Source organism: Punica granatum, chromosome 3, assembly GCF_007655135.1.
Source record: "Punica granatum isolate Tunisia-2019 chromosome 3, ASM765513v2, whole genome shotgun sequence".
NCBI lineage: Eukaryota > Viridiplantae > Streptophyta > Magnoliopsida > Myrtales > Lythraceae > Punica > Punica granatum.
Genome location: NC_045129.1, coordinates 15,039,626 through 15,111,359, shown reverse-complemented (window position 1 = coordinate 15,111,359; position 71,734 = coordinate 15,039,626). Strand labels below are relative to the sequence as shown.

Sequence of the window (71,734 nt, the reverse complement as noted above, 5' to 3'; positions counted from 1 at the left end):
TAAAGTAGATTGTAAATTTATTATTAAAAATTGATTATAAAAATAATTAAAAAAAATATGGGTGAGATATTAAAAAAGAAAAAGACAAAACTGTAATGATTGTAAATAATAGAGTTGAATTGAGTGGATTAAAATTTTTATTCTAAAACCAAACACGTCTTTAGTTTTTTTTTTATATGCACTGTGGTGTCTTGAAATTCGATGGATTCTAACTAATCAATTTTTGAGGATATTTAGGCATATTTGTTAAGAGAATATGGCATTTTTCTATCTATAATGATAATATTTTGTTTGGGGTAATTACACTGGTGGTCCAAAAAGTTTCACTAATGTATTAAGTTAGTGCAAAAAGTTTTTTTTGCTACTTGATGGTACAAAATGTTTCAAAAATGTAACATGATAGTACAAACCGTTATCTCACAATTGACACCGTCAAGCGAAGCTGACGTGGCCAAAACGTGGCTGACACGTGGCTCTGATATGTTTTTAGGAGTTGATGGAACATTACATGATGGTTCAAACTTTTTTGAAGTTGTCACTTAATGGTCCAAAATATTTTACAGATGTAACATAATGGTATAAAATATTTTACATATGTAACATGATGGTATAAAATATTTCTTTAATTAACTTAAAGGTCCACCCATTTCAACGGCGAGATGACGACGTCAATGGCGAGATAACGGTTTGTACTATCATGTTACAACTTTGAAACATTTTGTACCATCAAGTAGTAAAAAAACCTTTTTGGACCAACTTGATACATTAGTAAAATTTTTTGGACTACCAGTGTAATTTACCGTATTTTGTTTTGATAGATGAAGGTGATATTTACATTGATATTGATTGATATTAATGAGGGAAACAAATCCTAATAATCGAAGCAGAAAGAAAAAAAATAAAAAATATATATATATAAAATAAAACAAACCGAATAAAGACCGTTTGACTTCCTCTCTGGAATCGTCTCTCAGACTCTAACGCCACCCTAACCCTACATATACTTGCAGACTCCACACAGCTTTTGTACTGCCCGGCAAGACAGCAGAGCTCTGCCCCTAGTCAATGGCAGCGAAACGTTCCTTCCGCGATTATCCGCCCTCTGCTTCTTCTTCCTCGTCAGAAACGAAAGTAGAAGAAGAGGCCCAGCAAGAGGAAGAAGAACAAGAAGAAGAAGAAAAGGAGAGACCCGCAGAGCAGAAGAAGCGCGGTGCGGAAGAGATGGTGTCGAATGGGGAGGCGGCATCGAAGCGGGTCAAGACCGGATCGAAGGTGAGGGGTTCTGCCGAAAATCCGTTGCAAGAGAAGACTGGTGTGTCTCGTAGGCTTGAGGGGCAGGAAGAGAGTTCGGTCTCTGCTCTGTCTCGTTGGTTTATGAAGGGGATTGAGGATTTGGGTGGTGGTGTCGGGACCATTACTGAGGAGTTCATAAGGAAAGGGACGGGATTGATCGATGAGAGGAAGAGGGCGGAATTGTGTCAGAGATGGAGGAGCCTCCAAGAACAGGAAATGCAGCTTGCTGCAGATCGGGCGCGCGTGATTGGCGAGCTGGTCTCTTACTTATCGGACTTATGACTCATTAGAAAGTTAAAATGTCCATGTTTTCATCCACATTTTGTTGCTCTAATGGTTGTGCAGAATCAGCGTTCTGCTAGTGGGAGCGCGATCTCCGATGTATTATCATTGCAACGCGAACTAGTTTCTGTTGTTGTTCTTCTGCATTGAGTTCTTCTAATGCAAATGGATCTTCTGAGTTTTGGAAATTTTCCTTTTTGCGTTGTGTTTGCCTTTTCTGCTTGTCTGATTAGTTCGATACAATAGCGACTTGGAGGTTTTTGTGAAGTGATAATTTGGTTCTTTGGTTTCTCAGAATCATCGATCTCGTTCATAGTAGTTCGGTGACCAATGAATCTGCTGTTCGTTAGTTTCTTTCCTTCTGGTAATCTGATGATTCCTTATCAGCGTTCCGGACACAAGCACCTTCCTTTGCGGCTTCTCATGGTTTCTAGTGTAATTAGATAGGCGTGTTTTCATTGTCAGCTTATTTTAGAAGTCGAAAACAAGCAGCTTTAGTAGGAAAGACGAGATCTCTCAGGTTATATCGCAAGTTGACTTTCGTTTGTTGTTTCGTTTCCCTAACTCTACCCTGTTTGTTAGAATGAGTGGAAACGTTTGTGTCAGAATTGCAATGTCGAGATAGACCAGTACCCATGTGGGTTCTTATAGTAAAGCTGGATCAAGACCTTTATTTTGGTCACTGCTTTCATTGTACATGGGACCATTTTCTCATTGTTAGGCTAAGGTTCATCAGAGGAAGTAACTACCCTGCTATTCTACATCTCAAGAAGACTTGCCTTTGAACTGAGCAATTTCCTAGATACTTATTATATGATTGTCAACCATTTATGCCTTTACTCAGAGACTGTATACGTTGAGAAGGTTGAAGTTCATGCCTATTTCTTTGTTGTCAAAGTGAGCAGATGCTCTTTAATGTCTCCAGTTTTTCATACTCCAATCAATCATCATACTTGTATATGTTCGGTCTTTTAACTAGATATGGAGCAATTTCCAGCATAGGGGAGAGTTATGGAATGTAGAGGGTTATGGTTAAAATTCTATAGTAACCCTCAAATCCAAACAAGCCGGAATGGAGTGTTTGGTTTTAGAGTTGAGTTGAGTTTTGATTTTAATTGAATTGTAATGATTGTTTTGTTGAATTATGAGAAAAAGTGTGAAAAAGTAATGAATAGTTGAGACAATTTAGTATTAAAAATTGAATTGAGTATAATGGAAATGTATGTGGATTTTGAAGAGTTGATTTTTGTTGCGTAGTGAGTAGAGTTAAAATTATAGTTAAAATTTTATGGTGCGTTTGGTTTCAGAGTTAAAGTAACTTTGATTTTAATTGTGGAAAAAGACAAATGATTGTGTAGTGTGCTGAGTTAAAATTAAAGTTAAAATTTTTGACTTAAGAAATAAGGGCCCGTTTGGTTTCAAAGTTAAAATAACTTTGATTTTGATTTTGATTTTGATCGTGAAAAAGGACAAATGAGATGGTATTATAAATTTGACTTGGGAAACGTATATTTTTGTTGTGTAGTTGATAGAGTTAAAATTAAAATCATGATTCTAAAATCAGATTATGAAAACAAACGCAGAAAAAATTTTACTTTAACTTTAACTCAACACACTATTCAACATTTGTCCTTTTCCATAATCAAAATCAAAATTACTTTAACTCTGAAACCAAACGTACCGAAGTTGTATTTTTATTGTGTAATGTGTTGAGTTAAAGTAAAAGTTAAAATTTTTGTAATTTTAACTGCAAAACCAAACATAACATTAAAATCCGATTGCGAAACCAAACGAAATACTAAGGTTGCGTTTGGTTTCATAATAGAATTTTAAAATCAGATTTTGATTTTGAAAAATAGTGGTGTAAATGGGGTCCACTCTTTGACTTTGTATGAGTTATGTTGTTTTGTTATGAAAAAAAAGTAGTATAAATGGGGCCCACTATTTGAGTTTGTATGAGTTATTTTGTTTTGTAGTTGATAGAGTTAAGTTAGAATTGTGATTCTAAAATAACACCTTAAAACCAAACAAGCCTTAATGTTTTCAAACTGATACATTTACAGAGGTTTCAACTTATCTAAACGGTTGTTGAGAAGAGCAACTTGTTGATTTCCTGGGACTCAGAGTCAGAATCATCATTCTCTTCCCCTGCACTCAGAAACAGAGGAATACTCAAATCAAGATAAATGTGTTGAATTACAAGGAGAGAAGATGAGTCTTTGGTATCAAATCAACCCTGAACTTTAACCATGTCTGAGAGTTCCTTGGAAAAATTTATATTGAAGCAAGATATCCCACAGTATGCAACAAAGCAACGATATGTTTCATGATGCATATTCTATCCTGGAGAGCAATTCAATGACGAGGGAAGTATACCATGAAATCAAAAGTTCTCCATGTCGCCTATTATTTCCTTTAACCTGAGTCGAATTTATTTGTTCCTACAAAGTTAAAAACATTAAAATCATCTTACCTGCTCGAGATCGAACTTGGGCTGTCCACTCATCAATGATCTGCAACAATCAAGCAAACAAATAACTAGGCTGCCTTTGAATCAGAGTGATTCTATGCTTGTGCATGTTTGTGTCGGTTGACCGAAAACTTATGTAGCAAGGCTCGTATTGAAGCAAAAAATTGGCTACGTACGAACCCCTCGCCAATGTAAATGTTGGTCGCTTGCTGGCAAAGGGAGCAAAAACTTCACACTCCACTTGGAAAATAGACAACCTTCCAATCATTACCGAAAAATTTTGATTTTGAGCAGATGGGAGAACTTAGAAAGGAGAATACATGAAGTTCACTGAAAAAGAAAATGAGAAAAGGTCAACTAAAACGTAAGGACCAATAACAGCTTACGCTAGGGAAATTTAGAACTCAACGTCTTAGTACCAGCTATTGCAGATTAGATTGCCCAGTATCTATATATATATATATATACATATATAAAGTTGTATCCCACCCAAGGGTAGAATTCTCAATATAATGGGATAGAATAGTCAATGTATTATTAAATTAGTATGTCATATAGAAATTGAATTATTGTAATTAAAGGAAATATATCCAAAAGAAACATTAAAGAAGAATTCTAATCACAATGTTATATGGAGATTAAATTATTGTAATTAAAGAAAATACATCCCAAAAGAAACATTAAAAGAGAATTCTAATCACTTATTATTATTTTATAAGCAATTTTAATTTTTATTAAATTAGAATGTTTTATAGAAACTGAATCATTATAATTAAAGAAGATATATCCAAAACAAACAGTAAAGAAGAATTCTAGTAACTTATTGTTACTTACAAGCATTTTTAATTTTTTATCAAATAGATATAAATAATTTAAAAAAATTAAGTATTATTAAACTTCACTTAATTAATTTCAATAATCATTATTAGCCTTATAAAATTAAATTAAAGAAAACTCTCATTGAAGTGATTAATCATTGGGGTTTTTACTTAAAATGACCATTGGTTTGTCTGTTTTGTCAAATATATCACATGTTTTTTTTGTCAAATCTATCCCAAGGTTTACTTTTTGCATCAAATCTATCCCGGCGTTATCTTTTCTGTCAACATCTAACGGCCGTGCTGACGTGGCACGTGGAGAGATAGTGGGCCACACTTGCTACGTAAGCGCCACGTCAGCACGACCGTTAGATGTCGACGGAAAAGATAATGCCGGGATAGATTTGATGCAAAAAGTAAACCATGGGATAGATTTGACAAAAAAAAGGCATATGATAGATTTGACAAAACGGGCAAACCATGGGCCATTTTAGGTAAATACCCCTTAATCATTTTATCTAAAAAATTTCAAATTTATAAAACTTAATAGATGAAATATGTGTGAGAAAAAGACAATTATGAATCATAGTGTTAAAATTTTATAGACTCTGTGATAATTAATCTTTCTTTAATTAACTAAAGTTAGGAATTTTGTATCTTCTGAATTTTATAATTATTTTCTTATAAATTAGATTGATAATTGAGATAATGTCTATAAAATAGTTTACATGAATTATTTGCTTATGAGCCGTAAAATTAATATTATCTAATGTAAGTATCAAATTTATCGTATTACAATTTACGAAGTCTAGAAACATATAAATCAATATTAATAATTCTCTCAATATCTAACATTTCATAATAATGTTTTATAATAATTTTTTTTACAAAATCTATGCAACGTACATGTTCAATAATCTAGTGTATATATATAAAGTTTTATCTCATGGAATAAATAGGGTATAAAAGTAAATGTTAAAATTATATAGGGTCAGAAACACAAATATCTAAATAAGATTGTGGTTAAAATATAATTTCTAAGAAAAATAATTAAATTTCTTGCCTTAAATTAAATGTAATAAATAGTAAAACAATTAAAAAACTATTTATTAATTATTTTTAGTCACTATTAGCAAAGAAGTATTGTATGTTTTTCATAAACTTTTTATACTACCGAAATATCATGCACTTTTCTTTATCTGAATGATATTTAGAGTTAAAATGTACCATAACTATATTTAATATATATACCAAATATCTATATACATATAGTCCTAAAGAGAATGCTTAAAATAAAAGATCTTATAACTTTTCTACCATTATAATAACTAAAAATATTTTAGATATATTTCGTAAATAAGCTTTTTGCTCTTATATTATAATTGCAACAATTAAGCATATATATATATATATATATATAAAACATAGATAATATACTAATGAAGATATATTGTGCCCTATATTTTTAATATTTTGGTTTTTATGATTTAGAAAAATAGAAAAAAATCTATTTTCATATTTTTAGGGGTAGTAACACCATATAGTCCATGATTTCTCACTTTCATTAGATCTATTTCATGGTTCAAAAATTACCTAAAAAGGCTAATGGTTTACATGCATGTTGTTTCAAATTTATTCCGGCGTTACTTTTTCCATCAATGCTTAACTTAATTGCTGACAAGGATCATAGAAGTAATGTGGGTCCATCAATGTCATGTCAGCGACTCCGTCAAACATTGTCGGAAAAAGTAACGTCAGGATAGATCTAAAATAACATGCAAACCATGATCCTTTTTAGATAATTTTTAAACCATGGAATAGATCTAAGAAAAATGTCAAACCATGAAATATATATGGTGTTAAAACGCTTATTTTTTATACAACATGAAAATCATTAATTTGTGATTTATAAAAAAGATACGGTTTACTTATGAAAACATTTTGATGCAAATTGAAAATACAAATATTCATAAAAGAAATCACTCGGTAAAAAAATTAATTATATTTCTCACAGTTGTATATTTCATTCATTATTTGATTTCCCAAAATGTGATTACATCATAACATTTGAGGTTTCAATTAGAATTTGTTAATTTCGATAATATTTTAATACAAATTTGAGTAAAGTAAACACCATCAAACACCGATGCGTCGGATTGGAAAAGGTTATCTATATATATATATTAAAAGTAAACGCATTTGCCATAAATGACCTTAATAAATGCTATCGATATTATATTAATGGAAAAAGACAAAAACCATCTATTGTGGTTTGAAATAGGGACAAATCGCACCATGTTCTTTTGTTTAGGACAATTAGCCCCCTTGTGGTTTGCTCCGTTAGACATAGGGGTTACTGCGTTAATTTTTTTTCATTTTCAGTCCTCAATCTTTAGCCTTCTAATTATTTTGGTTCTAAATCTTTTTCTTTTATCATTCTTATCCTCAACTTTTCATTTTGTTTTATTTTAGTTCTTAAAGAAAATCGAAAGAGAAAAAGGGGTCGGGTTAGCCGATTGGCGGCCCCAACCTCGAATCGACCGAGGACCTCCGACTTGGAGTCCTCGATTGATTCAGGGTTGGGGCTGCTAATCGACGACCCCAACCCTCCACCGAGGTCACCGGCGTCCTCCGTGGGTACCGACGACCTCGGTGGAGGGGTCGGGGACGCCGATTGGCGACCCTAACCCCGAATCGACTGGGGACTTCCGACTTGGAGTCCTCGGTCGCTTCGGGGTTCGAGCTGCCAATCAGCGACCCCCCTTCCCTTTCGATTTTATTTAAGGACTAAAATAAAACAAAATGAAAATTTGAGGATAAGAATGATAAAAGAAAAATATTTAGAACCAAAATGATTAGAATGTTAAAGATTGAGGACTGTAAATGAAAAAAAAATAACGTCGTAGCTCCCTATGTCTAATGGAGCAAACCACGTGGAGGCTAATTGTCCCAAACAAAAAAATATGGTGCGATTTGTCCCGACCTCAAACCACAAGGGGGTTTTGTGTCTTTTTCCCTTATATTAATTATGGATATACATTGAACAATAATAAAAAAATAGAGATTACTAGGCTTTTGCCCTGCGTTGCAGTGGTTCATTTTGATATATATATTCTTATATTCTTTCTTACAATGTAATTATTTTTTTGAAATTTTTATTAAGATCAATAATATTTTTTAATTATATTAATATCAAGTTTCAGGCAATAACTTTTATAACTTTTTATTAAAGATTATAGAAATTTAATTATTTTAATGATAATATTGCAACCAACCGTCTCATTTAACATGTATAATCTATTTAAGTTAATTATTAGTTCAGATTTATGACATGTACTTTAATTTGGAAATTGCAATTGAAACTTATATTTACCAACTTTATTTTGAAAACAATTTTTATGATATTAATACGGTAGAAGAAGCGGCAAGTTGGTATTTAGAGAAAAACAGGTTCTGACGACCATGTGTCAAGGGAAACGGTCTCAGGAGTACAACTCACTGCCTTTGGCTGTGAAATTACGATATTTAAGGCGAATTCCATCGTTTAGGGCCTCTAACGGGCATTTTATGTTATTAGGACGTTTTTGCAATTTTAGGAAAAATTTATGCCTTTCGTGTAATTTAGATGTTTTAATTCCTATTTAAGTTTTGTAAAACCCTAGAGTTAAAGACAGTTATTTTCGAATTATCAGTAAAGTTTTGGAATTACCGTGCTCTTTTGCCCAATCTCGGATTTGATTCGAGTTTGATGCCTATTCATTGGTATTCGTAAAATCAACACGTGATAGAAGACTGTCTTTTGGTATTCTTGCGTAAATCAACAGATTGCAATTAATCCGCTGTGTCAGATATCCATTTGTCTTTTTTTATATTTTGTTATTGATGAGCATAAGTACATATATCGTGCATAAAGTTTTTTCTCCTATATGACCATATATAAAATAATAAAGTTAATAGATCGTAGTCTTTTTCATGGAAATTATATATGTGATCAACAATTTTGCATTGTATTATTAAAGCATTTATATTTCACTTTTTATAATAATTATATCGTGATTTTTAGGAAACATATTTGTTCCTTTATATAATAAAATATCTCGAATGATTAATTATATATTATAATCAATGATATACTAACAAATTGAACTAATTTAAGAATAGTTCAATAACTATTTTGTAACTAGCTGTATTAATTAATATGCATGACATATCTATTTGATTGTTTATTTATTAGGTATACTTTTTTATAGATACTACGACAAATTGACTATACGTTTTTTTAGATTTAATATATTTTATTACATCCTTATTTCAAATATTTTAAGTTTATATTACCATAATTTCGTAGAATAACTATAACAGTATCTTATACTATTATTTAATCGAAAATTCAATTTTGTGACTACCTCCTTATTTTTAGTACATGGTTAAAATGTCAAAAGTATCTTTTGTTCTTAGTTTATATATGATATGATTTAAAATAAAAGAGATGAATTGAAGAACAATATTGTCTGCTTAATATAATTTTCTCCTCTTTATTTTCTCCCACGTGTCAATCTCTCATTATTTTGCTATTTCCTTTGTCAACCTCAAAATTTCACATTCTATCATATTATTTTAAACGATAAAAATTTAAAATTTAAATATAGTAATTAAAAATTTTCAATAGTAACTAAAAATTTTCCAATATTAGTGCTTATTAGACTAATTTCAAATACTATACTGCAAATTTTGCTACTAATTCCCTCATTTGTGTTGCATATTTATTAAATCATTAACATTATGTAGATACAATACATATATTAAATGCCGGTATACAAACTTCATTTTGAATTTCTTTTTGAAATTATGTCATGTTATATCCTTACTTTCATTTATGCTTTTTTTTTGTGATCCTAATTTCATAAAATTAGTCATGTGATACAGTTTTTTTAGAAATGTTATGTATAGGTAAGTAATTATTTTATTTATTTGATAGTTAATATAATACAATGATATATTAATGATATCTTGCACTGATATATAAATGTCATTTTACACATTTTTTGAAATAGTTCTAGCACATAAGTAAAGAAGATTTGGTGCATTTTAATGATGTGAATTAATAGAGATGCTGAAATAGTAAATTAATTTAAATATATAGATAAACACATGATATAACTAATTACACAGTTCCAAAAGTATAATAAGGAATTATTATACATAGAAGTTATATACGTATTATAATTAGAATGAAAATAGAATAAATACTATAGTTAATATTGGTGATTTAAAGGATAATAATAAATAATTTTCAAAGTTTATAAATGATATGAAGTTTTATTTTTTATCCAATTACAACACTTCACTAAATAAAAATTCAAAACTTTGTGAACCAACTTACTTAAAAAATTACCACTATATAATGAAATAGAAATTGAAAAAATAAAATAACATTTTCATTGGGATTGAAGTATTAGTTATTCTTAATAATTATTTTCAAATAGTTTTATGTTTTATACATATAAAAGTTAATACAGTGATGAAAAAACAAAAATAAGAAAGATCAAAATGATTAAGTTAAGATATTGCTCTGAAAATATTGTTAGATATAGTAATAAAAAATAAAACCATTCAACTAATTGAAGTATAAATTACATAAAAAAATATAGGGTAAATTACAAAAAAAACCCAAATTTTGTAAAATGTCTCAATTTTGTCCTAAATTTTGTTTTGTAACAGAAAAAACCATAAATTTTCTAAAATGTCTCAAAAATGACCTCCGTTATAACTTCCGTCAATTTTTGCCTACGTGTGACCTACGTGGACTGTTAAAGGGACCTACTATCAGCAGCAAAAATTGACGGAAGTTATAACGGATGTCATTTTTGAGACATTTTAGAAAACTTATGGTTTTTTTTGTTACAAAACAAAATTTAGGACAAAACTGAGATTTTTTACAAAATTTGGGTTTTTTTTGTAATTTGCCCAAAAATATAATGTGATTACTTAAGAAATAAATCAACTAAATTAAAATCTATATAGAACTAAAATAATGAGATTATAATTATAATTTAAAGTATTATATTAGATTAAAAAAAAAGATTGAGAATTCATTCAGAAGTGTGGTAGGAGGTTGAATAGATGTTTTTTTTCTTTATTTTTTAAGCGCAAACAGTCTCTATATACAATATATAAAAGTAAAGACGAAATTTAGGCACGTTCATGTAGGAAAAGCTGGTCTCTTATTACATGACCTTTCGAATCCCTACAAATAAAGATCTGATAAGTGTCTCATCATTATGTTGCCATTTCGTTAATAGAAGTTGAAAAGATGTCCACTCATTGAAAGATATATGTTAGACATATATGATGGATGAATTTTTTCAGTATGAACCCTAGCATCCGGAAGCTCAATTGGACGCCGACTAATCCAGTTACATCAGGTTGGAGAACTCATAGGTAAAGCTCTCCCAATGTGGATTTTCTATATTCGCGAGGAAAACAACCTACTTTCATAGTTATTCCAAAACTATTTAAGAAGACAAAAATCATCAAAATAAAAAGAAAATGCCTAAAGAAAGAAATAATAAAAAGTGTGAAGAACTAGTTCACGCATATACATGGACCTTTCATCTACTTTGGATAAAAGGGGTGGAAGAACTTGGAGTTGCCACCACTATTCTAGGTCTTAAAATATAAGGTCGGTTAGGTCGCTTATGTTGCTAGGATTTGAACTTATTCCGTAGATTGATTTTTGGAACCGAAGATCGGATTCGAGGGTTCTATTACAATCGAACAGCTCGCAAGTCGGTCGGTTGTCCTATATAGGTATTCATTTGCCTAAGGAGTTTGCTAATTTTAAAGCTTGTCAAATCATTTATCATTTAACACAACTAAAACTCTTGTATATCATTTAATATTAGTGGCGATTACGGTTGGATTTCCTACCCTCAACCACTCATCCACCTTTTTTTAAAGTATATATCGTTCTTTCGGTGTTTACCGCTTAATAGTCTACTTGGTCCGGCTACTCTAGTTTTGAGCAAGGTCGACCTACTAAGGAATAAACATATGATCCCCAATTGTAAATTTTTCTAATTACAAGACTCACAATTGATACCTTTTCTAAGGATAACAAGCGCCTACTCACCTAAAAATATCTACGTTGATGAAAATCCTATTTCTATTCATCACCAATTAGGTAACCTCTCTAAATTTATGATTTTTTTGTGTATATCACTTGATATTAGGAAGTCCACTAGATTTGATTAATCTCAAATCGAGCAATATCGACCCACGAAGGGATAAACTTTTTCTCATTGTGAATATTCTATAATCACAAGACTTATAACCGAGGCCTTATTTAAGGATAACAGTCGTCGACTCACTTAAAACCGACCTTGGTTGATAAAAAGCTAATTTTAATTTATCACCAATTTTAAGTAGCCTCTTTTAATTTGTGACATGAGAATTGGCCTTGTGCACAATATGCTTTTAATAAATATCGAACCTATTTAATGAAAGTTCATCCACCTAAAATTATGAGACCACTTAAGGCCTATTATATTGTGGTCATAATACTCTAGTTAGAAATAGTGAAAATTCAAATTACGATTATCGGAGAGAAATGTAAACTTTTATACCATATTAGAATCATACTTGCATATGGAGCCAGCAAGTCGTATCGAATATCATTGGTCAATCAAGAATTGTTAGGCTTCTAAAGCAAAGCTAATCCTAATGAGTGGTGGATTTAAGGTAGACTAGGATAATAATTTATTGAAAGACAGAAATGCCCCGGCCCTACTTTGAGTTTATGAAAATTGCAATTGAAAGAGGTGAAGGAAGAAGAAGGGTGGTGAGGCCCACCCCTCCGGCGAGGTCATTAGTGAACTCAGGGTTGCCGACGATCTCGCCTTGAGCTATGGGTCGATGTTGGACCCTTATAATCCCTAGATTCATCGCTCACTCTTTTCAGAGGAAAAAGCCGGTTGGGATTGTGATGGCTCGGCGCTATCCACCACAAACTTAATCAAGGTCGTCGGTGATCAAATGTAACTTAAGAAAATGTTGTCTTTGAAAAGGCCGCGAATTCGGGTTGGTGTTTTTTTCCGTGAATTTTAAAAGAGCAAAAAAAATTTGGTAAATAAATGAGAAAAATTTGTGTTATTATATATTATTTATTAATTATAACTCAAGAAAAGATTAAACCAATAAGGAGTGGCAATATATGTCATATCGTGTTTAAACATGTCGTGTCTAAATGAGTTTGTGTCAAAAAGTTTTAAACCCGAACACGATACTTTTAATAAACGTCTGAGATTTTCAAACATGAACACGACACATTTAATTACGGATTGATACGGATACGACACGTCTAACCCGTTTAACTAAGCGTGTCTAAATGTGTATGTATATTTACCTATACGATATGACACTATTATTTTTAGGTACATATTATACCTATATGACATGACACTATTAACTTTAGCTACACATTACTACACGATTGATATGATAAAAATACCATAAACGGGTAATTTATATAAACAAATTTAGATGATTTTATTGTATTTTCTTCTATAAATTGATACAATTTGTGAAACAAATTTATTAATAAAATAACACATAATATGAACTGGTCTAACTGTATCTAAACAGATTACAAAGGTTGAACCCGTTTAAACACGTTTATTTATCGTGTCTAAACGGATTTGACCCATTTAGACACGAAATACATTTAGTAGTAACCAAAACCCGCTTCATTTCGTATCTTATTCATGTCATGTTATCCCGTCGTGTCAAATACGGTGGTCCCTAAAACCAATTTCGTTTTATTATTATTATCTTGTTTCTTTTTTTTTTTTTCCTTTGGGAGACAACTCGTGTTCTCATAAAAGACCAGAGAGCAGCTGAAGAACGAAACGGAATCCCAGCCGCGGCGGCTCTCGTCTGTCCTGCACGCGCTCGGGAAAACCCCCTCTTTGTTCAACTCTTCCAATCTTCTCTCTCCTCTTTTTTTTTTTTTCCCCATTTTCTTTCCTCTCAGACACCAAAAAGAGGGAAAAAAAAAGAAAGTAAAAAAAAGAGAGAAAAATCAATGGAAAACATCACTTCGTCTTCACATCACAATAGGGTTGCAGCAGATAAACGCCACCACTCTCTTTCTGTCTCTCTCTTTCTCTTCTTCTTCCCTCTGCTCCGAAGGGTTAACCGATAAACCCTAACTCTTTACCTCGTCCAACTCCATTCACGCTCTCCACTCTCTCTGCCTCTCTGCAGCAATGGGTGCTTCTCTGCCTCCCAAAGAGGCCAACCTCTTCAAGCTCATCGTCGTAAGCTATTCGATTCCTTCTCTCTACTTTCTCTCACTCTTGGTTTCCGCAGCAAATGCATGCTTTTTGGAGGAGCTCGATATGTACTTCGCAGCGATCAAGTTGCCATGAGTTTTTTCAGCTACTGCTTGCTGAGCCGAGCTCTGAAACCCTTGATTTCTGGCTAATTCTTGTCTCCATGTTCGATTGCCTGGGAAGAAAGTGAATGATTTTCTTCTGCCTTCTAAGTTGAACCAAATTGTGGAGCCCGGGTGGTTTGAAATGCCCGTGGGAGTATTGAGTTTTCCGAGGATGTTGATGACTTGAGTCATTGCTTTTATGCGGATTTGGCCTGAAATCTACATAGTGAAAAATGTCCAATAGAAGTGTGAGGAGCTCAGACTTACAGTTGAGAATGGCTTGGAGGCAGGAAAAATGATCTTTTGCATCATTCTTATTTCCTTGAGCATGAAATGAATGATATTGAGCTCGACCAAGGGGTTGTTTCAGCTTCTACTGTGATTACTTGTCTCAGATAAATGCAGCTTACCGATTCAGCTGCTATATTGCCCATTCGTATAGCCTGTATCTGGGCAATATTTTCTGTGGTTGCTAAGGCTTTTAATATAATTTTGTCTTTTGAGTCTAGATAATCTTCATTGAGTAATCGCACTGCTTCCCCCCCTTATTTTTTTTCTTCCTGAAAGCAACGCCTCATAAATAAATGTTTCAAATGCTGCAGAAATCATATGAAACTAAACAATATAAAAAGGGACTGAAGGCAGCGGATGCCATATTGAAGAAGTTTCCGGACCATGGAGGTAATTTACACTTCAGGAAATTTGCTATCTTGTGGAGTCCATGATTCTGGTCATGCTTGCATTATATATTTACATTGACATCGTTTCCTTTTTATAGACTTAAACCTTTCACCTGACATTTTTCTATTTATTTATATTGTCTGTCTACCCCTTCTCCAGAAACCTTATCGATGAAAGGGTTGACTCTGAACTGCATGGACCGAAAATCTGAAGCATATGAACTCGTCCGGCAGGGACTAAAGGTTGGAATCTGTTTTCGTTCTTCTTGCATAAATGTTCTTCATGGTTACTTTGATTCCTGACAACTTTTCTTTTTGCAGAATGACCTCAAAAGTCATGTTTGCTGGCACGTATATGGTCTTCTCTACCGTTCAGACAGAGAATACAGAGAAGCCATTAAATGCTACAGAAATGCATTGAGAATAGATCCAGACAATATTGAAATCTTACGAGACCTCTCGCTCTTACAGGTGTCCCTGTACTGTTCTTCTGTATAGTTTCTGAATGTCCTGTATGTTGAAGAGTTTCTCATGGTGAAATTTTTTTGCTTCATATGGATAGGTAGAGTTGAGTTTTGCTTTTTATGTCTGCGAGATGTATTTAATAATAGGAATTTGGCACATGTTAGATTCAACAAATACCAGATGGCCACCGTTCTAGACTTTAGCATGGAGTTGCAGACCTGAGCTGAAGCAGGTTGACTTGTCTGGCAATATGTAGTTCTAAAAATTTTCTAGATTGAAATTAGTGGAGAATGAGCAACTACTGGTGTGGCTTCAAAGAGAATGATGATTTAATATTTTTTGTAAAAGAGGAAGATGATCCTTCTATCTATTCTTTGGCTCTCTTATAAAGAGGAAGAGTTGATCTTCCAGTTGCATTCAGAACCTTGAAGGCAGTGCTAGTGGACGCGCTGCCTTTTATTTTGTTAGGGTTCACATGATGTACTTTCTGTTACTAGAACAATTAATTTCACTGGACTTGGATTATATTCCTCATCGATTATTATAATGTAAACATGCTTAGCTCATCAACAAAAGCCTTTGAAAAGTGACATAACTTGTATGATCGTAAGTAGTTTTCCTTTTGCTATACTAAGCAAATTTTAACTCTCATTCTACAGGCACAAATGCGAGACTTGACAGGTTTTGTTGAAACAAGGCAGCAGCTTCTCACTCTGAAACCCAATCATCGCATGAATTGGATAGGCTTTGCAGTTTCCCATCATTTAAACACCAAGTATGGTCCTTATCTGTTTTTATATGAGTCAGGTGTAATGCAAGGATATTTTCCTTATTTGGTGGCTGAGTGAAATAATCTTTATCTAATTCAATATTTTTCTTTGTTAATTCACTAGCCCCTCAAAGGCAATTGATATTCTTGAAGCATATGAAGGGACCCTTGAAGAAGATTATCCGCCGGAAAATGAGCGATGTGAACATGGGGAGATGCTACTCTATAAGGTAAGATCTGGTCTATGTGGCCGTTATAGTTGGATAATTCAATGTCTAGTTTTTTTTTTTTCTCCATTCATGTACATCTCATGTCACGCAGCCCATGAACATCAGGATGCTGTTTTAGATGATGATTTCCAGCTAAACTCTTATATATAACACATTAAAGAATCTTTTTGTTGGGGGTAGTGTTATCAACTTATTCAAGTATATTAAGCAACTTATGTAGAAGATTATGCAGTCTTCTATAATGGGTGAGATAGTCTGACTTGCGGTCCCCCTTTTTTTTGTTCTGGATTTTTTTGACTATGGCTTCAACATATTACATTGTGCAGGTTTCATTGATGGAGGAATGTGGCTATATTGACAGAGCTCTTGAAGAATTGAACAAAAAAGAATCTAAAATTGTGAGTCAGCAATCCATTACATGGTCGCATGAGCGAGTTGCATAGTAAGTTCTTGAATTAAATGCAGTGAAGCTTATGTTATCAGTTCTTCATTATTTCTTTCTAGGTTGATAAATTGGCATACAAAGAACAAGAGGTTTCTCTCTTGGTAAAGTTGGGTCATCTGGAAGAAGGGGCCAAGTTGTACAGGGCATTGCTTTCTATGAATCCAGATAATTACGGGTAACTCTTTTATGTTAATTCTTTACATGTGTAATGCGAGTCTGCTATAGAATATGGTTTATTAATACCAAATAGGATAAACTTGTCTACTGCATTGGAATTAGCCAACTCGAGAGACTTATCATGTGCAGAATTCTTAATCTGTTTTGGGTACTTGTCAACATGTCAACTGTACTATCTCTGTATCTATATTATAGTAGGTGCTTAACGTGTCATTGACAAATAAGACTTATATCGGTGCTTTTGTTTGGATGGTTGTTTCAGGCATTGTTGAATAATTTCCTTTTTCTTGCTTTTAGATACTATGAGGGCCTGCAAAAGTGTGCTGGGCTATATCGGGACAGTGGTGAGTACTCATCTGATGAAATTGATCAGCTGAGCTCCCTGTACAAATCTCTTTCAGAGCAGTACAGTTGGTCTTCTGCTGTCAAGGTTAGATTGCTTTTCTCCTTAGATATTTGTCCATGAATTGGAGAATTGCGTGGCTTGGCATGGATGACCTCAGTTTTCATCAATTTAAATACTTTCCACTTGTCACTGTTCCATGTTGTGCGCCTCTGAATGTATCTTGTCAATGTCAGGCACTCAACATTATGTCGGGTGGGTCACTTTTTATCTCCTTTGGGCTTTATCAATTCCATATATTTTGTTCCACATTGTCACTTTTCCATGTTGTGCGGCCCTGAATGTATCTTGTTAATGTTGTGTTGGGTGGGTCACTTTTTATCTTCTTTGGTTTTATCAATTCCATATATTTTTGTTTTCAAAGATGCAGGAATATCATATTTTGAACCTTGTTCTAATTATACTCACCAACCTTGCAGAGAATACCACTAGATTTTCTACAAGGTGACAAATTTCGAGAAGCAGCGGATAACTACATCAGGCCTCTTTTAACTAAGGTTTTTGAATTTTCTCTTATCTTACTTGAACGGTTGTGCCTTATATCAATTGACAATATAATGATATCTTTGTGTTTTCAGGGAGTTCCTTCATTGTTCTCTGATCTCTCTCCGTTGTATGATCACCCTGGAAAGGTTATTATTATTATCGCTAGTCAATTTATAAATCTGTCTGCAAGTTTCTTGAATTTTGTTAATTTGGTGCTATAATCCAAAGGGGTTCTTATGGTTAAAATTTCTTATTTGGTGCTCTCGTGCAGGCAGACATCTTGCAGCAACTTTTTCTTGAGTTGGAGCATTCAGTAAGGACGACTGGTGGATATCCGGGAAGGTAATGCCTTGATTTTTAGGACGATTTGCTATTTTGGTGGATAATAAACATGAAGAAAATCGATAACGTCACTCTCTGCTGATAATTTTCTACATTGCATGTTGATACCTTTAGAAGTACAAAGACAGGTTGACCTCTTGATTCGGTGTCAATAGTTTCCTATTCGTCTGGACTTTGTGTTCTCGGCAGTGCAACTTGTCTGCTATTATATAGTTACTGAGCTCGTGTGCTTGTGGTGTTTTTTCTGGTTACTCGTTGGCCTTCTCCCACTCGATTTTACGTACTGATTCACCTTGTTTTCATGTCCATTTGCTTTCCATCATCATGGATGCAGGGGAGAGAAAGAGCCACCTTCGACTCTCATGTGGATTTTGTTTTTGTTAGCGCAGGTTAGATGTCCTATCTTTCTCAAACAGATTCTGTCTTTGGTCATTTTGGCGCTTTATATCTTTTCCTGTTAATTTGATGGATCTCTTGTTTGATGCAGCATTATGACAGACGTGGTCAGCATGATGTTGCTCTGTCAAAAATTGATGAGGCTATAGAGCACACTCCAACTGTGATTGATTTATACTCAGTGAAGGTCTGTGCGCATCACTTTATTGCTTTAGATATAAAATAATGTGGTAGAACTTAACCTGTTGATTTGAATCATAAATTGGCCCTTTTCATTTTGTTCCTGAGGCATGCTTCTTTTCCAAGATACTGTAGCTTTCCTACGAGAAGTATGTGATTGTTCCTCTTTCCCCCATTGTGTCTAAAGAGAACAAGTAGTTCTGAATGTCAGCGGAATCTGTTCTAGATTATTAGTGAATAGTTGGTTTAGGCAAGATAATGCAAATGCGTATCTGGGTTGGTAAGTATTTGCTGGCTGTATACCTGAGGTCCAATTTATATTCACGTTTTGTTGTTTGTTAGTGCCTATGTATCCGCTTACATTTTTTTTTTTTGGCTGTTATATCTCCTTGTTAATTGTTGGGCTCTTAATGAATTAAATTCTCCCCCAATACCAATTTCATATCCCTATTTTATGCGTATGATTCCATCAATTGTTATTAGCGCCATTCAATTACTCTACTTTTGTGTGAGATCAGAGTCGGATATTGAAGCATGTGGGAGATTTAGCAGCTGCAGCTGCCTTGGCAGATGAAGCCAGATGTATGGATCTTGCTGACCGCTACATCAATAGTGAATGCGTCAAGCGTATGCTACAAGCTGATCAGGTTCTAAAGCATTGTGTCCATGTTTCTTTCCAAGCCCTTGTTCATCATGGATGCTTTCAATGCAAACCTTTGCTATCCTCAGTCAGTCTTGTGACACTTTTTTTTTGGGATATGAATAGGTGACTTTGGCCGAGAAGACAGCTGTCTTATTCACAAAGGATGGTGATCAGCACAACAATCTCCATGATATGCAGTGCATGTGGTATGTCTCTCTGTTATGCATGGAAGTGTCACATTCTTAATATACAGTTTTAGCCTCGTGATAGTAAGAAGTGCATTTGAAGGTATGAACTTGCATCTGGCGAGAGTTATTTCCGCCAAGGTGATCTTGGGCGTGCTTTGAAGAAATTTTTAGCTGTGGAGAAGCACTATGCTGACATCACGGAGGACCAGTTTGACTTCCATTCGTACTGCTTGAGAAAAATGACCCTACGTGCCTATGTAGAAATGCTGAAATTTCAGGACCGCTTGCATGCTCACCCTTATTTCCATAAAGCAGCTGCAGGAGCTATCAGGTTCATACCTTGATTCATAATATGGCTTTGGATATGGCTCATTATTAAATATAAATACATCAATGGTTTACCTGCTTTTGATCTCTGCTCTCTCATTGTGGTTTAATATTCGTTGGTTTAATTGATTTTATGCATATTCTACCTCATAATAAGTGAACTTTTATAGTAGCCGTTTCAATCTAAAATAAAATTGGATCAAAATTCTTTCATTTTACAAACACGTTCTGCATAACAAAGATTGCGGCTACTTTACTCAAATATAGTGTGTTTCGTGTCTGCTGACTGACTGTCAATAAGAGATTTTGCATGTCCTGATAGTACTTTATTTGGATATTGCTGGAATGCTTGTATGAGCTGTGGAGCAGTCTTAGTCTACCTTCGACTAAGATTGCTTATAGTAGTTTGGTATATGCCATAAAGCTCAAAACTTTAATCCTTGTAGACTCCTTTGTCAAAATTATTTTTATTACATAATAGCATTTGAGATGCGCATCTTTGTGAGCTTCAGTTCTTACAATAGCATTTTGAGGTACAGATGCTATATTAGGCTTTTTGATTCACCCCCGAAGTCAGCAGCTGAAGAAGATGACGAAACCTCAAAGCTGCTTCCATCTCAGAAAAAGAAACTCAGGCAAAAGCAGAGAAAGGCAGAAGCCCGGGCTAAGAAAGTAATATAGTTTAACCGAGTGATCCTTTGATTCGTATCTTGATTGTTCTTGTCCTCATGAGCTAAATATTGTAGGAAGCAGAAGTTAAAAATGAAGATTCCACTGCCAGTGGTGTCTCAAAATCTGGGAAAAAGAATGTCAAGCCTGTTGATCCAGATCCCCACGGGGAGAAGTTGGTGCAGGTTGATTCAGGGCCTCGATTTCTTTGATGGTCCAGATTATCATTTTAACAGAGCAATCTTGAGTTTTATGTCAATTTACAGCTTGGATTTATGTAACACTGGTGGATCTTTATGTTCTTTAGGTTGAGGATCCCCTATCCGAAGCAACGAAATACTTGAAGCTGCTTCAGAAGAATTCCCCTGATTCTTTGGAAACACACTTGCTTGCCTTTGAAGTGAATATGAGAAAGCGGAAGATTTTACTTGCTTTTCAGGTACTTGTCAAGGATGATTGTGAACTTTAGTAATCTTTTTCCTCTCCTTTTGTATGTTTTCTGTTTGTTGTAGTAAATAAAGTTGAAGCAACTGCTGTATGACCGAGATATTTTTTGTTTGTTATGTTAGATTTTACTACTTACAGGTTGTAATTAGGATATCTCTTTTCAATTCAAAACTTAATCTCGTCTTAAGAGGAATGCAGTGGTGTAACTGATGATAATAGTATGACCAATTGCTTCTTTTTCGTTTTAGGCTGTGAAGCAACTTTTGAGATTGGATGCAGAAAGTCCTGATACACATCGCTGCCTGGTATACTCTCTGTTCCCTTTGTCTCACTCTTTTGATAGTGATAATCGTTCTGTTCAAAACCGGATGGTTGAGAACCCTTGAAGATTGGGTCTCTGTCTTATTGTGTCAATAGCAGAAGGGTTTCCTGATAATTTGAAGACTATGCTTTCTGGATGGCTATGTATAGGTTGCCTTTTTCATGTTTCTTCCAATTCTAAATTCCTCCCCCCCCCAAACAAAAAAACCCCAAAGTCCCCTTTATCTTTCCCATTAATTTTCACTTTCCTGTTTCCCTTTGCTTGAGATTTCATATCATATCTTCATGGAAGACTCACTCTCTTTACAGACCACGAGCACCACTTTTCAGCCTTTTACTTATGTATTTCTTTTAATCTATCTTTCTAATACTTTATACCATAAATCATCTCAGTTCTGTCTCTTTGGATGTAAGGTTAATAATACTTGAACAAAGAATTCGATGATTTGTTTTCCCCATATGAATTCTGTTTGCTCTTATTCTGCCTATACGATTTGGCAACACTTCTAGTCCAGCTCTTTTTTCCACAATTTTCGGCAGTTTACTACCTTATCCTAGTTTTTAGAAGTTCCCGTGTAAAAAGATAGATCTGCAATTCCTAATTCAACCGGTTGAACCTTCTGGATTGGTCCATCTCTGAAAATATTTATGGGTGATTAGGTTTTTCTCTTGTAAACCTTATTTCTATTAAGAATGCATCCCATTTGCAAAGAAGAAAATGTAGAGTACCAAATATTCCATGCTTGAGGTACTGACCGTTAGCTTGGTTAACTGTAGATCAAATTTTTCCATGGGGTGAGTTCCATGGTTTCCCCTGTCACTGACTCTGAGAAACTTATATGGACTGTCCTGGAAGAAGAGCGCCCAACAATCAGGTAGCAACTAATGTCTCTCGTTTTAATTTACATTGTATCTATTGGTTTTGAGGTGTAAATTAAAGGCTAACATTCCCTGTGTTAATCTTCTTGCTAGTCAATTGCACGGGAAGTCTTTGATGGAGGCCAACGATTCTTTCCTCGAGAAACATAAAGGTCAGTCAATCTTCTTGTTTATAAAATTAAATCAGACTCAGGGTCATTTCAACTATTGATGCATCAACCTCGCAGCTTAGCTTCTTTTATTTGTTCCCTGCAGATTCCTTGCTGCATAGAGCTGCAGCTGCAGAAATGCTTTATGTATTGGAACCCAACAGCAAGTCTCGAGCTATCAAAATAATTGAAGATTCAACCAACAAGTTGTCTCAAACGTAATGACTCTTCATGATACCACTTTGCCTCATAGCTCTCTCTTATAGCTACCATCTTCTAGAAGTATATATTCATAGATATTGTTCTTTTACTAGAAACGGAGCTCTTGGGGCAGTCATGGAATGGAAGCTCAGAGACTGCATTGCCGTTCACAAACTCCTTGAATCTGTGCTCGTTGATCACGATGTCGCATCAAGTAAGTGAACTAAAAATCACCGACTTCACAGTTTTCGTCATGGGATAGTGTATAATATGGAATTTCCGACACTGAAATGAAAATTTCCTTTGTAGGATGGAAGGTCCATTGTGCCAAATATTTCCCCTACTCAGCATATTTTGAAGGGAGCCACAGTTCTGCATCTCCCAGTTCTGCTTACAATCAGATCCGCAAGAATCCAGAAAATGGAGGAATGGACCACCTAGCCGGTGGTGCAAGTGTGGATTTTGCTGCGCCAAATGGAAAACTTGAATCTTTTAAAGATCTCACCATTTCCCAATGATAGGGTAAAAATGCTTTCTTCCTCCAAGTGAAATGTAAAGTCCCATACTTGCCACCACGTCCAGGTCTTCTAAGATCACAGCAAATCGAACTATGGCCTAAGATCTCATCGGGAAGAGAGGAAATGTCCCATACTTTGGAAGAGTAGTCTCACTTTATGGAGCTTTCTGTGGGATACCTCGTGTTTGAGCTTATCACGTCCAATTCTGAGGAAGCATTGCCTTCTGCAATTGTGTATAAGTTGCTTTGATTTCGTCCTAGAGACTGTATCCTACACCTGCTTCACTTTCGTGTGAGATCATTATGGTGGGAAACTTCATGGGATATTCTCGCCAAATTGGAACTATGTTGTTTCGCGAGGTTTATGATATTTTCTTACTAGATCCTTTGGGTTGGGTGGGGGGAAGAGCAGCAGAAATTTTTGAGAAGCGTTGGGTTCTACACATTTGGTTAGGAGGCAAGACAGTAGAGGACAGAGAAAGGCTTGCAGAGTCTTTTGTTCCTGTCATGTTGTACGTTTTCTTTTTCTTCTTGGTTCACTATTTAATTAACCTCATTAATTTTTCTTGTATAAACGGGGGTTCTCGTCTTGTGAAAAATTTTGCCATGGAAAAATACTTAAGAACCAAAGAATTCTGACGGTTTGATGTGATTTGTGGGATGTTGACTGACTCTGGTTTCCAATCTCTTTTTCTTTGTTCTTGTTAGATGTGTTTGCGTGGTACGTTGCAATCTTAGGTGCACGAACAATGAAAACGGCTCACATGGCCGAGATGAATTCAAATGTGCTTGGGAATCCATGAGATAATCAATTTGTTAGTGACTTTCATGGATCCGAACCAGGTACTGTTGGATTTAATATTGAACTGACGAACTTCTTCTTTTGGTAAGAAAACTGGATTGGAGCCGGGTAGGAGTGGACGCGGGACGGTTCGGTATAGTTCTAGCTCGAACCGTAACTGTCCTAAATTTTTGGAACAATAATTTTACGAATTGCAAATATGTATATATACATATATATGTATGTATGTATGATGAAAGCATGATTATGGTGGATCTGGCCAGGTGTTCTCGGAGCGCTTCATTTTTAAGTGGAATATTTTTAGGTTATTTTGAGTTTTTTTAATAAAATATTTTTTTAACATTTAAAAATACGTAGATATAGGTTTTGTGGGATTGTTTATTATCTTCTTGATTTTTTAAATTTTATTTAAAAACTAATCTTTAAAAGGTTCAATGTTATTAAAGATATAAAGATATAGATGTAGATTCTTGAAACTGTTTCTTATTTTCTTGATCTTTAAGCTTTCTTTAATTTTTTTTATTTGTACTTCTGAAATTTTTTTAAAGATATAAAAATAGATTTGTAGGATCTGTCGTTATTTTTTTGGGATTTTAAGCTTTTTTTTTCAAAAAAGTGAATTATATTATATTTTTATTGATATGATGTGTTATATATTTATTTTTCAAAATGCAAATCATATCATACTTTTTATAGATATTGTCATGATGTGTTATTAGTATTATGTTATGTATGATACTTATAATAGCGAGGGTAATACCATAGATTGTTATCAATAAATATTGCTATCACTAGAGTTCTTTAATTTTTGCACGCATGCACACAATTTATTTTAGTACTTCTAAAGGTGAGTTCTTTGATTGTTTACTTTTTTCTCACAAATAAATTTTATAGAAATTTTTTGTTCTCTAATTTTATGTATGTGTCAACATAAGAAATGATGTAACGCCATATGAAAATATTTTCAACAATTCATAACAAATATTTTACATAATAAATTTAGCAAAGAAAAAGATCATATTTTATCCTATGCAATGTGTGAGTTTACGGCTAGTTAGAGGAATAAAACTATCGCAAAAAATAATTTGTTTTATGGTTAGATTAATCGACTGAACTAATATTGAAAAATCTTTAAAAAAAATCTAAAATTATGATTTCATTAAATTCCATTCATTCACCTATCACAAACACTAAAAAAAAGTCGCTTAAATAACATTCATCCATATATCTAAAGAGAGAGTTTAAAAAGAGTCCATCTAAAATTAAAATTATGAATAATTCTCTTTTACCTCACCTTTTGACCTTTTATTAAATTAAAATTTTCAAATTTCATTTATGATATATGTAGTAATTTTATAAATATATACATTTGGGATGGGACCGTAACTGCTGCGTAACTGATTTTCATTTTGATATCTCGAATTGAATATTTTCTGAAACCAATTAATTCAGTTTTTTTTTTCGGTTTGGAACGGAACGATTTTACAGAATGATTTAGTTATCTGAATCTTTCGCATAACCCTAGAGCTAGGCAAACCTCTAGGCTCTTTCTATGACCAAAGGAGCGAACGCGTGGCCATGAAACTTGCAATATTTGAGCAATAAGCTGCTAACTACTTAACCAAATATTCATTGTTTAGGCGTTGCATCAACAAACAAGGCTGAGAGACATTTCACACACACCCTCTTCTTAAGGCGCATGGGCAGCACGAGATCGAATTTCATTGTGATTTTTAATGGTATACATTTTCTAGTTATTTATTCACATGCTTTGCGTATAAATGTAAACTAAATGTTGTGCTTGTGCTGTCCTTAGCTCTGTGAAAACTTTTAATTTTAATTTTATTTTATTTTATTTGTATAAAACTTAATATCCGGGAGTCCAATGAGTCTTGACTAATCCAGTCGAGCCAGATCGGCCGCCGCTAAGGAGTAAAGCTCTCCCAGCGTATATTTCCTTCATCCTTGAACCCGATACTTTACTTAAGGGGAACGAGTGTCAAACTGCTTGAACCAAGCTGTATTGGTTAAGGTTTGGGGCCTCCTTACCCCGCCTTTGTATAACTTAATTTCTTTTCATTGTACCGGGCTTTTAACCCCCTTTTGCACCGAAAAAAAAAAAAAAAGAATTGAGTGGATGGTTGTAAAAGAATGAATTGACAAATTTGTCTCCATCTTTTTTCAATTCGTAAGACTCCAAACTTTTTTAAGTTATTTGCAATGGATGTTTTAGAAAATTGAATTTTAGACGAAAAGTTTCATTTTTGCTTTTGTTGTAATATAGGTATTGATACAGAGGAAACTAGAGTTGTCATCATAGCAATGTTTCAAATCCTAACTTAATAACTCACTACATAAAAAGAAACAACAAAAAAAACTTATGCCCTATTTGGATTTCTAAACACTTAATTTTAACTTTAACTCAACACACTACACAACAAAAACATACATTTCCCAAGTCAAAAATTTTAATTTTAACTTTAACTCAACACACTACACAACAAAAACACACGTTTCCCAAGTCAAATTTATAATCACATCTCATTTATTCTTTTCCACGATCAAAATCAAAATCAAAATTACTTTAACTCTGAATCCAAACGCACCCTTAATTTACTTTGGATGGTGACTTTAGACCCTGTTTACTTTGAGAAAATTTCTCAATTTTTTGGAAAATTTTCATAAAAAATGAAAGAGTAAAATATGTGTTTATCTACTTAAAATGAAAAATATTTTTTTAGGAAAAGAGATTTTTCTAATTCCAAAAATTCAAAGTAATTTAGAGAAAAACTTTTTATAATTTTTCAATTTTCTTTTCATTTATTGGAATGCTCTTTATCAATTATTTTTTTCCTATTTAATTATATCAATTATTGTCCCTTTAATTGGGAAGTCTCTGATGGTTATTAGATATTGAATATAAAGTAGAAAATTCTAAATTTTGCATTTGTAAACATGATTTTTCAATTTTCTTTAGAGAAATAAATTTAGAAAAGGAAAAGAAAAATAGAAAAAAATGAACAAGATTTTTCTAAAAGTAAACAATATAAAAAGTAAGGTGGTATATGATTACTTAAAATAAGTATTGAAATTAATTTTCACCACTTAATTTAATTCAACTTATCGAATAAACATAAACTAGATTAACTTAACCGATTAAAATGTGTTAAGAAACCCCTTAATAATTAATTGGATGAACCCGCTTATTTATTAATTGAATTGCTCAGCTATATTACAAAAGTAATGATATTTCCATTGCTACACCCAAATCTTTTGAAATAACAAAAATGTTTCATTTCGTTTCACACACAGGGAAGTAGAGAAAGAGGGAGAGGGGGAGAAACAATTGGGGGAGGGGTGTAACTGAGGACATGTCTACTGGCGACTTCAGAGATAGTTGGCGACCTTGTCCGAGAGATGGGGACTAGTAATGGTGTTAGTATTAGTCGAAATCGCTCTCTCTCTCAGAGAGTAGAGGTTCGAGCTGTGGAGACTCTTTTACCGGTGACCACCGCTCAAGGAGAGGTTGTTGGTGACCTGGCATTGGTGGTCGTGGTTGGGCCCAAAGCCTCTAAAAGGTTGCGTTTGGTTTCATAGTAAGATTTTAAAATCAGATTTTGATTTTGATTTTGAGTGGAATAAATGGGGCCCACCTTTGACTTGTATGAGTTATGTTGTTTTGTTGTGGAAAAAAGTGGTATAAATGGGGCCCACTTTTTAACTTTGTATGAGTTATTTTGTTTTGTAGTGGGTAGAGTTAAGTCAGAATTGTGATTCTAAAATATTATCCTAAAACCAAACAAGCCCGTCTCGGGTCTCCACCTCCGTCAGTCCTCGTGTCAGAGAGGCAGTGGCTCTGATCACCTTGGGCATTGGTGGCTTGATTTGTAGCTATCACCAGCCCTTCCCTCCCTCTACAAAAATTGAGAAGTTATTGTATGTAATGGGTATGCCATATCGCATTATGTTACACAATAAAATTCATTTTTGTTAACAATAGATTTTTTTTGTGATGATTTTAAAGACCAAGAGGAATTGGTGAATTCTTATAGGTTTGCGACTTTATCACATAATATACATGTTACATATAAGACTTTCTCCTACAATAATGAGTTGGTTGTCTTTTTTAATTTTCCAAATAGAAAATTATAGATAAATTACTATAGAAATAATGCGTCTAAAGTGAAAAAAAGGTAAATGTCGAACTGACAAATAAATACTACATTAAGGAGCTTTAAGTTTTCAAACTTGCTCCAACAAATAAATTTTACTTAATCAAATTAAGTACTATTCATTGAATGTTTAAAAGTTAAATAAGTTCAAAGAAACATATTAAGATAATTTAGCAAACGCCATGGGAGCACTTCGATACAACTCAAATTGGAGGGAGCACTTTGAGAATACAAATAGACCATATCGTGAAAATCAAAGAAAAGACACATAAAAAGTTAAAATTTTCACGTTTGCTTTAAATTTAGCTGACATGGACTTCATGGACGTTAATGTGAACCCACAATTGCACACGTGCCATCATTCATTATATGCCACCTCATAAAAAATTACAAAAAAAATTGAATAAAATAAAAATAAGTTAAAAAATTAGACAAAATTCAGAAAAGAATATAAAAATTAAAGAAAATTCATGAAAAATTTTAAAAAATAGGAAAAATAGAAAAACTAGAAAATGATGAAAAGTTAGAAAATCAGAAAAATTACATAAAATTTTTTGAAACTTAAAAACTAAAGAAAATTCATATCGTAAAATTCAAAAAATTTGGAAACTGATAAATAATGTACGAAATAAAAAAATACAGAAAATTCAGAGACAATTTTGTGAATTTTCGTTGATATTTTTTTTGGATTTTATGTTATTTTTTTGAATTTTCTTTTTTTTAAGCTTTTTTTGAATCTTTTATGAGGCAGCTTGCAATAAGTAGTGCCATGTGAACAGTCATGGGTTCACTTTAATTGTCAAGCAAAGTGTAACATTTCTTCTATTGTTCAATATGTACTGCGTATGTCCTTTTATTTTTGGGATGAATGTTGTACTGAATCTGTTAATTGTCAAGCAAAGTGTAACATTCCTCGTCTTTGTTCTTATCACATTCTTTAGATAATTATGCTAATTAAATTATTAAAATAATTAATTTTATTAATAAGCACAGTTTTCAGTAATTTAATTAAAAAATTAATTTTTAAAATTTATTTAATAATTGAAACATTTTTTATTAAATGTCTATTCGTTGTTAATTATTTAATTAGTAATTAAATTATAATGTACGATAATTTTTTATTGTAAGAGAATATTTTTTTATTAAGATAATTTTTTTATTAATTCTTTACATAATTATGCTTATTAAATTATTAAAATAATTAATTTTATTAAGAAAAACAATTTTTAGTAATTTAATTAAAATAATTAATTTTTAAAAATTTGAATTTTTTTATTAATTAAAATAATTAATTTTTAAATATTATTTACTTTTAAATTATTTAAAATGTTTATTTTTTTATTAATTATAAAAATAGATAATTATGCTTATTAAATTATTAAAATAATTACTTTTATTAAGAAAAAGAATTTTATTAATTAAAATACTTAATTTTTAAATATTATTTACTTCTAAATTATTTAAAATGTTTATTTTTTATTAATTATAAAAATAGATAATTATGCTCATTAAATTATTAAAATAATTAATTTTATTAATAAACACAATTTTTAGTAATTTAATTAAAATTATTAATTTTTAAAAATAATTTACTTTTAAATTATTTAAAATGTTTATTTTTTATTAATTATAAAAATTACCATTAAAATTATCTATTTATCTTATAAAACCCATTAGATTTAGCATGAAAGACATTTCTATCTTTTTACCCTAATCCTGTTCTTTCCATTCCTTATTTAACTCAACAAAATATCAGAATAATAATTCTTAGTTTTGCTATCTCTCCAACAAAAAAAATAATTTCATCGGAATTTGTATTCTATTCACTCTCTATTCTATTTTATGTCTATTCTATTTCAGCGAACCAAATGTAGCCTTAGTAAATTCATGTTAGCAAATGCAGAGTTGGACGGTTGACTGTATCTAAGACAAAAATGAAAATTGGTAGTCTTATGGCATAAAATTTTTAAATTTGGCGAAATTTGAAACAAACGGGAAAACACTCGCCCTTTTTTTAGTTTCTTATTGTTATTGTTATTATTATTATTATTATTATTAATTGTATATTGTTGAAATGCCAAAAGGACTGACACTCCCGCTCTTTCATCAGCCTTCCGATTCGGAAGTCCGAACTAACCCTTCCTTCCGCCGACGAGAGGCCCTCTCCCCCATCATCAAACCTCCGTCCGGGTGCTCTTTCCTCCATCGACTAGGGTTTGGCATCCCTCTTGTCTACTGTCTCACGATAGACTGCCCGGATTCCCGCCGATGGCGAGTGGAGCTACGGGCCCTGATCCACTCGATGCGCTCGCTCAGTTCTCCGTGCTCTCCCTCTTCCCCCGCAGCTTCGGCGCTCTTCAGAATGCCTCCGACCCGTACGATCTCGAGCGGGAACTCGACTCCCTCCACAGCCACCTCGGCACCATCGTATGCCTCTCAGTTCCATCACTTCGCATTTTCATGTTCTTCAGCGACTGTTCTTTCGCCTTCAGTTCAATTTCTTGTTTTTTTTTCCCCTCCCCCCCTCCATTACTTCCGAATTTCTGCGATGGTCTGCTCAGTAATTTTATCTGTTCGGTTGTTTTGTATCTCAAGCTACTGGGCAGGTAGGGTTTGCCTATTGGTTGTAATTGGTTCAGCTTATACTGAAATTCCCATGTCTCTTTTCGATTGCGATCGAATTTCTTAATGCCATTAACTTGCTCTCCATTTGATGACGTGAAAGTATTGCGGACCTCACTACAGTGTAGTATGCACCGGCGAGCTATGATTAGAGGCAATTAAACCCCGACCACTTCCCAATTGTAACTATTCGGCTCACATTTCAGTTGAATTTGCTTGTGTTTGTGTGCGTTTATGAGGAAAGCACCTGATGGTGCTGCCATTACCTTATCTGTGCGACACTTGCAGTGTTCTGCAATTGATCAAGAAATGATACTGATGTCGCTGCCCGTGATTTCAGGCATTGCAAGGCCCCAAGAAGCTCTTCAATCAGGCGAAGTCCATTATGGAAAGCTGTTCAGAACTTCTGAACACTGATATCCCAGGTGAAGTCGCAGCAGAAGAGAGGGATGAATTTGATGCGGCAAAGGCTAATGAAGAAAATCCTAAAAGGCGAAGGCCGGGCTTGGGCCTAAAGCGTCCAAAGTTTTCATTGAAGCCTGATTCAAGGTGAATAAGGAATTTTTCTGCACTTATCTCAACTACGAGAGAGGTTGGGTTTTGGGGCTACAGTTATATTGAGTCAAATATGTTTCTCTCTTGCAGTCAACCTGCAGTCAATTTGGAAGCGACTTTTGATATTGATAGTTACGAAGATCCCGATGAGTTTTTTGCAGCGTTTGAGAGAATGGAGCGTAAGTTGCATCTATTCAACTCATAGGTTCCTGTTTATATCATGATTTACTTTGCTGGGGATAATTTGGCCTGCGATTCCTGGCATTAGTTAAATAAACTACAGAGATATTCTCTTATGTTGTAAAATTTTTTTTATAACATTGACTAAGAAAATTCTTAAATTGGTGAACTCAACTACATACATTTGGAAGTTGGTACAAGATGTGCCTTTACATGGTTTTTGTAACAATGACAAAGTACTATCTGTATAAATGAGGATAGAGGCTTTTGAAAATTTGCTATTATTCCTAGAGACTGCTTTCCCCTTGGATAAACATTTTGTAACTATTGCCTTTTAAAGAATTTACTCTTGATACTGCTCTATAGAGGCCAATAGGGAAATCATGAGGCAGAATGGAATTGTTCCAGAAGATCCAGGTCAGCACAAATTGAAAGAGGCACGTCGTCGCCGCCCAGGATTGCCGGGGTATATATTCATTTTACCATTTCTTCTTGTGAATTAGTGTAGGGCTTGTTCTTATTTGGATTTTGATTAATTGTTCTACGTTCCCCCCGTTTTTGGCTTTCAGGAGGTCATACAAACATAAATTTAGTGAATCTGGCATCTTTCCTCCCGAGACAGTTATGGAGTCATATGTTGCCGTCTCTAATTCTACCATACAACAAGATGCAGAAAATGAATCAAATGATGAATCACGAGAAAGAGATTTCACTGGTAAGTTGGGTTGAATGAAAAGTTTTGTTTATTAGTTTCTCCTGATATTTTCATTCAATTATTTGGCTTTAGATCTTAAGATCCAGGAAGAATGACTCAGTTGATGGTTAACAGGTTCAACAAAGGCGAAGAGGAAACATAGTGAACTTTTGGATGAACTGTTATCCCTGAATTTGGAGGATCTGGATGGGGACGGCGCAGCCAGTCTTCTACAGGAGCATTTGCAGATCAAAGCCATTAACATTGAGAATTTGGAGCTCCCTGATTTGCAAGATATCCAAAAGGATGATTGGAATGCTTCAGTAGGGAACTTGTCAAAGCAGATTCCTGTATTACTGGATATTCAGAATCTTATGAAGAGGGCACATGGGCATTCACCAACTAAGCATAAAGGTGGATCAGAAAGCTCGAAAAATTATGTGTCTTCAAAGTCTGCAACAAAGAGTCCTTTTGCCCAAATATCATTGTTACAGAAACGTTTGTTCAGGGAAAACTCATCTATCGACCCATTTTCTTCTGATCATGTTGATGATGTAGCTGCAAGGAACTGTCTTGATATGGAACACGCAGAAAAAGAATCTGATGATGTTAACAAGAGGAATAAGTCAGATGTTTCTTCCCATAATCCTGGTGACTCTATCAGTATTCCAGTAGATAGGGGAGATTTTGATGTTGTAATTGGCTCAAACTCTAATGACTTGCAAAATGAAGTCGCAAATTGTAAAACCGATCTGCCAATGATGGCTGAGTTCCTAGACAGGCCCAGCACTGATTTGGATAGCCAGGCAGAGAAGGTGAGCCATGTTCCTTGATTATGATAAGCGGTTGAGCTCGTAATATGAGCTAGAACTGATAAGAGTACTGTCTTTTGCAGGAGGCAGCAACGTCTACCCAGCTCAATGCTGAAACTGAGGACTCAGATACTGAAGAAGCTAACGAGGATGGGAATATTCTGGGTATGTTTTTTCTTTGTTTATTAGTTTCTACTGATATTTTCATTCAATTATTTGGCTTTAAATCTTAAGATCCAGGAAGATTGACTCATTTGATGGTTAACAGGCTTAACAAAGGCGAAGAGGAAAAACAATGAACTTTTGGATGAACTGTTATCCCTGAATTTGGAGGATCTGGATGGGGACGGTGCAGCCAATCCTCTACAGGAGCATTTGCAGACCAAAGCCATTAACATTGAGAATTTGGAGCTCCCTGATTTGCAAGATATCCAGAAGGATGATTTGAATGCTTCAGTAGGGAACTTGTCAAAGCAGAGGCCTGTATTACTGGATATTCAGAATCTTATGAAGAGGGCACATGGGCATTCACCAACTAAGCATAAAGGTGGATCAGAAAGCTTGAAAAATTACGTGTCTTCAAAGTCTGCAACAAAGAGTCCTTTTGCCCAAATATCATTGTTACAGAAACGTTTGTTCAGGGAAAACTCATCTATCGACCCATTTTCTTCTGATCATGTTGATGACGTAGCTGCAAGGAACTGTCTTGATATGGAACACGCAGAAAAAGAATCTGATGATGTTAACAAGAGGAATAAGTCAGATGGTTCTTCCCATAATCCTGGTGAATCTATCAGTGGTACTTTAGATAGGGGAGATTTTGATGTTGTAATTGGCTCAAACTCTAATGACTTGCAAAACGAAGTCACAAATCATAAAACCGATCTGCCAATGATGGCTGAGTTCCTAGACAGGCCCAGCACTGATTTGGATAGCCAGGCAGAGAAGGTGAGCCATGTTCCTTGATTATGATAAGCAGTTGAGCTCGTAATATGAGCTGGAAATGATAAAGAGTACTGTCTTGTGCAGGAGGCAGCAACGTCTACCCAGCTCAATGCTGAAACTGAGGACTCAGATACTGAAGAAGCTAACGAGGATGGGGATATTCTGGGTATGTTTTTTCTTTATTTTCTCGGGGTTTGCTGGATATGTCTTCTTTCCTTGGGTTTACTTCTTAGAGAGCATATGTCAGATCAGCCAGGTGGCTGAGCGAGTCATAAGCCATCATGCGTTAGACATATTTAAGAGGTTACTTTCCTAGTTCTCCACAAACTATGCTGTTTCAATTCTAAGTACCTTTTCATTCCACTAGTTGTTAATTCATTTCATTAATTCACTTATATAATTAAATATGATGCTCTCCTGTCAGATCCCTTAGTTTTTTCTATAGTTGAAGAATTTGCTAGAGATGGCTCTTCAAAACGCCCTGATGGTGTTCTAGAACAACAAATAGAGGTTCCTCATGTTTGTAGCCAGGCAGAGAAGGTGAGCCATGTTCCTTGTTTGTGATTAGCTGTTGAGCTCGTCATATGAGATGGAACTGACAAGGGTACTGTCTTTGCAGGAGGCAGCAACGCCTACCCAGCAAAATGCTGAAGCTGGGGACTCAAATACTGAAGAAGCTAACGAGGATGGGGATATTCTGGGTATGTTCTTTCTTTATATTCTTGGAGTATGCTGGATATGTCTTCTTTCCTTAGATCTACTTCATTGAGAGCATGTCAGATTTGCCAGGTGACTGAGCGAGTCGTAAGCCATATGTATTTACTTGTTTAAGAGGTTATTTTCCCAGGTCTCCACGAACTATGGTGTTTCAAATCTAAATACCACTTCGTTGCACTAGTTGGTTGATTTTATCAATTTACTCATTATAACTGTTTAATGCTCTCCTATCATGCCCCTTAGTTTCTTCTGAAGTTGAAGAATTTGCTAGAGATGGCTCTTCAAAATGCCCTGGTGGTGTTCTAGAGCAGCAAATAGAGGTTAATCTTCCTGGCTTGCTTTTTTTTTTTTTTTCTGGTTTTTATCCCTCTCGTATTCTTTAACTCCAGTTGCTTTTTCTTGAACTGAAATCTGAAACTTCTTTCCAGACATAAATAGAAGAGGGACAAGATAAAAAGATAACGTCCTTTTCTGAATCCAAGCATATCAGAAGATGGATTGGCTAATGCAAGTAGCATGTAGGCTTTTAAGGTGGAGGATGAATTATCAAAGCAGAAATTTTAACAACATTTGAATAGGAGTTGACTTGTTCTTAACATCCTCTTTTTCATGAGTATATCAGACATATACACTTGTATCTGCTACCTGGCACACATATTAGATGCCTTTACTTTTACCATGGGGCCATGGCATAAGGTTTTATACTAGGGCTTATTCTGATCATGAATCAGGAACCTGTTGCTACTCTGCCCAGTGGACAAGGCGAGAAGAAATCATGCCCTTCATGTAATGGTCGAAAGAGAAAAGAAGCTTCTGCTCTCAGAAGTTCTAGAGGTGATTCTTTTGAGTCTTCTCAGTTTCCTCTTTTCTTTGGGTTATCATTGGCCTCACTTTTTCTGAGGTGCTTCTTTTTCCTTCTTTATTCGCTGGTTTGTCAATGGTCAATGTGTCAGTTAATATAGTAGCTGAAAATACTTGGACGATGATGTTTTCCTTCGGAAGTTAATCTCTTTGTTCTGGGTGTTCAGTCTTTTCCCCACTGTTAAAATAGAAGATCTTATGGGGTATTTATATTTTTGATTGAGCATTCTTTTGATGTTCCATCGGTGACAATTACATCTTCTTGCTACTTATCTTTTCATGTATTATCTTATTTGACAGAATCCGAAAATCCTGTGGCAACTGAGTGTCAACAAAATGAGAGACGAGATGATGCTTCGGAGGAGCTCATTGAGGTGAGTTTTTCAGGATCAATTTTCTTCTCATGTGGTTTTTGAATTGATATTCATCCCTTGGAGATCTTCAAACTTTTAGATTAGAAATAGAAGAAATTTTAATGGAATAATGGAAATTTATTAAGCTGTACCTTGGCCTTGCAAAATTTCTTCAGGAGGCTGCCCAAGAAATGCATACTGGTGGAAGAAAATCAAGGCCACGTCCTAAGAAGCCCCGCTTAGTGAATGAACTCTCTCGTCGGAGGACAAGTCTTGGAGGTAATCTTGCTGGGTGCATATGCGGGCATCAATTTCTCTCGTGCACCCACCCGTCAATGTGTAACTGGTATTCACCTCATGTTCTTTGTATTTGTAGGTGCTGGGACAACATGGGATAATGGCGTGAGGCGGAGTACAAGGATCAGGTCGAGACCTTTAGCATTCTGGAAAGGTGAACGATTCCTGTATGGACGCATTCATGAAAGTAAGCATCTCCCTTTGTCTTAAATAGAGTTGTTTCTTTGGATAAAATACTTAAATCAGTTCTCTCTCATGACATACTCGATATGCATTATATGAAATTAGATATCTTTGAACTGAAATTGCTGAGCTGCTAAATCTTTTTCTTTGTTCTACTCAATTACTGAAGTAACTTGCACAATCTACTGCATATGATATTCTTCACCGTTTGTGTCCAAAGGGAGTTCACTGTTCACGTAGGAGTAGTTCACTAAAGCAGCTGCAGTTTTCCTTGTCTTTGGGCCTTGGATTTCCTATTTTTGATCCTTGGTTTGAGACAGGATATATAGTAGAATCGCATTCATGGACACCTGCAATTGATTTGCAGGTTTAGCGACTGTAATCGGCGTGAAGTATGAGTCGCCTGGAGATGGAAAACCAAGGCTGAAGGTGAAGTCTTTCGTCTCCGATGAGTACAAAGAACTTGTTGAACTTGTATCTTGAGATTTAGATCAAAATGCTGCCTCTGTTTTATGTTGTTAAGATATGTACGAGTTCATTCGTTGCTCTGTATGTAAGCGAACAGAACGAGTTCTGAACTCGGCAAATATTAGAAATGTAATCCTAGCTCGGAACTGACATCCGACATATGATCTTTACAGATATGGACTGGTGGATTACTATATTATGAAAGATCGTGCCAGTTACTTATGGAATGACCACTACTCATGGAATCAGCTGATGCTGATCTATCCCCACATCTCATTCGATCCCCATAAGCTATATTTCAAATCGATGTGATATGAGAAACATCAAAGAATCTCGAATAAACCGAATAACCGAAATTAACTCAGTAGCTGATCTTGCTCTCCTTGATCACTTCCTCTCACTACTTCCTCTAACAAATTTCTTGAGTCTAGCAGTGCCAGCCAATTCCCCTTCTTCCTATCGGTAAAATTGCACGATCTTTTGTGGCATAGGCATAGGGATGGGGATGGAATAAGTTAGGATTTTAAATCCAATGGATATCTAGTGGTTGGGGTATATCTAGGTTGGAATTGGAATATGAAACTTAAATGACAAGTGTGCCCCTAAATTATCTTTTTTTTTGAAAAATTTCTTAAAATAAAAATAATTTTTGAAATTAAAAAAAAAAAAACAGGAACACAGTCGTGCACACTGTGTCGGAGAGAGAGGAGGAGGCATAGTGGCACAGTGGTGGGCCGATTCTCGGCCACCGCCGCACGTCTGCATCTCTCCTGTTTGCAAGTTCAATGGCTTTTTCCCAAAATTAGATACACAGTCAGAGGCATTTCAGTCATTTCATTAATATCCTTCTCCCAATCCGGCTTTAACCCGCCCCTTCTCCTGGGATTAGTTGCTTAATGTTATATCCCGACATATCCCAAACCCAATCCCAATCCTGTTAGCACCAAATATCATATTAAGATTTTAGAAATCCTATCCTCTCTCTAATCTGGTCTACCAAACAAGCATGGTTTTTAATATCAGCAGGAACTATAGAATTAGTCGGACGAAAACATGTACCATGCGTTATATTTAAAATAAAAAGAAAAACGTTTTTAACATATTGACCTTTAAATATAACTCTTAACTAAAGAGAGAATTTTAAAATTATTTTAGTCGGGCCAATGCTCGCGGTGGTTCGGTTCGTCTAATATGTTTACGGTTGAACACGAGAGTCCAAATATTGCGTAGCGGAATGTGACAATGTTGCCATCGCTGTTGCCCACCATATTACCTATCAAAAAACTAATAATGTCCCTACAGTTGACAAAAACTTACGGCACAGAACGTAAATATTAGTGACTAGTACTAGTTCTTCTTTTGAAGCTAAAAATCCGACTAATAAATAAGAATCTAGACGAGACGGGCTAGATTTAGGGGCATATTAACAAATCGGTGGCCACAATTGGAACGGACATGTAAATAGCAGGAAATTCCTTAAGTGATTAAGATTTGTTCACAAAAATTAATTTTTCATTTTTCATTTGCAATCACATATTTTATTAAAACTTTAATTCTCATTAATGACATTGTTTTCAAGTTTGTTAATTTTCTCAAGAAACCGATGCCATTTATGAAATATTGAGTGCCCGTAATTCAGACAGTAGAAAAATTTCTTTTTGGTCATAATGAGGCAATGTAGTTAGAAAATGTGAGTTTTTTCTTTTATTTTAATAATACATATTTATGATTATATTTATATATAACTTATTGACTTCTAAACTAAAGAACGTTTGAAGTTCATTAATGACGTGACTTGATAATTGCAAGTCACTTCTCATGTATGATTTGTGAAAACTCTAAAAGTCTTTCAACTATGGACTTTTTACATTCTACGTGGCATCATTCGATGAGGCGATTCAACTTTTACAATTTGTGTAGATAGATATATAAATGGTCATTCAACTACGGACTTCTAGGCGAAGACCCGCACCATGTGTTGGCTATGATTTATTGTTAGGTAGTCGAATTACTAGTGCAATGTGCAAGCTACTATTTAAAATGATTCATCTAATTAAAATTATTTATTTTTTGAATTTAAAATATACGATCGTAAGTTTGTAATTATACAACTTTTTTTCTTTTTAATATTTAGAGCTAAAAATATATTGAACTATTCCACTTGAACCAACTTTAAGTGGACCCTTTTAAGTCACCATGAAAATTTAAAATCAATTATAATATGAATATCAATACAATAAGTCTTCTGCAAAATATTTTTTGGCTTTATAAGTTCCAATCATGCTGTGTTAACATATAATTATGCCACGTGTCATTTACTACTCAGTAGAATTTTAAAGATCACTTCATAAGAGACAACTATATATATATATATATATATATATATCACAACATTCTCTGTCTACTCATGCATTCGGCGCATTGCATGAGTTAATTAATGATACTTTTAAAATGTGAATGATAAAAATAATATATGTAATTTGATAAAAGCTATCGTTGCTAACTACTATCGCATGTAATCACCGATGTGAAAATAGTCAAGGTAGTATCGATTAGGAGTGCTTCTGTATGTGGTACTCATAGATGACCCTCTCTTTTATCTTATCCATGTTCTTGCTCACCGAGTTCTGTTTAGGAAAAATAACACGAAAAGAAAAGAAAAATATTAATTTGATTCTCTATAATACTTTCATAATGTCTTCTTAAATTTAAATTTAACATAACCAATACAAGCAATCATTTAAGTAGTAGACTTTTAGACTTCTGAATCATATATGCTGCTGCAATTTTGCACCAAATGTCTCACTTCCATTAGTCGTGCCCTGAAAAGTCACTCAACGCGAGAGCATGTTCATCCTACATGGCACCTTCCGAATCGTCGCTCCAGCTTTTAGTATTATTCATAGATTTTGCCTTTTGCCATATTTATGATTAAATAAGTACAGTTTATGAGAAAAGGAGTTGGTGCAGCCTCCTCCATCTACAACCAAGAAATGTTAAATTTAGTTTTTATAAATGAGACCTCTATATTTTTTCTCTCTTTTCTGTAACTGAAAAAAAGTTAGTTGGGACGGACGTGAGCTCTCAGCCAACCCATCTATTATCTGTTATAAGTTATTAAAATAAGATCATTGGTATAATGTGATGAGAGGTCTTTGTTGGGGTCATGAAAATCTACCTTGTCAGGATTTTGACAATTTTATAAGTTTTTGGTTGGCCGAACTTTTGTTTCCTATATTAAATATATAAAATATATAACATAAACATAAAAATTGCTTGATATAAGGTGGATAAATAATAAGTTATTAATATATAATACTATACAAACTATAAATACAATTAATCATGATTATAGAGTATTTTTAAAATATATTTATCAAAAAATAACTATAAAAGAAAGGCATGCTCAAAGCGTTGGAAGACTAGTTTTGTATTATGCCTTCCTATCTTCCCATGCACTTGTAGAGGACTTCTGCAAGTTTTCTGTACATGTCATGCTTCAAGTACAGCATCTCCACCTTTTTCCTTCCTTTCATCCCCATCTGCGCCCTAGCTTGCGGGTTCCTAAGCAAAAGCCGGAGGTTCTCAGCTAGAACTTTTGTCCCGGAACGACCTGTTGGGTGAAGCAGCCCAGTCTTGTTGTGCTCGATTATCTCTTTCGTGCCTCCAGCATCTGTCCCGAGCACCTGTTCAATTTGACCAGGGCATAAATGTTCAGCCAGTAAAACCGGGAAGATGGAATGTGCGGACTAAATAAGTTCAAGCGGGAAATAAACCGAAGAACTATGGCGGGAAACCCAGTCATCCATGTCTAATGTGAAAAGAACGCATGCTTATATAAGGCTAAAGAGGTAATTTACTGTACCGGAAGGCCGTAAGCCATCGCTTCGATTGTGACTCTCCCAAATGTTTCTCCGACTCCCTGTAACTCAGTTTAAAGGGCACTTTATACAAGTAAAACAACCATTGACTAGACGAAAGTGAATGTTGTTTGGAATCTACAAGTTGAATCTTAACGCACCTGAGAATTCATGACATAAACATCTGCAGCAGAGTAAAGCGAAGCGACACGTGTTGTTGCCAGAGTCCACAACACCGACCTCGAAAAGTCCGGATGCTTGGATAAGAAGCTCAGGATTCCCTCGATATAAGTAGCCTTGTTACTTTTCGATGCAACTGAACCAATCAGAATTTTTAGATTTGGCTCATGTCTTGCAGTATCATCAGATAGTGCTTTCCTTCTTCCATTTAGTAAAGCGCTAGCGCCCCTATAGAGTAAGGCTCTTCTGTTCTCAAGAGAAGACTCGACGTAGTTGGGTATATTGTCTGATTGGGAGCTAATCAAGTCTGGGAATGACGCTCTCGAGTGGAACCTTCTAATTGACAATCTATCATCTTCCTGTCCAAGTTCGAGAGTGCGTAGTTGTGAAGTGTTATTCTCAATCACCAGGAGTGCTGATTCAAGAAGCAGGAGCTGGCCTTTTCCAGAATTTATACTGCTCAACGAAATCACAAGCATGTCGTTATCAGTCAGTCCCATCTCTTTCCTAACTGAATCCCGCAGCTGCTGCCTCTTCTTCTTCATCTTCTTGACGGTGATAGACGGAGTGTTAAGAGAAGAAGGAATGCCCGCTGCTAAAGCCAACTCTTCATTAACAGAGAGTGGTACAACCATAGGTGGAGACGTCAGTTCGATGTTCTCTTCTTCGCACCAGGCCAGCCATTGCTCAGCCTGCAGCTCGGAGATAAATATCAACATTTTCACTCTGTCAAGAGCCGTTTTTGACCGCTCGAAGTATATCCGTCGATTTTCCATTATCCACCAAGCAATTCGATTTGTACCTGCAGGAAAATAGTTGGTGTACTGTTCTGCACAGCATTACAGGTAATACGAATCGCAAAAAGCAAAAGTTAGTTGCTAGTTTCTGGTAATTACTGTGGCTCTTCGGAGAACTGCCAGAAAGTAAAGGAGAATGCCGGATATGTAAGAGGAAATTGCATAGAACGAGGGATTGAATATTAACAGTTACGCAAAACAAGGCCCTGAAGAGAACCATGAATTGAAATATGCAACTACAGAGGCTTGACTGGGACAGACATTCCGGAAATTTCTGATTTCACCGAGCACACGATATGGTACGTACTAAAAGGAGGGACATGGTAATGATTTAAGTAGATTATCCCAATTTTAGAAAAGGTACTTACCGATCCACTTGGCACAGGCTGCTGATCCTGCAATGACAAGATCACAGTCCATTGCATAGATAAAGCTGAACTTGGACCTATCATTGAGCACCTTGATCCCTCTCCGAGCCAGCTCGGCCATCAGCCCACCCTTCTTGTTCAAAACAACAGCTGAAACATCTGCCCCGCAGTTCAAAAGTTCAGTCGCCAACTCCATCATCGACAGTGGAGCCCCGGTCATTGAGAGCTCATGGAGAATTAACAGGAATCTCCTCGACCGAATGAGTCGGGCGAAATCCCCATCCCTGTCACAGGTTCCCAATCTTCTCTTGGGATCCATAGAGAGTATTTTGTCCTCCATCGATCCAAATGGACCAACAAACCACCCAAAGGTACTGTTTTTATCAAGAATTTCTTTCTCAGGCATGCCTAATGTAAAGTTTTGCGATTCCGGTATTACTTTCCGTTTGCTCAGTGCTTTACCATGGGAGCGTCGGCTGGATCTCTGGTTCCTCTTTCTCAAGATGCTCGAACTAGACGTACCATCGTACTCTCTTCGCCGCACGGTTACGCCAATTTCTCTATTGTCTGCAATGTTGACTGCCGAAGAAGTGACGTTGGCAATAAAGTTCTTCCTTTCAGAACTTACAGACTTAATAACAAGTATGATTTCATCTTCCCGGTAACCCCAGACTTTATCCTTCTTTTCGCTCCGAGCCCAGCCCGACAGAATACGAGGCGTCAGACAAGTACATAGAGCAATACGTCATAAGAACCAGCACAGCAACAAGACTTTCTTCCGGCCCCACCGCAGACCCCTCCAACCACCTCTACCACCGTCTCTTCTTAGAATTCGGAGCAAGGTCGGACTCCTGTGAGGGGGCGACCACCCCGGTAATGTGGAACCATAGGCACCATTACCCTGTCTCGAAGAGGACTGTCTCACTACTGTAACTTGCAGATCTCCTATGCTCACAACTGCCTGCATCAGTTCGTCTCTGCTTCGGGAGAGGGGCTGCTTCAAGAGAACCAACCCCAAGTGCTCTGCTTGAGGCTGCCAACGCACTGGTCCACTTCCGCTCGGACTACGACGTGAAATTCAGTACTGGGGATGTTGACTTCTTATATACTTCATCCACAAGCAAACCGGAGACTAGAAGCTTAATCAACAAGTTACAAGGAGCTGTAACTCTTCGATTAAGTTTCAAAACTGTGCTAAATAATATACGAAGCCGGAGAATTTGTATCACTAAAGATCAGATGCAGAGAAATATGAGGGTTGGGGACAAGCAGAGAATAATCAGTTGAAGATGAAGAAAGAGTTTCTAAAAGAACATATTCCCAGTTAGTTGGTAGGTATATTTTGATGGAATATTAAATTTTGCTCCCTATACTTTTGCGTCCATCCTGTAGTTTCTATAGCAAAGATTCACTCCATGATGTTTGGAGTTCGGGACAATTTTGCAAACCGATCTCATACTTCTTTTTTATATGGGTTCTACTTTTGCCGAGATTCCAAAGTTGTGCAGTGTTCCTAAGAACTCGATAATATTGCCATGTCCTACGTTCTTCAATCTTCACTATTCGATACAGCTTTGGAGCCATTATCAGATAATAAAAGCAACGATTTCGCCTGATTGACTGCGCAATCTATATACAGTAGAAAATCAAGCGTGGGTTTAATGGGTCGCCATGGTTGGAGAGTGAAACAGAATCAAAACTTCAGGGTATACAATTACATTTTAAGAACTCAAGGGGCACAAAGCATATATATGTTTATTGAACAACTGATATCTCTAAAAAATTTATTCGACATCCTTATTGTTAGTTGAGGTTTACAAAATAGTGTGCATTCGTTCATTTAGCAATTTAATAATTCCTCAAAGATGTTACTTAAAACAATTTGAAAAGTATTTTGTAATTCCAATTTCAGTTTTTGAAATTTTAAAAAGATAAAATTCCTCTTAAAATACAAGTAGTCTAACTGATATATATATATATATATATTAATTATATATTTTATATAAAAAAACTAGTTTGATCCGTTTACTTTGCTATTCTTATTAAATGGATTGACCGTAGAGCTGTCCTATCTATGAAAACTACGGTTTACCGGCCAGAACTCAAAATTGTTTTGATGATCGGTCTTCTCTCTTGTTCTCTTCGTTAATTCCTTTTCTATTGTATATACATATATAAATGATCATGTTCTTGGCAACAAACACAAGTATGCCAATTCATATAATGATGATAGCCGACGAGGACTTAGGAATTAACTAGTCGACGTTCAATGAATTTCAAAGTTTTAACGGTCATATGCTGATCCATCTCTATTGAAATTTTATAGATTTTATATTTGAAAGATTTGGTAAACTGAATTTTGAAATACTGGCCTTTTGTTTGATGAAACAAATTGAGTCGTGGATATTCTAGTGTTGGGAAAAGGCTAACCAAAACTCCCAGAATTCACAGTCTTTTCCCGAATGCGTAAATTAAATAGCAAACCTCGAAATAAGGTAAAGAAAATTTAGCCCAAGAATACCAAGATTTTTAACGTGGAAAACCCCTAGGTGTAAGGGGAAAAACCACGAGACTGAGCCAGCAAAACTTCCACTATCAACAAGTAGCAGGATAGATAGTTTCTTTTCCGATATAATCAGAGGATACAATGCCAATTAATCATCAAGAAATAATTCTTGGATAACCTAGAAATTCTTCACCAAGATAATTGGTGGATAACCGAAACAATCTCACCAAAAGGGATCGAAAAAGGGCTGCTGGATGGGCAGCCAAATAAGCGCCCATTGATGAGTTAAACGTATCAAGACGAAGCTTATACGACCAGGAATCACCATCTGAAGTTTCGCAGAAAACGGATCACAACTCGCCTCCCAATTGACTCCCGAAGCACCTTAGCAACCTGCACAATTCTGCAGAATTTTCTCCAGCTCTGTCACGTCCTTGCTCAGCTCTGTTCTACACAGAAAAACAGCTCTGTGTCGTGCCATTCTATGCCCTCAAAACATGACTTCCTTTTGGTGGGTTATGGGCCATAAAGCCCACATAATCTGTTAGGAGAAGGCTAACCAAAACTCACCGAATTCACAATCTTTTCCTGAATGCTTAAATTAAATAGGCAACCTCGAAATAAGAAAGAAAATTTTCCCAACACCTACGAAATAGTTCATCCCAATCGACATTTCGCAAGGTCCCTCAAATTCAAATCAAAAGAACCCTTTACAATTTCTGACAAATATTCATCCTCCAAAAACTATATTAATCCAGCTTCCGCCACTTGGTGCTTCTTGATATCGTAGGTAAATTTTTACCTAGTATATCTTGTGTAATAATCAACTTGATATCGTAGCGCAAGTTGACTCAGGGCTGGTTAAGCTCGGTGTTAGACAATCTTAATGACCTCCTTCTCATTCAACTTTCATAAACGGTCATACATGGAGCTAAAATAACCATTAAGCTGCTTACCTTCCAAGCAAAGTCATTACTATTAAAGAGCAACCCGTGACTAAGCAGAGTGAGGCTCATCAATCTGCATTTCTGATATTCCTGCAGAGTCCCTCAGACTATCGCCGGATATCTGGCTGTGTCCACATTTACGGGTTTTGTGTCACTTTCATATCTCAAATCATTCTGTACTGTTTGGATAAAGTTCCCTCATGGTTATCCTGGAATGGACTCTGTACTTATCATGCTTGAATCATCTCTCAGCATCCCAGACTCAGCTGATTCCTCGTTTGGAAATGGAGAAGCTCAAAATTTGTCATCTCATTAATCCAAGGAGTGAACCCCTCTCTTGATATCATCAGCTTTGTATCAAGTCTGAGCACGTTGAAGGAGAGGGGCGCTGGGGGCCGACCCCAGCTACCACCGCCCCCGGCGAGGTCGTCAGCGGACCTATAGAAGGAACTCTTGCTGGGATTCAAGCCGATGCCGAAATGCAGAAACTCTCGCCGGGATTCAACCTAGAAGGAACTTCTTTGTATGTGCCTGATATGAGATTTATGCAAGTGTCAGAGCTCAGAGTATAACAGTGAATGCACCAGAACCAAAAAGAACAGAGAATAGAGTATGCATTCAGAGAGGGAGAAGGGCGGCCTCAGCAGATAGAAGAAGAAATAAACGCTGAGAGGGAAGCTGATATTTCAAGATACCTGCTGATGGCGAGACGATGAGCAGCAATGCAGCATGCCATGAATCCATCTTGTTATATGCATAGATACCCTCTCTCTCTCCCCCTATATTCCCTCGTAAAGAATTGGGACAGTTTGTTTTGATATGAAAATCCCATGGAATCGGAAATGGAATCATTGATTCCCACTGTTGATGTTTGTTAACCAAAAATTCGCTTCCAATTGCCCCATATGCAACAATCCATCCCCCCCATCAACCGAAAATGCAAAAACCCCCCACATAGTCGGGTGTAAAGATCTCGATGTGGTTAACAATCAAACGAAGAGAAAGCAAACCCCTTCTAATGGGAAAGGAGAAACCTTCACAAGCAGCGTCATAGTACAATTCACTAATCCACTATAAAGAATGGAGATTACAAGATATAAAGATTTAGTTTCGCTCGACTCCCACCCGAGATCGCTACACCAAGAACCCTAGATCTCTTTCCCAAGCTCTCTCCTTTTTCTCTCGATTAGTCTCTCTATGATATCTCTCTATTTTATTAGATACAAGCTTAAATGGAAACAAAACTCGACAATATTAGAAGGAGATCTCACCCAAAATCTTCCCAAATGTACCGTAACAGAGTCGTGCTACAGTACAAAGTTAATAGAGCCGAATAGAGGAAATGTGCAGCAGCACTTCGAGTGCTTCGCTGCAGCACAAAGTTAACAGACTTCCTTCCAAAGTGGCTCGCTTGCTCCCAAGCCTTCTTCATTTGCTCGTCTTCGTCGATTCCTTCATTGTTTATTGAGTCTTCATGTTCCCTTGGTCAAATGTGAGACATCTCATTACAGAGTGAATTAGAGGTAGGAATCAAAATTCTAAAACTCAAAATAATTTCGTGAAAATCTGAACAAACTCCCCACCTCTGCAACTTATAACTGCCAAAAATATATTATTTAAACCAAAAATATATTGTTATGTTTCCAATTCCGTCCTATTCCGTTTCTGTTTCCTCATAAGACACGAGATTGAGATTGAATATCTACGTTTCATTGAGTCCTAGGGTTGCTGATAGACAACGCTGATATAATGACAAGAAGAGAAGGAAAATATCTCTATGGTAAATATCGAAAAACTCATAAACTAGAAGATTACAATATCTCGAGATAATCTCGATATATCTAGAAGAAGAAAGTGTATCTTGGGTATCTCTCGATACTCCCCCTCAAGTTGGAGCATGATTATGATGAATGCCCAACTTGCCGAGGAGAAACGTAAACCGATCTCGACCCATATATCTGCGAGCTACAGTCTGGTTGGAACATGTGCAGTGGCGATGACCCGAGATTGGATGTGTTCACGAACAAAATAACAATTTGTCTCTATATCTTTGGTCCTCTAGTGAAACACAGGATTAGCCACAATGTGTAAGGCAACCTGATTATCGCAGAACAAACGCGTAGGGCGAGTAGTCCGAACTTCAAGAGAGCTCAGTAAGCTATGTAGCCAAAGTATCTCGCTCACAGTTTTAGCCATAGCCTTATGCTCAGCCTCGGCAGACGATCGAGACACTGTAGTTTGCTTCTTAGTCTTCCAAGAGACCGGTGATCCGCCAAGTGTGATAAAGTATCCCGTAACTGATTGCCTGATTGTAGGGCAACTTGCCCAATCTGAATCACAGTAAGCCACAAGATCTAAAGAATAAGATTTATAGAAATTCATTGTCCCAGTGAGTGCTTCAGATAGTGCACCACTTTCATGGCTGCATCCCAATGCGGTTGACGTGGATCCTGCATGAATTGTGCCAATATGTGCACTGAGTAACATAAACCCGGTCTGGTGATAGTCAGATAAATTAATCGACCAATCAAACGTCTATATCTGCTTGCGTCTTCAAGTCATGAGCCTGAGCCAGCCATTAGCCCATGATTATGCTCCATGGGAAAATGAGTAGGTCGAGACTCCAACATCCCGCACTCAGTTAAAATACGAGTCACCTCAATTCTTAAGAAATACTTCAATAGACTAAGGTCTTTGATTCGGAAACACTGATTAAGGTACTTCTTAAAGGAAGTACAATTCACTGAACTATTGCCAACCATAATAAGATCATCCACATAAATCCCAGAAAAATATCTCCTTTTGAATAAATAAATAATGAATGATCGGCACCAGATTGCTGAAATCCATATCTTCACAATGCATTCGCGAATTTAGAATACCAATTGTGTGAAGCTTGTCGAAGACCATAAAGAGACTTTTGGAGACGACAGACAACCCTTCTTCTATGTGAGGAAAATCCAGGTGGTAGCTTCATGTATACATCTTCATTCGGATCTCCATGTAGAAAGGCATTCTTGACGCAGCGTACACACGAGTAACCTGTCACAGACCCGTTGATTCCGCAGAATACCGGAACTCCAACCTTCAACTCCCTATTGATTTTTCGAATACCTAGGTAATTGACATCCAACTCGGATCGAATTCAAGAATTGGGCAAAGATCACAAAAGCTCCAATTTGTATTGATAATCAAAACAACAACCGTCTTAACCCTAGGGTTTTACAAAGCTTAAATAGAAATTAAAAACGCCTAAATTACACGAAAGACTTAAACTTTTTCTAAAAATGCAAAAAATGTCCTAATAACATTAAAATGCCATTTTGAGGCCCTAAATGATGGAATTCGTCTTAAATCTCGTTTATTCACAGCCTGTTTGGCTGTGAGTTTTGCTTTGGAGGCTGTTTCCCTCGAAACAGGGTCGTCATAACCTATTTTTCTCGAGATACTAATTTGCCACGTCTTCTGTTGCATCAATTCTGCACATCCATTTGGTGTATCTCCTAGCCTCTCACAACAGCCACAGTCAATAGACATCTCACAGTAACTAATTTAACTACAAGAGCGAAAGCCTCATGAAAATCAATACCTTCTATCTGAGTGAACTCCTTTGCAACTAATCGTGCCTTATAGCGTTCTATACTGTCGTTTGCACGTTGCTTTACTTTCTACACCCATTTGGGTCGCTTGCTCGAAGGTAACGTCTCCAATATCCAGGTTCAATTCAACTCCAATGCTCGTATTTCTTCTGCCATTGCCGCTTTCCATTGTGGATCATTAACTGCTTCTCGATATGTCCTAGGCTTGACATCCAAATCAATTTCAGCCAAATAGGATAAATCCAAATTAGTAGAAACTAGTTTGAGCCAAATAAGTCTCAATAGGATACTACATACTTGAGGATTTCGGTAGAATGGGCGAGCAAGGAGGGTAATGTGTGGCAACATGAGTAACAAAATTTTTATCTCTATGATTAGCAAAATTCTTCAAATATGTTGGCACCCGAATTTCTCTACCTGAATGTTGTGAAACTTGAGAACCATTACCCCTGATATCACTTCCAAAGGACCCTCTCAGCTCTGTCTCATTTTGCTGAAGTCGGGTCGGATTGATTTGGTCAGCGGGCTGATATTCCTACACCCGAACTGGGCTTGGCATCCCTGCTGTTGTGTCCAGACTTCGCTGAGGCTCACTGGAGCTATTTGCTTGTGGACTAAACGAAGATATGTGTGGGCTTCCTTGAGGCCTAGCGAGATCGCCTAGTTCTGGGCTGCGTGCAGCCTTTTCCAATCTTCTCCGAAGCCTACTGATGCTGTTCGATTGTGGGCTGGACGGTGACCCATCATGGGCCTCCTCTTGTTCTTCCATCTGATCACTGGCTCATCACATGTCTTCCACCCCCTCAAAATTAACTTTCCCTTCAGCCCACATTTTTGAAAAAAATAGAGGATTGCTCCCTGCCATCTTCGTGCGATCAATTTCCTCAAACAAGAATTTATTCTCAAAAAATTTCACATCCCTTGACACAAAAAATTCTTATTTCTCTAGATCATACATTTGTCATCCTTTCTTTCCATGAGGATACCCCACAAAAATGCATCTTCGAGATCTCTCGGCAAACTTATCTTTGTTACGCGGTCGATGATGAGCATAACACAAAGACCCGAATACCCGCAAATTTGAATAATTCGGTTTTCTCTGAAAAAGGACTTCATAGGGACTCTTGCCTTCCAATATCTGTGTCGGCATCACATTGATCAAATAGGCAGCTGTCGCGACACTTTCTCCCTAGAAACTTGTAAGAAGCGACGCTCGGAATAATACGCATGTGTGACATTGAGTATATGCTTATGTTTTCTTTCCACTCGTCTATTTTGCTGCAGCGTATCTGTACAAGACGTCTGATGCAAAATGCCATTATGAAGAAAGAAATCCTGGAGTTCCCAAGACAAAAATTCCTGTTCGTTATCATTTCATACCACCTTCACCGTGGTTCCAAATTGATTTTTAATCAAATTACAGAAGGCCATCAAACTTTGTCGGGCTTCTGTTTTATCCTTCCACATGTATAACCAAACGACTCTACTATGATCATCCACAATAGTAAAAAAATAACTTGCTCTAGAAATCGTCTTCTCTCTATAAGGACCCCACAAATCACAACGCACAAGATGAAATAGCGATGGAACTTTATTTGAACTCAAATCAAATTGCAAAAGAGTCTATTTAGCCCGAAGACATACATCACAGCTCTTATTCTTCATGTAATTGGAATCAAAATTAATCTCACTTATTCTAATGCCACTGGATAGATGCCCGAGACGTATGTGCTAGATATCTCCCGAACCAGCACCTTGAGCTTGACAAGCCAACTCCTCCGACAATACCAGCCACCGCACGTAGTATACCCCCCCTTGACGCTCACCCAATCCAACCGTCTTCCTTGATATGCGGTCCTGTATAAAACACAACTTCGGTAAGAATGTCACAAAATAATCCATTTCCTTGCTCAACTGACCGACCGAAATCAAGTTGCAATTGAACAAGGGCACAAACAGAACATTCTGCAAAATAAAAGAATTCCCAAGTCGCACAGTTCCCTCATTTGTTGCTCGAGTGGTGTCTCCATTAGGGATATAAAAAGAGAACTTATTTCCAACCGACCTCGAATCATCTAAATAACTCACACATCCAGTCATATGTCTTGAGGCTCCTGTATCAATTATCCATTCTCCTTTTTTTAACAAAAACGAAATTATTATATTTATTGACTAGTGGCTCATTTTTCCCTTCATGTGCTGCGATCATGCTAAGTAATGTCTCCAACTGGGCACTCGACAATCCCAGAAAGGAGTTTCCCGTGCCACTTGGTCTTGCTCCTTCGTGTACATCTCTAGCGAGCGCACTTCCAGCCGCTCGACTTCCACTCCATTCTCCCGATGTAGGTCCATTCTGGCCTGTACCTGTCCTGAACCTCTCCACTGCTGTGCTACAACTTGTCCCGAACTTCTCCACTGTCCATGTGCTCCCTGCTTCCCTTGTCCACTCGTCGCCTTCTTCCCTTTGCTTTTGTTATTTCCTTTTGCAGGTGGACCGTGAAGCATCCGGCACGAGCCCTTGATGTAGCCAGATCGACCACAGTGGTCGCAAATTGGTTTGCCTTCTGCTGTACAACACTGTCCCTGTCGGTTCTCGCTTGTAGTCTTGACAGCGAATGCCCCGAGCTCTACTCTTCCTTTTGTGTGCGTGTTACCTCCTGAGAACGGGAGACTGCAAGTTGATTTTCTTCCTCCGAGACCATCTAGTATATCTTGCTCAGTGTTGGCAAAGGGACGGTCCTGAGAATGTCGGATCGTACCCCTCGAAATTGTTCGTCCAATCCCATCAAGAACTAATATACCTTGTCCTTCTTTCTCTGTGCAGCATACCGTGTGGCAGCTTCACAAGAACATCCCGGCGACTCGAGGTAATTCTCGAGTTCATCCCACAACGTTTTGATTCCCGAATAATATTTTCGAATTGTCATGCGTCCTTGTCGATACAAACAAATGTCAGACTTTAGTTGATATGTCATCGTTTTGTTGCCTTGAGAATACCTCTCCTTGAGGTCGTCCCAAAGCATCTTTGCTTCAGTTGCATAAGCTGCATTTGGTTGAAGCTCCCTCTCTAATCTATTGAAAATCCAAACCAGAACAAGGGATTACACATCTCCCAGCTTTCCAGGTTCGGGTCACCTCGTGGAGGCCTTGGTACCTTGCCTTCTACAAATCTCAGCTTCCCTTTTGCAGTCAATGGATCATCATCGCCCTCAACCATGTCGGGTAATTTTTTCCATTGAGCAGACATGAGGTGATCTGCACTCTTGTGGAATCCGAGCTTCCAATCTTGTAGACTGTAGATTCTTGCATCCCCTTCCCGGAGCTTTCAACTTTTTCTTCCCTCTTCTTCATCTCTCCGTATCAGTTTTCGAGTTTCAGAGGTTCCAGAGAGAGCCTTGCTCTGATACCATCATAAGACACGAGATTGAGATTGAATATTTACGTTTCATTGAATTCCAGGGTTGCTGATAGACAAGGCTGATACAATGACAAGAAGAGAAGGAAAATATCTTTATGGTAAATATCGAAAAACTCCTAAACTAGAAGATTACAATATCTCGAGATAATCTCGATATATCTAGAAGAAGAAAGTGTATCTTGAGTATCTCTCAATATTTCCATTGCCGATTCCAAAGTGTGAACCAAACAGTTGTACCTTCCACTCATTTAATAACTAACAAATTAATTGAACAGTTTCCTTCAAGTCCACGGTCAGGTTCGCTATTCTACACCTATCTATTATTCTCATTTTCAGCGACAAGTTTTCTTATCAATAAAAATAAATGATTAATTTGAAACTAAAACAAGAACCTTCATTAATATCAAACTAAGCATATATAATCTAAGGGTAAATTAACAATTTGGTCACCAAGAGATTCATGTTATATCAAATCAGACATCAAGAAATTTTTTGCATCAAATTGAACCTTGACAGATTAAGTGTATATCAAATGAACCTTCCGTCAGACTTCCATCCAATAATGGATGGAAAAATTTGTCGTGGCATTCTACATCAAGTTGAACAATATGATGTGGCATTTTATATCTGATATGAGTTCCTTCTCTCTCTCTTTCTCCTCTCTGTCAATCGCCCTCACTTTACTCTTCCCCCCTCTCTCTCCCTCTGATTCTCTCTCTATCCTCTCACTCTCACATTCTCCCCCTCGTTCCTCTTCCACAGTCTCCTTGTGATAGGCGGCAATGCATCCCTCCTCCACCAACACGCTCCCCGTTGCAGCCACCATCGACGATGCCGCGCCGCCACCGTCGCGTCCCTTGAGATGCTACTGGACTCTATCAACCACCTACTCTCCCTCCTCCTCCTCTCCTTCCCGATCGCCCGCTCCTTCTTCCGCTAGTGGCAGCTCATCCGCTCCAAGCTCACCTCCCTCCTCTCCTCCCTCTCCTCCTCCCCTCACTGGACCCGTCACCCCCTTTTCTTCTCCACCCTTCTCCCCTCCTTCCTCTCCACCTTCTTCTTCCTTCATTCCTTCTCCCTCCAATGCTCTTTCTCTTTCCGATTCGTCCTTGACAAACTCTTTTCCCCTTTCTCAAGAACGGTTGATACGCACGGAACCAGTCGCAGTCACTTTCGTAGCGTAAAGTTAAAGAGAACAAAGAATTCACAGTGAGATCATGTCACCACTGAAAGTCAGTGTTTTATCTCACTCAATGATTCGATAAGCGCTAGTTTTTCAGTGTTTTATCTCACCGGATGATTCGATCAGAGCTGAGTTTGTCGTAAACTTATAGGTACTCAATTCTCCTATGTGCTACTATGCAGAGAACATCAACAATTCAAAGTTACCACCACAGAATTTTTCCAAGACGCGCACAGAAACCCTATAATTTAACCATCAAACTTCCTCCAAATTACAGTTACAAGTGGGGAGGATCAATAAGATCTCAATAAGAATAGATTCTGCATCCGGGCAGGCTCGATGCACTTGCAAGGGGAGGAGGACAAGGGAGTAGGCGAGGTTGGGGAAAATGGAAAGATTGTCTCGGTGCCGACCCTGGCATCTTGGACCACCGAGATATGTGCTCGGACTGGCGGAGATTCGCAGAAGAACGAAGGCGAAGAAGCCACCTGGGTGGATAATCTCTCACCTCCATAAACCCCCTTGTAAAACACGGAAAGAAGCCATTAGGCAGATGTTATAAAACCGATTCGATAGATGAGTTGAACACCATCAACAGAGCAAAAGTGTCGAAGAAGCTCCAATTGGCAGTGGTCGCGGCAGTCACAACATCCGGGGGGGGGGGGGGGTGGGTGGGATGGGTGCAGGCGACGACTTGTGGATGCAGGAGCCTGCCGACACATGTAGAGGCTGGAAGAAAAGTGAGGGAAATGTGAGAAAATTTTTTTTTATGCCAGAAAGAAATGAGGAATAATAAAAAAAATGGAAGAAAACAATCAACGAGTGCCACATTAGATGTAGAATGCCACATTAGATTTTTCCATCCATTATTGGACGGAAGTCTGATGGAAAGCCCATTTGATGTACACTTAATTTGTTAAAGTTCAATTTGATATAAAAAAATTTGTGAGGTCTGATTTAATGTAATATGAATATCTCAATGACCAAATTGTTAATTTACTCATAATCTAATAATAATTGTAGAACTAATTATCTTATTCAACATGAATTATATATATATATATATAATCATTAATATAGTACAAAGGTTTATCAAGCATATTCAAATGACAAAGTTGTTTTGCTCTAAATTTTGTTTTTGAGCTTTTAATTTTCATGCACTACAAAATATTAATTTTATTTTTGCTTTCATGAATAGTAAATTCATAAAGTTAGTGGTATATGATTAATTTTATATATTCTAAATGTCCTTAATTTCATTAAATTAGTGGCTTCCGATAATCCCTTTTTTTATATTACATAAGTAGTCAATGATTTGTTAATTTTAGTATTCTATCTATGGCAAGGCACCCGTTCGTTATTTCAACGTTATATAATTTATTCAGATTTTTGAAAATCAAACTTGCTTTTAAATTATTTATTTAATTAATTATTCTATTGATAATTTGAACAATATTAATTTAAATTTATTATATTTATGAAATTATGCATTGTCATTCATTTAAACCAAAATTTAGTTGAATTATATACATATTAGGGTTAATAGCTTAAAAAAACATAAACTTTTCATGTTTTATCAATTCTACCATAAACTTTTTTCTTAATCTAAAAATTCACGAACTATCAATTTGATCAATTTTAACACGCTTCAACTTTTCCATTAATTTAAACGAGAATCGATGGCTAGACCCTCTGACCGGGCTAGCTGAGGTCACCGGCAACCTTATAGGGTGGCGGTGGGCCCCCTTGAAACCCTCAATGCCCAAATTTTTAAAAAATCAAAAGTAAAATCAAGAAAAAGAATGAAGGGGTAGGTGGTGGGAGCCTCATCGGCGGCCACCATACCCCTAATTGCGATAATCGGAGACCTCTGTCATCATGGGCAACCTAACTGGGCGGGGTTGTCGTTGAGGCCCATTGATTAAAATATGGAAGTCATGCTAGCATTAATATCAAATTGATAATTTGTGTATTTTTAGGTCAAAAAAAGTTTGTATTAGAATTGATAAAATGTGAAAAGTTTATTTTTTTTGGGCAATCAATCCTATATATTAATCTACATATTAGATTGTATCTAGAAACTGATTTCTACATTTCTCAATAACTTTCTAAATGATATTAGTTCAAAAGAGCTTGCTCTTATATACAAAACTAAATAGTGTATTTTACTGTATATATAATATACGGATATATGGATACTATGATTAAAATGTAATTTGTAATTATATATATAATTTCAAATTATAAATATCAAGTATAGTGAGAAACATATAATTTTTAAAAATTTTATAATAATATAAGAAATTTTAATTAAAAATCATTATAGATGAAGCAAATTAAATGAAGATTCTAACGGTATTAAATATAACGCTTGTAGGAGTCAGTATATTACATATTATATAGGATAGGAGCCCTCCGTCCCTATTAATTACTTGTAGGAGTTAGTATAGTATAATTATATAGGTTATTAAAGCTAGCTCCTACAATGAGAGCCCTCCGTTCGTGCGACGAGAATTTATGCATAGGATTTTTTGACATTTTTTCAACTCGTCATCAATTGTATCTTCGCGTTCTGCAATTAATAATATAATAATGATTGTGCATGCATCTTGATTTATTTAATTTATTATTTATTTATATGAATATATGGAAAAATACAAACCAGTCCTGTCTTTCCATATGCCATCACTGCTCCGCGTCACGAACTGTTAAAGGGACGTGCATGATTAGTTGTTCATAAGCTACTCTCCCTCTAGAAAAGGAAAAGCCAACACCAGCACAGAGATGCTCCGACTCCCTGTCCTACCACCAAACTGGCATCTTTGAAGCATCGAAGAAGAGGAGTTCCCGAATCTCTATCAACTCTTCGTCTGTCTCGCAATTGTGATGGACAATGGAGTGGAACCGGTAGCCAATGAGCTCCTGGACGCGGTCTCATCCCTCATAACTATCTTTCGCTGAGGAGCAACGAGGGTGGTGGAGATGTCTCACATCAAATCCAAAAGACCCGAACAATTAAAGACCTGGTAGGTGGCGATGAGATCGGTCGAAAAGAGGAAGGGACGATATATTTCCTATTTTCTAGGGATTTCTTTGTATTTTTTGAATATTTGAAGAGTGAAATATTCATAGAAGATATTAGGGATATTTCGAAGATATCTTTAGATTATTTAAAAGGAAAAATAACTATGATTATTCTATAGGGATTTGATATCTTTGAAATATGAGGAATCTTGTATCTATATATAGGGAGTGAGTCCAACGTTCCGAGGAATGGCGAGTGTTGGGTGAGATTTTTCGGGAATTCTCTCGGGGATATTTTCTCCGTAACTCTATGGTTTTAGAGTGCGAAAGGTGAGAGAACTGAGAGATTAGGAAAGGCTCTTCTCGGTGAGGTTTAAGTTGGTAAGGGGGCTTGGGAAACACGAGTAATATCTAAGTTGTAATCTTCAGTTTTCGGATCTAGTGGATACTCTTGCTCTGCCCGTGGATGTTTCACACCATTTGAGAGTTTTACCATGTATATTTGGTGTCGTTATTTTTTGATTTATCGTGATTCTAATATTGTTTGGATGTCTTTCAAACAACAATTGGCATCAGAGAATAGGTCGTGGAGCTGTTAAAGATGTCGAGCTTGAGATTCGAGGAGAAGAAATTCGATAGGACAAACGACTTCAGATTGTGGAAGATAAAGATGAAGGCTTTGCTGGTTCAGCACGGCCCAGAGGGAGCACTAGGAGGAGAGGACAAGCTGGATCCAACCCTGACGATAGACTAGAAGAAGTCGATCATGGCCAAAGCTCTTAACATAATCCAATTGAGCCTGTCAAGCCAAGTCCTGTGGGAGGTGTGTGATTTGGTCTCGGCACCAGAAGTTTAGAAGAAACTAGAATCGCTATATCTGTAGAAGTTCCTGATGGATAGGTTGTACTTGAAGCAACGATTGTATAAGCTGAGATTGAGTCCGAGAACCTCCATAGGTGATCACGTGGATTTGTTCAATCCGATCATGATGGATCTCGCCAACGTGGATGTCAAGATAGAAGACGAGGATCAAACTTGTTCCTATTGTGTTCTCTGTCAGAATCCCATGAGAGCTTCGTTGACACTGTACTCTATGGGAGGGCAATCATCGCCTTGGAAGATGTCAAGGTGTCATTGAACTTGAAGAAGTTGCAGAAGAAGGTGATCGATAACCAGGGAGGGATGGTGAGGGACTTATCACAACAGGCAGATCGACTAAGAAGAGGTCTCGTAGCAGGTGCAAGTCAAGACGCTGAAAAAGGACTTGCTGGATTTGCGACGAGGAATGCCATCTCAAGCGGGGCTGTCAAAGGCGAAAAGTCAAGGCATCGACGAATATAAGGGTGACGGAATGAAGCGGAAGAAAAGGAGACATTCTCTTAGCTACAACGGATAGGGGGACAATGTCTTTCACTATCTTGGGTCGATCAGGTACACCATGGGTTCTTGATTCGGGTAGCTTTTACCATATTTGTCATGATAGAGAGTTGTTTACTGCTTATCGGTCTACAGAGGGTGGTATAATTCTTATGGCGATGGTCAGACACGTAATATTGTCGGTTTAGGTAGAGTTAGAATTGAGATGTATGATGGTAGTGAGATAATATTGTCATACGTTAGGCATGTCCCGGGTATAAGGAAAAATTTGATCTCGTTAGGATGTCTTAATGCTTTTGGTTACAAGTACAGAGGCCAAGGTAGAGTTTTGAAGGTCTCGAAGGGAGATCTCGCGGTGATGAAGGGGGTGTTGCAGGATGGAATATATGTTCTACAAGGTAAAGCCGGTATTACGACAATTTTTGAGAAATCAACTCTGGAAAAAAAAAAGGTACTTGGGTGATCTCGGCCTTGACAAGGTGGATGGGTGAAGGTCATTGCACTCGATCAGTAAGTCCTTGAAATTCATTGTCAATCGAGTTATTGCTTTTGATGAAGCTTCTTTGGTGGAGCAATGTAAGAGCAGGAGTTGAGGACAGGTAGAGAAATCTGTGAAGAAGGTGGACTTCGCGGCGGAAGACCCGAAGACTCCTGAGACTCAACCTGTGGTGGTAGAGGATGTTCAAATGGGAAGGTCTGAGGGGAGACAACATTCTCTATGGAACAGTTTGCGAACAAGAGACAAGCAGAAGGAGCATTTAGACCGTGGGATTGTTTCGGGCTTGCGGAGTTGGTGCTCTTAGGCAATGTTGAAGTCGGGGATACGACTTGTAGATGAGTCAACTTTGGCGTGTGCACAAAGGAAAGCTGAGGAAGCCCGGCACCTCGAAGGAGTCCAAGGGTGGCTTGGAATAAAGCGACACGCATGCAAGGTGAGGTGGAGCTCGGTAAGGGCTGTGATAGAGCAGTCGAATGAGAAACTGATCATGCTTGGCTGAATGCGAGCCAGGGTGAAGATTTATTGGAGATGTCTCGCACTAAATCCGAAAGACTCGAAGAATTGAATACTTGGTAGTCGGTGACGAGATCTCTCGAAAAGAGGAAGGGGCAATTATATTTCTTATTTTCTAGTAATTTCGTTGTATCTTTTGAATATTTGAAGAGTGAAATACTCATAAGAGATATTAGGGATATTTCTAGGATATCTTTAAATTATTTATAAGGGAAAATATCTATTTCTATAATTTATTGCGATTTTAATCTCGTTTGAACGTTTTTGAAACAACAAAGGGTAGCATGCCACACTCCACCCTTCTATACCTCTCCGGTCCTCCATCGATGCCAAGCTTTGATACAGCACAAGCACCTGAATCCTTCACCTCTACAACGAGGCATGCTCCTCAATTTTCTCTATTTATTTTGTCTCTTATCATTCCTGATTATTAAGATGCATGGAATTACATTCGAATGATCCTCCTACTTAAATAAATCCACGTACCACGATGAAAAGGTGCACACGTATTTTTTGATTCACGTTGGTTAGGTGGGTGTTTCAGGAAAAAAAGTCGGGAAATTATTGTGAATATAACAAGAAAAAAGGATGAAAAATTTTGTGAATACACATGAAAGTATATTTCTTTCTTCTTTCCAGCTAGCAGAACTGATGATTTCAAGCTTTATATGGGGCTTAGCCTTAATATGATATGCGTAATGCTCTTACTATGGGATCAGTATGTCACTTGACTGAATGATGCAGCGGGAAGAGGAATTACACCTTAACGGTTGATGATGATTTTTTTTTCTGTGCACCTGGTATTAAGGAGGTCAATGGACATTGACTAGTCCATTTTAGAATATCAAGTATTAAAAATTATTCTCTTTCCTACCAAGTGCGTTTTCTGTGATTCGAACTATCATCACGGAAATTTGAGCTGCTTACCACTCAACCTACACTTTATTGGTCAATATCAACATCACAATGATCATCTTTGAAAATATGAACATCATCACCATTATTTGCAATAATATCATGTAAATTAACCATCTTTGTGTTCCCTGCTCATAAAAGTGAATAGGAATATCATAAACAGTGCTATTCTTCTCTAGCTAACAATCTCAATCTCGGATTACTGATCATTGTATAGATATGCAATAATGTATCCATGTATACTTTCACTCGTCGTTCCCATTTAGTGTACATAGATAATAGCCCCCTATAATGGAGGAAAAGAAAATGTATATATTGTGACATAAGATAATAATCATATTAAGATGACAATATCACTCGACAATGTCGTTTAACAAAGTTAAACTACCAAAGGACTTGATGTTTATGTCATTTTTTTTGTCAACTTTCGAGATAGTACTATCAACATCCACATTATAGCACTCGCATATACACTTCCATGCCTCTCCCTATATCACTATTACCTTCCCAGCATGCTGGGGTTCAGGGAAGAACTCATCTTGGGCCTTGATCATATTGTTATCACGGGATGAGTTTTTATTTTTCAAATCTTGTTTAGATTCATATAGTGTTATACTGTGTTTTATATTAACCGCATACATAAAATTGGAGAACCCAAAAGTTCCGCAAAAGTTTAATTGTGGGAAAAAGCAAAAAATTGAAGAACTTACCTGTAGAAGTCTAATGTACTAAGATAAACTAGCTGTCATGCAAAAAATTGATGAACTTCAGTAGTAACAATATTTTTTATAGGCAAATCGGTCATAATTTATGTGTGGTACCTCCCACATTTATAACGCATCATACATAATATATAATGTAGATAATACATCATATCTCTCTCTTTAAAAAAATATCTGATTTGGTTTTTGAAAATCAAATATATAACGCATCATATCTACGAAAACATAATCTAATTTGTTTTTCCAAAAGCAACTATGATCTTACATGATTTGTTTTAACTAGATCCTCTCATAAAATATTTTCTAATTTTAAAAGATGCAAAATTGAAAAAATTACAAGTCCCATAGATGTATGTACCATCATCCTCTTTACGGTTTTAAGCAAATATGCTGACAACAGACGTCGGCAATAAGTTCCAATAATCCACCAAATCTATAACAAATGAAGGCAGATTAAACAATTTTAATTAATTACCTCCCTTCTCATTCAAACTTCCCCCAGCAGTCATAGACGAAGCTAAAGTGTCCATTACCTTCCAAGCCTAAGTCATTAAGATTAAGAAGAGTCTGTCACCAAGCAGAGAGTGGGAATATTACAGCTTCTACATAGATCGCCAGACATTCTCATGGCAACTCAAGAAAAAGGCATATGAAAGTTCGACTCAAAAGTTTGAACAGAGACACAAGTTCAATTCTTATGGGAACAGATTATAATCAGGCAGGCAACCAGTTACCGACTAATCGACTCTCATAAGAGTAATAAACCCGCAACAAAAATGCCCAATAATAATACTTAACGAGACGAGAAAATTCATCCAGAGTTTAGTGACGTGTTCTCTCCACAATGAAAAGACCATACATCAGCTAAGGAACGAATTCAGGGAGACATGAAGAAAAAACCACCAACAGTATGTCAAATGATACCAGAATATAAATCCGGAATTCCATACATCTCTGTCTAGTCGAAAACTCTCAGCTTAATGGCTCAATACAGCTGGCTGCTGCTAGATGCTGCTGCACAAGCGGGATTCTCGTTTCTTTTTCGATTTTTGTATAGCTTTTCGAGAAGCCTGCCCTACATGTCTTGCACGCTTCACTAACAAACCCAAGCCACAATAAAACCTGGTCCCCAAGATAATATAAAAAATAAGTTACTGATGTTGTCGGAGTCAGGGAGAAACCTTTTTTTTTTTTTAAAGAACAAAAAAAAGATCATCATCTCCTTACCGCACATTTAAACAAGAAAATACCACCCGTCAAGCTGCAACATTAATTTCAGATTTGACTGCAGCATGAGCAGGCGTTGGTCACATATACCTGCAGATTGTATACAACGAGCAAATGTATAAAAATCCAAACTCAACCAATAAAGAGCATTTATAGAAAGATTTACTACGACATTATACTGGGGGGAATGGTACTCCTCACATGCCATATGTTCAACAAAAATATCTTTTTTACAATATATCCGGCGACTTATTGCTAAAGATGTTACTTAGATAGCTGCATTTCTGTGAACAGAAAAAATCTAACAATTGCAGATAAATTAAACTGGCATAATTTACCGTTCATTGGTTCATTTGTTTTATGACAATTTAGTTATAACTATTTTCTTGCATCAGGAGAAATCATTTCAATGCATGGAGCCAGTATCCAGCCAAGAGGTGCATAAGGCTCAATTGATTTTTAGGCTGATTTTCATTATGTTCAATGGAGCACGAGGTTTTCGACTGAAACTATCCTAGGTGTACCCTCAGGATACTGTTTAAAGCAGTTCTATTACAGCTTTATTAGCAAATGTTACTCTTTACCAAACAAAATCCTTATGAGTTCTCAAGCAAACAATGTTGCATGTTCTCTAGTTAAAGGACAAAACCTCATGCAACAATGCAAAAGGCTCGAGCAAGATTACCTAACCTATCTTGGAAAATACAGCAGCCCAGAGTGCTCCAGAACAAACACTGGAAATCACAAAGGGCCTAGGAGAAGGCCTGCAAGCATTTAACGATAAATCAACACTTGATAACATATATATCGCATACTTATTAAAACAAACTTGATTAGGTAAACATAGACCTTTTAATTGTTTATTGGAAAACGTCTCCTTGCAGAAAACCTTCACTGTCCAAAGTTCATCTCTGAGTATCTGCAAAGTGAGTCAATTTGAATAAATTAGCTCCACAGATCAACCAGCAGAATAAATGCTATATGACTTTCTCAGGTTATGTGCTCTCTTTGCCCAGAAAATGACTTACCTACGAGCTTTATTCTGCCGCTGCCCCTGTTCTTCATTTACAGCTTCTGCAAAAAAAGAATATGAAATATCATCAGTAAATCTAAAATCTACAACTTGTAGGAAGGCACATCCAAGTTCTGAAAGAGCCAGGGTCATACCAGTTCCCTCAGGAGGCTTCGATTCATTATTAGGCTTATTTGCATTACTCTCTTTGCTGCAAATAACACAAACAATCGAGCCTCAGAATTATACACGGTCTCTAGAAGATAAAAGATTCAATAAATCAAGAAAATGTAACTCCATATATCAAAAGTGGAGACCAGACATTCGAAACACATGGTTTCAAGTAAGAATAACCAACCATGTGGACTACATATCATTCCACCATACTCCTGACTAGACATCTTACATATTCTCTAACTAGAAAAGGCAAGGCACAAGCATTTCGCGATTCAAGTCATTTCTAATGAGCTGCTTTCATGTAAAGCCCATGATCTCTCCTCTCATGAACATCACATCTAACAGCAGCAGTGTGAATCCCAAAAGAAAGAGTGAAGGGGAAATATATATTAAAAAAAAAAAAAAGGGACCTCGTAGTGCTAGCAGCAGTTGTCTGCCCTGAGGGGGGAGCATGATAAGAACCATCAACAGCAAGGTAAGGTGAACAATATGTGGCCCCCAAGGCTCCTGCAGCACCCGCAAGAACTGGTAACCTGATCGTGATAAAGTTGGCAGTCAGCACACAGCTTTCTCAGACAACATAATAGTCCCAAGAGCAATATTTGTTGTCATGCGCTGAAGACATCTGCACTGAGAAATCCTACTTTGAAGTTCTGCCTTATAATGTCAGAAGAGCTTTACACTTATAGATGCATCCCCAATCAATCAGAAGGGTTTATACACAAAAGACCGCTAGGAAGTATCCTCTAAGACCCAAAAAAGGACACAATAGACCAAGACTGCACAAAAGAAAGATCTGAAACATAATTCATGAACCAAAAGTGAGCACCTGCCCAGGATGTTAACTTCAGCAGAAGCAACTATGGAGAGAAATTGAAGGGAAAACTCCCAAAAAAACCTTCCTAAGATGACAACCGTCACATCAAAAAGAAAAATAAATAAATAAACATACCAAGTCATCTCAGAATTCCCTAAACCAAGTTGAGGCTGAGCAACATATCCAGGGAATGCCATGCCGACCGCAGGAACTCCAATACCACCAGGATGCTGACCACGAAATTGCATAACTGCACAACAGCATTCCCAATTTCTAATAAGAAGAGAAGCAATAGTATAAATAAAACTTAAGTAACTAATGCCATGCTATATATATTACAAAAGATGTTCATTCTCAATGATAAAACCTTCAAACAGTTATTATATTCCCATAATAGTTACTGACAACAGATCACATATAAGCAGCTAGGTATCTATTCAATTTATGACTTAAGCAATCGAATATTCAGTCTTTTCCGATAAAAGCAGGAAGAGAGTGAATCTGTTCAATCAAAATTTCAGTATCTGTGTTTTTCCATGAGAAAAGAAGAACCAAAACTCCACTACCAAACCAATACCATATCAACACATTCCTGTCCCATCCCTGTAAAAATGATGAATGTTTAATCAAAATCTTACCAGGCAAAAAGGCTGGAGTACCAGGGAAGTTTTGGTCACCACGACCAACACCCATGGGCCCACTAGCTCCCATAACATGGGCACCACCATAGATAAAAGAGCCTCTTCCACTTCCTTGTATGCTGCCTTTCCCCTTGGCAACCAAGGCGCCTTTGGACTTGCTTGATTCTGACAGGGTATCTGACTCCCCAGTATCATATGAATTTACTGAATTAGCTGTTTTGGGTGGAGAGGAAGCTTGAGAACCACTACCAGGACACTGTCCCAATTGCTGAGTACAAGGTTGAACTCTATTAGGAGCTGGACCACGCTGAACATTATGTGCTTGCACTTGTGGAGAAACTTTATTGACTTGGCCTTGAGGGAGAGTAGACGGATAAGCCATCTGCCCTGCTGCAGGAGCTGCTCCCCTTCCTTGAGCCCTTCCCTGAGAAGGTTGAGAAGAACTGATCGGAGGAGATCCAGAAGCAGCAGCTTGCACGGGTGAAAATGATTTCCCAGAAAATGCAGTCACAAGATCATCAATGGACAGTTTGTCCGTGCCAATCGGATTAGAAACATTTTTTCCTCGCAGTAAAGGATTGGATTGAGGAAGAGAAAAATTGTCATCCATTGAAGGAGGGCGACTGTTCCTGTTAGAGTTTCCAGCTTGCATATCCTTCTTCTGTGACAATCCACCCTCCTTATTGGATGAGCCAGAAGGGTAAAATGGAGGAGAAGCAGAGCTCAGGATAGATCCAATGGCATTCCTCCTCATCGGAGCAGAATCAGATTCTACATTTGATGTAGTTGAGTATGTCTGTGCCGAGTTACCATGCTGTGGGTTGTCTCCAGACTTTGATCTAACGAAGTCCAAAAGGAGGGAATTACAACAGAACCATTAAACACCATTTGCAATAAATAGCTAAAGTTGTAAATGGCAACATCATACTCACTGTTTGTTCTGGCTGGGTGAACCCTGGTTGCTCTTCCTTAAAGAATGGTCGTATCTTCTAGGACCTCGCCCTCTCACAGTTCTGGGCACTGCAGCTTGATTGTTGTTACTGTTGGTTGCAGCCCCAGTGCTGCTATTGTTGTCAAATGGTTTAGACCTATTCCCTCTCCCATACCCACGATCTAAACCACGGTTCCTGCCACGACCTCGACCTCTTGTGTTCCTCCTCCTCTGCACGTTAAAGATGAAAAACAAAAATAATCAGTTTAGAGCAAATGTTGCAAGTGTAAAGGTAAAGAACTGAATGGTTCTCCACAAATATTTTATGCATGCCATCCATGGCATTACTGCAACATTCCAAGGGTCCCAATAATCTTCTACACTAAAATGCTTGTCGACTAAACGAGTATCTTGAGCATCAGTAGCCCGAGGTTGTTGCCATAATCTAATCACCCCTCATATGCCTAAAACCTGTCAGGCTGTCAGCATATAAAAAGCTACATACCTCCTCATAGTGCCTTTCCTGCATAGACATCTCTTCAAACTTATCATGGCCCCACTTCCGCTCGTCTTTAGATTCCCATAGCTTCCTACCACCGAAAGTTCGCCTAAAGAGGAATGAGAATCAGATGAAGAATTGGAGATGGGATGGGGCTGAAAGATAGGAACTCAAATGCAAGGAAGAAAATCCATAAAACTTCACAGCTCAACTAAATACTACAATAAGAATCATGGTTTAAGAGCTAAGAGTAACAACAAGACCTGATCACATTTTGCCTTGCAATATCAAAAGGAAGATCGATCACAATACACAAAGTTTACTGCTTTCAACATGTATAGTAGAGACTAACCAGCATGACTTCATTTTGTTTCGACTGGTATCATAAATAATTTCTTACAATCAACAGCAGCTATCTAGAGAAAGCAATCATAAATAGTACCTCCCCTGCTATTCATGCTTCAATGTAACAACAAAACTTTAATGACTAACCGGACCTATGACTATTTCACATCATCCAAAACATGAAATCTGGAATTAATACCTGTGCCGACCACCTGCATTGTCTCTAAACCGATCATCGTGCATGTAAAATGCCCCCGCAGTGGGCACCGCATAGGGTTCGTTGGACTTCTTCTCCCCATCCTGATTCGCTTGACCCTCAGGGGGAGCATCACCAAACTCCTCAGCAGCACTCTCAGAAACACCTGCAACAGCCACTTTCTTCTCCTCGTCAACTCTATCTCTAACATCCTCACTCCCAAGACCCCGCCGACGCACTTCTTCATCATCAATCAGTTCCTCTTCTTCATTGTAGGCCCCTTCTTCTTCCTCATCAATATACTCTTCCTCCTCGTCGTCATCATAGTTGGCAGCCCCACCCTGGCCGTCGGATTCATCCGAGTGATGAATCCTAGCCTCCTGATCAGGACCCTCCCTCTCCTGCTCCGCTCCCCCCTCTTCCTCGCTGTCCTCATCATCACTCGCCGCCCTCCGCCTCCTCATCACCAGAGACTGCTTCGCCTCCTCGGGATCACTCTCATACTCCACCTCCTCCTCGCCCGCTGCAGCCATCCTCAGATACCAAATCCAGAGCAACCGGAAACCTCAATATACCGAAAACCCCAAAACCCGAAATGCTTCTCAACGACCACGCACCAACCAATCGAATTTCCACACGACAATGATCGAACTTCACGAAACCAAACGCCCAGGACCAAGAATTCAACCGGTCAAACCAAGAAAAACGCAATACAGACGCAAGAAATTTCCCCCTCTTGGGTCGTGAAGAATTATCAGCGCGTAATTACGGGAAGATTAGGGCATGCAGAGATCGGGGGGACGAGAAACTGGAGAAATTGTTAGGGTTCTCGGGTCTGGTGATTCGGATCTGCTTCCGAAGGAAAGGTTTCCATGGAAACCCTAGATTCTTATAGAAGGAGAAGCAGAAATAGAATTTTTTGGGGGGGCCTTTTAGGTGTATGGCGTCATCAAAAAATAAATTATGATGAAACTCTATCCGCATAAATATTTTCCAATAATTTTAATTTTTAATTAATTGTTTCGAGAAGGGTTCCCGTGGACTCGGGTTTACGGGTACAACGCACACGTGGCGAATCAGGTGAGGCAGTCTAGGGATATTTCGGGGAATTCGTACGTCATCCTGAGTTCAGGATTGGTTGGCTGGCCTCCGAGCAAGTTCGCGTTGATGACGTGTCGTACTTCTATTGGTTGTCTTTCGCGCTCTTGGTTCGAGGCCCTGAAGAGATGACACGTCGGATGCAACTCCCCGAGGAATGGGATGAGATGAGATGTGAGATGCTGACTGCTGTTTGAAGCAAAAACCGCAGAAAGAAAAAAAAAAAAGTCCCTCTGCAGTGCAGAGAACATTTCTGGGAGTTAAGAATTATGATTTTTTTTTCAGCTAATTACTATGAAAATTAAAATATATATTCTGAAATTGAGCAGAAGAAGAAAAGAAAGGAGAAGGAAAGTATATTCTGAAATTAAATTCTGATTATTTTATTTATTGCCATAGAAAAATTCAAAAAATGCATAACTTTGCCAATTACTTAAGCAATGTGTGGTTCGTAGTAATGAATTTGACGCAAAAGTTTAATAGTAAGGCTAGCCGTCAAAACTGAGGGCTCAAGAAGAAAGCATTACAGGGTAAAAAAAAATTGGATCTTTGAATCAAATCATGGAATCACAGGACTCTATAATCTACGAAAAATGGATCTCTATATATATATTATTTATTTTACCTACACTTTACAGAGGAATTATTATTCGTACAGATTTTTATATATTTAATTATTTTATTGGATTTTTATAAATATTAATATTTTAATTAGTTTATAATTATATTATTAATTTTTTGATAATCTCTAAGTTATCGATACACAAACAATATTAAATTCATCATTTTAGGTCAGCGCTATTGAGTACTTTATTTACCTAAAAAACTAAGCACTACTTTATTCACTTAAAAATATTAATATATATTATAAAATAAGTAAATATCAAATGAACAAAATTATTTTAATCAAAATTACAATAGTTAATTAAAATCTTTTAATCCTCGAAAAGAAATTTTTAGCTTTTAATATAAAAATATTAGTTAACAAAAAGCAAACAATCTTAAATTCATCGTATTAAGTTAGCTTTATTAAGTACTTTATTTACCTAAAAAAATAATCACTGCTTTATTCACTTTAAAACAATAATTTATATATATATAAGATAAGTAAATATCAAATGAATAAAATTAGTTTAATTAAAATTACGATAGTTAATTAAAATCTTTTAATCCTCTAAAAGAAATTTTTAGTTTTTAATATCAAAATATTAGAAGAAACTTTGAAAGTTTGATTTTGTAATTATCACCTTATACATATAGGATGTGATTTGAAAAGTCAAGAGTATCTCTCTTTTTTTTAGTTTAAATTAAACGTATGATAAGATTTATCTATTGTATATTATTACTATATGTAATTGTCCAACTTTTCTTCTCTTAAAATTGCACTTAATAAAATATAATTAATACGAACCACAAAATAAATGTCATATTTAATAGTAAATTGGAATAAATAAATACACTCACTTTATATTTTTCTCTTCTTCACCCTCCCCTTCTCTCTCTTGCCAAACAAAGTCCTCCTCCCCTCAAAATTGTCATTGTTATAATCAAATTTAAAAAATTCACCCACCCAAAAAAAAATGGTGTGCGTAGTACATTCTCTATCTAGTAAAAGAAAAGAGCGGAGTTAAAAAATAATAGTATATATTTAATATTATTCTCCACTCTTTTTTTCCTCCCACGTTCTATCTCCAATTCTACTTTTCATTTTTCTTACCCTTAAAACTTTTCTTCCTTTTCCAAATTAATCCATCCATGAGCACTTTGGAAATAAATAATTATAGCTTTTTTTATGAAGAAATAATTATAGTCGGAGTGCAGTATGCGTAGGTTAGGCCGTGATATGCATTGGTAAATTTTTTAGAATTTTATACAATAATAAATTACTTCTGGAATCTAAATATTACAACTTAAATAATACAAATTTATTCCATACATCGTGCAATTTACAGTTTACTTGGCGTTTTTAATAACTAATTTTGTTTTGAAAATGTGCATTTACTGTATTATTTCTCAATTTTTTTTGCAATATATCTTGTGTTTCATTCATTTACAATTAGTGATAGTATTCAATGATAAAACTTATGTATGACTTATGGATAGTATATTAATTATTAAAATATTTAGGTACTACATTATGGAATTGAATTTTACATGCAATTTATGACTCACGAAATAAGTTCTATTCACCAGGAATGAACTCATAAAATTAAATTCAAGATTACTTAAATGGAATTTAAAAATTACATTTTTTATTATTTAAAGATCATTTAATTTATTATGAGATTTTTCTCTTTTAATTTTTATCAACATTTGTTAGTTTACTCCCATATAATAATTAAGTCAATGACTGATATAGCTATTATCTATTAATAATTTAATTTATTTAATATGGTAAAGACAAAGGTGCCCCTCTTATGAATTCTTGAAAGTATAAGTAAAAATTATGAAATAACTTAATTACCCATTTAAAAAATAATCAACGAATTTGAAAAAATTATTTTTAGATATTATAGTCATTAAATATTAGGCTCTCTTTTTCCCATAATTTTCTCCCTCTTCCCACAACTCTATCCTTCCATATTTCTTTCTCATCTCTCTCACGTTATATCTTTTCCTCTCTCTCCCCTCTCACACACCTTTTCCTTACCAGCTCTCTATCACGGCTTAAACGCACTTATAGAATCAATTTTCTTTATTTTTCCTTCTTTTATTATTTGCAGGGAAATTTGCATATGAAAAATAAGCAAACTTCACATACGGACCTTAACTTAAATTGTTTTTTCAGATCTAAGCTAATATTTAAAGGGAAGACTTGGTGTTCCCATCTGTTATTTTTTTGCTTAAGTTTACCAAATTGTTCTCGATATCTTTTACGTATATTGGAAAAATACAAGAGAATATCAAACACAGTGATAAAATTGCAAAACTACTCAAATTTTGAATACCCATTTATTCTCTTTCCTATCTTTGTTATTACAATATTTAATTTCATGATCCATTTAGGTTTTGGAATTCGTGATCCACTCTTCGGTTGTCGTGTGGCGTTTAGGTTGTTAGGCATGTCAGGGCGCAGTCCCAAGATGTGAGTGAGGGCGAAACCGCTAGCCGTCCTTATGGGCTAAAGTGTTCCACCACGGTCCCTAGAGTCTGTAGGATTAGGCGGGGACTGGGTTTTCGATGTGATGAGGTGTGATGATGCCGGTCGAGAGGTTGTAGAAGTATTATGGACGATGTCATGGCTTCAAAGGTTAAGTCGTTTAAGTTCTCCCAAACATGCGCGTGATGTTTAGCCCAATACTTATGAGACAGCTCAGAAGCCGGTCTGTGTGATGTAAAGATTGCTCGAAAGCCGGTCTAAGTGATGATGGTCACAACCTAGGAAGGCTTGTAAAGATGCATCTAGGCTGATTATAGTCGAAATGGATGAGTTTCAGCTAAGAAGCCTCAACTCGAGTGATGCTTCTTGGTATGAGGGTCTTGACTAAAGGTAGCCGAAAGTAAAGTCACAGCCCTAAAGCCGCTCATGGAAGGATAGGATCACAGTCCCCGGAAGGTCTATGTTGGCGGGTCTCGGCTACACGGAAAATTGGAGAAGAACAAGCCATGTAATGAACAAAGGATGGAATTGGATGATGCCGAGGTAGATGGGACCTGTAGGAGGTGGCATCTCGAAGAAGGGGAAGCATAAGGGAGAAGTCTCTTCGACGTCCCAGGGATGGAGGAGTAGTTGTGGCAGTGGTATTAACAGCGACGATGGGGGACGAGAAAGAACATGATAGGGGAAGAGGAAGAACAGGGGATGTGTTGAAGGGAAAAGGAAAATAGGCCTGCCAATGGGATGCATACACGTGGAAGATAATAGCCAGTTGGACAGCAATTAACGACCACGTAAGCATTTCACGGCATTCTATGGACGAATGTTAACGGCGTGCTAGATTTTGATCGGTTTTGAAACGTTGTGCTTTTATAGAAAAATTTTAAAGTTCGTGCTAGATTTGGGAACTTT

At 36.5% G+C, this 71,734-nt stretch overlaps 4 protein-coding genes and 1 long non-coding RNA gene across 11 annotated transcripts; 2 read left to right on the top strand and 3 right to left on the bottom strand.

Annotated features, from left to right (window-relative positions):
• Positions 1-13,965: 13,965 nt before the first annotated feature.
• Positions 13,966-23,874, top strand: LOC116200210 (N-terminal acetyltransferase A complex auxiliary subunit NAA15). Its single transcript, XM_031530996.1, has 26 exons — positions 13,966-14,180; positions 14,902-14,980; positions 15,140-15,222; positions 15,301-15,450; positions 16,104-16,219; positions 16,338-16,443; positions 16,770-16,841; positions 16,948-17,063; positions 17,363-17,495; positions 17,888-17,965; positions 18,047-18,100; positions 18,226-18,296; positions 18,631-18,685; positions 18,784-18,879; positions 19,391-19,519; positions 19,639-19,721; positions 19,804-20,034; positions 20,570-20,702; positions 20,777-20,884; positions 21,007-21,138; positions 21,395-21,451; positions 22,245-22,342; positions 22,440-22,498; positions 22,602-22,713; positions 22,810-22,910; positions 23,006-23,874. Exons 1-26 carry the CDS (start codon positions 14,130-14,132, stop codon positions 23,212-23,214), a joined length of 2,712 nt encoding a protein of 903 aa, XP_031386856.1. The 5' UTR covers positions 13,966-14,129; the 3' UTR covers positions 23,215-23,874.
• Positions 23,875-30,264: 6,390 nt separating this feature from the next.
• Positions 30,265-37,096, top strand: LOC116200905 (centromere protein C). 4 transcript variants are annotated; one of them, XM_031531874.1, is made up of 18 exons: positions 30,265-30,614; positions 31,150-31,358; positions 31,455-31,543; positions 31,911-32,010; positions 32,114-32,259; positions 32,374-33,053; positions 33,134-33,215; positions 33,319-33,597; positions 33,742-33,998; positions 34,080-34,161; positions 34,420-34,535; positions 34,615-34,696; positions 34,956-35,032; positions 35,444-35,546; positions 35,874-35,947; positions 36,103-36,205; positions 36,303-36,410; positions 36,774-37,096. In XM_031531874.1, the coding sequence occupies exons 1-18, from the start codon at positions 30,456-30,458 to the stop codon at positions 36,887-36,889; spliced, it is 2,862 nt and encodes a 953-aa protein (XP_031387734.1). In that variant the 5' UTR covers positions 30,265-30,455; the 3' UTR covers positions 36,890-37,096. The 4 variants fall into 4 exon arrangements, with proteins under 4 accessions (XP_031387734.1, XP_031387733.1, XP_031387735.1 ...); XM_031531873.1 differs by having other exon boundaries at positions 33,319-33,998; XM_031531878.1 differs by lacking the exons at positions 33,134-33,215; positions 33,319-33,597 and having other exon boundaries at positions 30,266-30,614; positions 32,374-32,652.
• Positions 37,097-40,155: 3,059 nt separating this feature from the next.
• Positions 40,156-42,824, bottom strand: LOC116200418 (the record flags this gene model as incomplete). The annotated part of the gene is made up of 4 exons (XM_031531263.1): positions 40,156-40,560; positions 40,740-40,796; positions 40,896-41,743; positions 42,080-42,824. Coding segments are annotated over 4 exons (1,893 nt in total), but the record flags the coding sequence as incomplete, so codon positions are not given.
• Positions 42,825-44,682: 1,858 nt separating this feature from the next.
• LOC116202050 lies at positions 44,683-47,161 on the bottom strand. Its single transcript, XR_004155977.1, has 2 exons — positions 46,228-47,161; positions 44,683-46,063 (listed from the first exon to the last, which is right to left on the bottom strand). It is a non-coding gene; the product is annotated as an uncharacterized LOC116202050 (long non-coding RNA).
• Positions 47,162-61,069: 13,908 nt separating this feature from the next.
• On the bottom strand, positions 61,070-67,582 carry LOC116199996 (protein MLN51 homolog). 4 transcript variants are annotated; one of them, XM_031530629.1, is made up of 13 exons: positions 66,631-67,581; positions 66,093-66,195; positions 65,589-65,818; positions 64,654-65,495; positions 64,151-64,265; positions 63,609-63,731; positions 63,177-63,232; positions 63,038-63,083; positions 62,859-62,928; positions 62,695-62,773; positions 62,010-62,099; positions 61,733-61,904; positions 61,070-61,324 (listed from the first exon to the last, which is right to left on the bottom strand). In XM_031530629.1, exons 1-9 carry the CDS (start codon positions 67,158-67,160, stop codon positions 62,901-62,903), a joined length of 2,073 nt encoding a protein of 690 aa, XP_031386489.1. In that variant the 5' UTR covers positions 67,161-67,581; the 3' UTR covers positions 61,070-61,324; positions 61,733-61,904; positions 62,010-62,099; positions 62,695-62,773; positions 62,859-62,900. The 4 variants fall into 4 exon arrangements, with proteins under 4 accessions (XP_031386489.1, XP_031386488.1, XP_031386490.1 ...); XM_031530628.1 differs by lacking the exon at positions 61,070-61,324 and having other exon boundaries at positions 61,511-61,904; XM_031530630.1 differs by lacking the exon at positions 61,070-61,324 and having other exon boundaries at positions 61,511-61,904; positions 62,700-62,773.
• Positions 67,583-71,734: the final 4,152 nt, after the last annotated feature.

Coding starts and splice junctions, on each gene's coding strand:
- LOC116200905 (XM_031531873.1), top strand. CDS start 30,456: ATGGCGAGTGGAGCTACGGGCCCTGATCCACTCGATGCGCTCGCTCAG. Junction 35,033..35,443: donor TTCTAGAGCAGCAAATAGAG/GTTAATCTTCCT, acceptor ATCATGAATCAG/GAACCTGTTGCTACTCTGCC. Junction 36,206..36,302: donor TCGGAGGACAAGTCTTGGAG/GTAATCTTGCTG, acceptor TTGTATTTGTAG/GTGCTGGGACAACATGGGAT.
- LOC116200210 (XM_031530996.1), top strand. CDS start 14,130: ATGGGTGCTTCTCTGCCTCCCAAAGAGGCCAACCTCTTCAAGCTCATC. Junction 15,451..16,103: donor GAGACCTCTCGCTCTTACAG/GTGTCCCTGTAC, acceptor CTCATTCTACAG/GCACAAATGCGAGACTTGAC. Junction 22,714..22,809: donor ACCAACAAGTTGTCTCAAAC/GTAATGACTCTT, acceptor TTCTTTTACTAG/AAACGGAGCTCTTGGGGCAG.
- LOC116199996 (XM_031530629.1), bottom strand. CDS start 67,160: ATGGCTGCAGCGGGCGAGGAGGAGGTGGAGTATGAGAGTGATCCCGAG. Junction 66,196..66,630: donor AATGCAGGTGGTCGGCACAG/GTATTAATTCCA, acceptor ATTCCTCTTTAG/GCGAACTTTCGGTGGTAGGA. Junction 63,233..63,608: donor ACTGCTGCTAGCACTACGAG/GTCCCTTTTTTT, acceptor TGTTATTTGCAG/CAAAGAGAGTAATGCAAATA.